This window comes from Taudactylus pleione, unplaced genomic scaffold (assembly GCF_031769625.1).
Source record: "Taudactylus pleione unplaced genomic scaffold, aTauple2 ptg000946l, whole genome shotgun sequence".
Lineage (NCBI taxonomy): Eukaryota > Metazoa > Chordata > Amphibia > Anura > Myobatrachidae > Taudactylus > Taudactylus pleione.
In genome coordinates, this window is record NW_028285347.1 from 144,344 (window position 1) to 216,432 (window position 72,089).

A 72,089-nucleotide genomic window follows, 5' to 3' on the forward strand; every position below is an offset into this window, starting at 1 on the left:
CTAACATCCATTATAACATTCTAACATCCATTATAACATTCTAACATACATTATAACATTCTAATATACATTCTAACATCCATTAAAACATTCTAACATCCATTATAACATTGTAACATACATTATAACATTCTAATATACATTCTAACATCCATTATAACATTCTAACATACATTATAACAATCTAATATACATTCTAACATCCATTATAACATTCTAACATACATTATAACATCCTAACATCCATTATAACATTCTAATATACATTTTAACATCCATTATAACATTCTAACATACATTATAACAATCTAATATACATTCTAACATCAATTATAACATTCTAACATACATTATAACATTCTAATATACATTCTAACATCAATTATAACATTCTAACATCCATAATAACATTCTAACATACATTCTAACATTCTAATATACATTCTAACATCCATTATAACATTCTAACATACATTCTAACATTCTAATATACATTCTAACATCCATTATAACATTCTAACATACTTTTTAACATTCTGATATACATTCTAAAATCAATTATAACATTCTAACATCCATTCTAACATTCTAATATACATTCTAACATCCATTATAACATTCTAACATACACTATAATTTTCTAATATACATTCTAACATGCATTCTAACATACATTATAACATTATAATATACATTATAACATCCATTATAACATTCTAACATCCATTCTAACATTCTAATATTCATTATAACATCCATTTTAACATTCTAACATCCATTCTAACATTCTAACATACTTATTAACATTCTAATATACATTATAACATACATTATAACATTCTAACATCCATTCTAACATTCTAATATTCATTCTAACATCCATTATAACATTCTACCATCCATTATAACATTCTAACATACATTACAACATTCTAATATACATTCTAACATCCATTATAACATTCTAACATCCATTATAACATTCTAACATACATTATAACATTCTAATATACATTCTAACATCCATTATAACATTGTAACATACATTATAACATTCTAATAACATTCTAACATCCATTATAACATTCTAACATACATTCTAACAATCTAATATACATTCTAACATCCATTATAACATTCTAACATACATTATAACATTCTAATATATATTATAACATCCATTATAATGTACTAACATCCATTATAACATTCTAACATCCATTATAATATTCTAAAATACTTTCTAACATCCATTATAACATTCTAAAATACACTAAAACATTCTAATATACATTCTATCATGCATTCTAACATACATTATAATATTCTAATATTCATTATAACATCCATTATAACATTCTAACATCCATTATAACATTCTAATATACATTAAAACATTCTAATATACATTCTAACATCCATTATAACATTCTAACATCCATTATAACATTCTAACATACATTATAACATTCTAATATACATTCTAACATCCATTAAAACATTCTAACATCCATTATAACATTGTAACATACATTATAACATTCTAATATACATTCTAACTTCCATTATAACATTCTAACATACATTATAACAATCTAATATACATTCTAACATCCATTATAACATTCTAACATACATTATAACATCCTAACATACATTATAACATTCTAATATACATTTTAACATCCATTATAACATTCTAACATACATTATAACAATCTAATATACATTCTAACATAAAGTATAACATTCTAACATACATTATAACATTCTAATATACATTCTAACATCAAATATAACATTCTAACATCCATAATAACATTCTAACATACATTCTAACATTCTAATATACATTCTAACATCCATTATAACATTCTAACATACATTCTAACATTCTAATATACATTCTAACATCCATTATAAACTTCTAACATACTTTTTAACATTCTGATATACATTCTAAATTCAATTATAACATTCTAACATCCATTATAACATTCTAATATACATTCTAACATCCATTATAACATTCTAACATACACTATAATTTTCTAATATACATTCTAACATGCATTCTAACATACATTTTAACATTCTAATATACATTCTAACATCCATTATAACATTCTAACATCCATTATAACATTCTAATATTCATTATAACATCCATTATAACATTCTAACATCCATTATAACATTCTAACATACATTACAACATTCTAATATACATTCTAACATCCATTATAACATTTTAACATCCATTATAACATTCTAACATACATTATAACATTCTAATATACATTCTAACGTCCATTATAACATTCTAACATCCATTATAACATTGTAACATACATTATAACATTCTAATATACATTCTAACATCCATTATAACATTCTAACATACATTATAACAATCTAATATACATTCTAACATCCATTATAACATTCTACCATACATTATAACATTCTAACATACATTATAACATTCTAATATACATTCTAACATCCATTAAAACATTCTAACATCCATTATAACATTGTAACATACATTATAACATTCTAATATACATTCTAACATCCATTATAACATTCTAACATACATTATAACAATCTAATATACATTCTAACATCCATTATAACATTCTAACATACATTATAACATCCTAACATCCATTATAACATTCTAATATACATTTTAACATCCATTATAACATTCTAACATACATTATAACAATCTAATATACATTCTAACATCAATTATAACATTCTAACATACATTATAACATTCTAATATACATTCTAACATCAATTATAACATTCTAACATCCATAATAACATTCTAACATACATTCTAACATTCTAATATACATTCTAACATCCATTATAACATTCTAACATACATTCTAACATTCTAATATACATTCTAACATCCATTATAACATTCTAACATACTTTTTAACATTCTGATATACATTCTAAAATCAATTATAACATTCTAACATCCATTCTAACATTCTAATATACATTCTAACATCCATTATAACATTCTAACATACACTATAATTTTCTAATATACATTCTAACATGCATTCTAACATACATTATAACATTATAATATACATTATAACATCCATTATAACATTCTAACATCCATTCTAACATTCTAATATTCATTATAACATCCATTTTAACATTCTAACATCCATTATAACATTCTAACATACTTATTAACATTCTAATATACATTATAACATACATTATAACATTCTAACATCCATTCTAACATTCTAATATTCATTCTAACATCCATTATAACATTCTACCATCCATTATAACATTCTAACATACATTACAACATTCTAATATACATTCTAACATCCATTATAACATTCTAACATCCATTATAACATTCTAACATACATTATAACATTCTAATATACATTCTAACATCCATTATAACATTGTAACATACATTATAACATTCTAATAACATTCTAACATCCATTATAACATTCTAACATACATTATAACAATCTAATATACATTCTAACATCCATTATAACATTCTAACATCCATTATAATATTCTAAAATACTTTCTAACATCCATTATAACATTCTAAAATACACTAAAACATTCTAATATACATTCTATCATGCATTCTAACATACATTATAATATTCTAATATTCATTATAACATCCATTATAACATTCTAACATCCATTATAACATTCTAATATACATTAAAACATTCTAATATACATTCTAACATCCATTATAACATTCTAACATCCATTATAACATTCTAACATACATTATAACATTCTAATATACATTCTAACATCCATTAAAACATTCTAACATCCATTATAACATTGTAACATACATTATAACATTCTAATATACATTCTAACTTCCATTATAACATTCTAACATACATTATAACAATCTAATATACATTCTAACATCCATTATAACATTCTAACATACATTATAACATCCTAACATACATTATAACATTCTAATATACATTTTAACATCCATTATAACATTCTAACATACATTATAACAATCTAATATACATTCTAACATCAAGTATAACATTCTAACATACATTATAACATTCTAATATACATTCTAACATCAAATATAACATTCTAACATCCATAATAACATTCTAACATACATTCTAACATTCTAATATACATTCTAACATCCATTATAACATTCTAACATACATTCTAACATTCTAATATACATTCTAACATCCATTATAACCTTCTAACATACTTTTTAACATTCTGATATACATTCTAAAATCAATTATAACATTCTAACATCCATTATAACATTCTAATATACATTCTAACATCCATTATAACATTCTAACATACACTATAATTTTCTAATATACATTCTAACATGCATTCTAACATACATTTTAACATTCTAATATACATTCTAACATCCATTATAACATTCTAACATCCATTATAACATTCTAATATTCATTATAACATCCATTATAACATTCTAACATCCATTATAACATTCTAACATACATTACAACATTCTAATATACATTCTAACATCCATTATAACATTTTAACATCCATTATAACATTCTAACATACATTATAACATTCTAATATACATTCTAACGTCCATTATAACATTCTAACATCCATTATAACATTGTAACATACATTATAACATTCTAATATACATTCTAACATCCATTATAACATTCTAACATACATTATAACAATCTAATATACATTCTAACATCCATTATAACATTCTAACATACATTATAACATCCTAACATCCATTATAACATTCTAATATACATTCTAACATCCATTATAACATTCTAACATACATTCTAACATTCTAATATTCATTATAACATCCATTATAACATTCTATCATCCATTGTAACATTCTAACATACATTATAACATTCTAATATACATTCTAACATCCATTATTACATTCTAACATACATTATAACATTGTAACATACATTATAACATTCTAATATACTTTCTAACATCCATTTTAACATTCGAACATACATTATTACAATCTAAAATACATTATAACATTCTAGTATACATTATAACATCCATTATAACATTCTAACATACATTATAACATTGTAACATACATTATAACATTCTAATATACATTCTAACATCTATTATAACATTCTAACATACATTATAACAATCTAAAATACATTTTAACATCCAAAATAACATTCTAACATACATTATAACTTTCTAATATACATTCTAACATCCATTATAACATTCTAACATCCATAATAACATTCTAACATACATTCTAACATTATAATATACATTCTAACATCCATTATAACATTCTAACATCCTTTATAACATTCTAACATACATTATAACATTCTAATATACATTCTAACATCCAATATAACATTCTAACATACATTATAACAATCTAATATACATTCTAACATCCAATAAAACATTCTAATATACATTATAACATTCTAATATACATTCTAACATCAATTATAACATTCTAACATCCATAATAACATTCTAACATACATTCTAACATTCTAATATACATTCTAACATCCATTATAACATTCTAACATACATTCTAACATTCTAATATACATTCTAACATCCATTATAACATTCTAACATACTTTTTAACATTCTAATATACATTATAACATCAATTATAATATTCTAACATCCATTATAACATTCTAATATACATTCTAACATCCATTCTAACATTCTAACATACACTATAATATTCTAATATACATTCTAACATGCATTCTAACATACATTATAACATTATAATATACATTCTAACATCCATTATAACATTCTAACATCCATTCTAACATTCTAATATTCATTATAACATCCATTATAACATTCTAACATCCATTATAACATTCTAACATACATTACAACATTCTAATATACATTCTAACATCCATTATAACATTTTAACATCCATTATAACATTCTAACATACATTATAACATTCTAATATACATTCTAACGTCCATTATAACATTCTAACATCCATTATAACATTGTAACATACATTATAACATTCTAATATACATTCTAACATCCATTATAACATTCTAACATACATTATAACAATCTAATATACATTCTAACATCCATTATAACATTCTAACATACATTATAACATCCTAACATCCATTATAACATTCTAATATACATTCTAACATCCATTATAACATTCTAACATACATTCTAACATTCTAATATACATTCTAACATCCATTATAACATTCTAACATACTTTTTAACATTCTGATATACATTCTAAAATCAATTATAACATTCTAACATCCATTTTAACATTCTAATATACATTCTAACATCCATTATAACATTCTAACATACATTATAACATTCTAATATACATTCTAACATCAATTATAACATTCTAACATCCATTATAACATTCTAACATACATTCTGACATTCTAATATACATTCTAACATCCATTGTAACATTCTAACATACTTTTTAACATTCTGATATACATTCTAAAATCAATTATAACATTCTAACATCCGTTTTAACATTCTAATATACATTATAACATCCATTATAATAATCTAACATCCATTATAATATTCTAACATCCATTATAACATTCTAATATACATTCTAACATCCATTATAACATTCTAACATACATTATAATATTATAATATACATTCTAACATGCATTCTAACATACATTATAACATTCTAATATATATTATAACATCCATTATAACATTCTAACATCCATTCTAACATTCTAATATTCATTATAACATCCATTATAACATTCTATCATCAATTGTAACATTCTAACATACATTATAACATTCTAATATAAATTCTAACATCCATTATAACATTCTAACATACATTATAACATTGTAACATACATTATAACATTCTAATATACATTCTAACATCCATTATAACATTCGAACTTACATTATTACAATCTAAAATACATTATAACATTCTAGTATACATTATAACATCCATTATAACATTCTAACATACATTATAACATTGTAACATACATTATAACATTCTAATATACATTCTAACATCTATTATAACATTCTAACATACATTATAACAATCTAAAATACATTTTAACATCCAAAATAACATTCTAACATACATTATAACTTTCTAATATACATTCTAACATCCATTATAACATTCTAACATCCATAATAACATTCTAACATACATTCTAACATTATAATATACATTCTAACATCCATTATAACATTCTAACATCCTTTATAACATTCTAACATACATTATAACATTCTAATATACATTCTAACATCCAATATAACATTCTAACATACCTTATAACAATCTAATATACATTCTAACATCCAATATAACATTCTAATATCCATTCTAACATTCTAACATACATTATAACATTCTAATATACATTCTAACATCCATTATAACATTCTAACATACATTATAACAATCTAATATACATTCTAACATCCAATTATAACATTCTAACATACATTATAACATCCTAACATACATTATAACATTCTAATATACATTTTAACATCCATTATAACATTCTAACATACATTATAACAATCTAATATACATTCTAACATCCATTATAACATTCTAACATACATTATAACATTCTAATATACATTCTAACATCCATTATAACATTCTAACATACATTATAACAATCTAATATACATTCTAACATCCATTATAACATTCTACCATACATTATAACATTCTAATATACATTATAACATACATTATAACATTCTAGTATACATTTTAACATCCATTATAACATTCTAACATACATTATAGCATTGTAACATACATTATAATATTCTAATATACATTCTAACATCAATTATAACATTCTAACATCCATTATAACATTCTAACATACATTCTGACATTCTAATATACATTCTAACATCCATTGTAACATTCTAACATACATTCTGACATTCTAATATACATTCTAACATCCATTGTAACATTCTAACATACTTTTTAACATTCTGATATACATTCTAAAATCAATTATAACATTCTAACATCCGTTTTAACATTCTAATATACATTATAACATCCATTATAATAATCTAACATCCATTATAATATTCTAACATCCATTATAACATTCTAATATACATTCTAACATCCATTATAACATTCTAACATACATTATAACATTCTAATATACATTCTAACATCAATTATAACATTCTAACATCCATTATAACATTCTAACATACATTCTGACATTCTAATATACATTCTAACATCCATTGTAACATTCTAACATACTTTTTAACATTCTGATATACATTCTAAAATCAATTATAACATTCTAACATCCGTTTTAACATTCTAATATACATTATAACATCCATTATAATAATCTAACATCCATTATAATATTCTAACATCCATTATAACATTCTAATATACATTCTAACATCCATTATAACATTCTAACATACATTATAATATTATAATATACATTCTAACATGCATTCTAACATACATTATAACATTCTAATATATATTATAACATCCATTATAACATTCTAACATCCATTCTAACATTCTAATATTCATTATAACATCCATTATAACATTCTATCATCAATTGTAACATTCTAACATACATTATAACATTCTAATATAAATTCTAACATCCATTATAACATTCTAACATACATTATAACATTGTAACATACATTATAACATTCTAATATACATTCTAACATCCATTATAACATTCGAACTTACATTATTACAATCTAAAATACATTATAACATTCTAGTATACATTATAACATCCATTATAACATTCTAACATACATTATAACATTGTAACATACATTATAACATTCTAATATACATTCTAACATCTATTATAACATTCTAACATACATTATAACAATCTAAAATACATTTTAACATCCAAAATAACATTCTAACATACATTATAACTTTCTAATATACATTCTAACATCCATTATAACATTCTAACATCCATAATAACATTCTAACATACATTCTAACATTATAATATACATTCTAACATCCATTATAACATTCTAACATCCTTTATAACATTCTAACATACATTATAACATTCTAATATACATTCTAACATCCAATATAACATTCTAACATACCTTATAACAATCTAATATACATTCTAACATCCAATATAACATTCTAATATCCATTCTAACATTCTAACATACATTATAACATTCTAATATACATTCTAACATCCATTATAACATTCTAACATACATTATAACAATCTAATATACATTCTAACATCCAATTATAACATTCTAACATACATTATAACATCCTAACATACATTATAACATTCTAATATACATTTTAACATCCATTATAACATTCTAACATACATTATAACAATCTAATATACATTCTAACATCCATTATAACATTCTAACATACATTATAACATTCTAATATACATTCTAACATCCATTATAACATTCTAACATACATTATAACAATCTAATATACATTCTAACATCCATTATAACATTCTACCATACATTATAACATTCTAATATACATTATAACATACATTATAACATTCTAGTATACATTTTAACATCCATTATAACATTCTAACATACATTATAGCATTGTAACATACATTATAATATTCTAATATACATTCTAATATCCATTATAACATTCTATCATACATTATAACAATCTAAAATACATTCAAACATCCATTATAACATTCTAACATACATTATAACTTTGTAATATACATTCTAACATCCATTATAACATTCTAACATACATTCTAACATTCTAATATACATTCTAACATCAATTATAACATTCAATCATCCATTTTAACATTCTAATATACATTATAATTTCCATTATAATATTTTAACATCCATTATAACATTCTAACTTCCATTATAACATTCTAACATCCATAATAACATTCTAACATACATTATAACATTCTAATATACATTCTAACATCAATTATAACATTCTAACATCCATAATAACATTCTAACATACATTCTAACATTCTAATATACATTCTAACATCCATTATAACATTCTAACATACATTCTAACATTCTAATATACATTCTAACATCCATTATAACATTCTAACATACTTTTTAACATTCTAATATACATTATAACATCCATTATAACATTCTAACATCATTCTAACATTCTAATATTCATTCTAACATCCATTAAAACATTCTACCATCCATTATAACATTCTAACATACATTACAACATTCTAATATACATTCTAACATCCATTATAACATTCTAACATCCATTATAACATTCTAACATACATTATAACATTCTAATATACATTCTAACATCCATTATAACATTGTAACATACATTATAACATTCTAATAACATTCTAACATCCATTATAACATTCTAACATACATTATAACAATCTAATATACATTCTAACATCCATTATAACATTCTAACATACATTATAACATTCTAATATATATTATAACATCCATTATAATGTACTATCATCCATTATAACATTCTAACATCCATTATAATATTCTAATATACATTCTAACATCCATTATAACATTCTAAAATACACTAAAACATTCTAATATACATTCTAACATGCATTCTAACATACATTATAACATTCTAATATTCATTATAACATCCATTTTAACATTCTAACATCCATTATAATATTCTAACATACATTACAACATTCTAATATACATTCTAACATCCATTATAACATTCTAACATCCATTATAACATTGTAACATACATTATAACATTCTAATATACATTCTAACATCCATTATAACATTCTAACATCCATTATAACATTGTAACATACATTATAACATTCTAATATACATTCTAACATCCATTATAACATTCTAACATACATTATAACAATCTGATATACATTCTAACATCCATTATAACATTCTAACATCCATTATAACATTCTAACATACATTATAACATTCTAATATACATTAAAACATTCTAATATACATTCTAACATCCATTATAACATTCTAACATCCATTATAACATTCTAACATACATTATAACATTCTAATATACATTCTAACATCCATTAAAACATTCTAACATCCATTATAACATTGTAACATACATTATAACATTCTAATATACATTCTAACATCCATTATAACATTCTAACATACATTATAACAATCTAATATACATTCTAACATCCATTATAACATTCTAACATACATTATAACATCCTAACATCCATTATAACATTCTAATATACATTTTAACATCCATTATAACATTCTAACATACATTATAACAATCTAATATACATTCTAACATCAATTATAACATTCTAACATACATTATAACATTCTAATATACATTCTAACATCAATTATAACATTCTAACATCCATAATAACATTCTAACATACATTCTAACATTCTAATATACATTCTAACATCCATTATAACATTCTAGCATACTTTTTAACATTCTGATATACATTCTAAAATCAATTATAACATTCTAACATCCATTCTAACATTCTAATATACATTCTAACATCCATTATAACATTCTAACATACACTATAATTTTCTAATATACATTCTAACATGCATTCTAACATACATTATAACATTATAATATACATTATAACATCCATTATAACATTCTAACATCCATTCTAACATTCTAATATTCATTATAACATCCATTTTAACATTCTAACATCCATTATAACATTCTAACATACTTTTTAACATTCTAATATACATTATAACATACATTATAACATTCTAACATCCATTCTAACATTCTAATATTCATTCTAACATCCATTATAACATTCTACCATCCATTATAACATTCTAACATACATTACAACATTCTAATATACATTCTAACATCCATTATAACATTCTAACATCCATTATAACATTCTAACATACATTATAACATTCTAATATACATTCTAACATCCATTATAACATTGTAACATACATTATAACATTCTAATAACATTCTAACATCCATTATAATATTCTAAAATACTTTCTAACATCCATTATAACATTCTAAAATACACTAAAACATTCTAATATACATTCTATCATGCATTCTAACATACATTATAATATTCTAATATTCATTATAACATCCATTATAACATTCTAACATCCATTATAACATTCTAATATACATTAAAACATTCTAATATACATTCTAACATCCATTATAACATTCTAACATCCATTATAACATTCTAACATACATTATAACATTCTAATATACATTCTAACATCCATTAAAACATTCTAACATCCATTATAACATTGTAACATACATTATAACATTCTAATATACATTCTAACTTCCATTATAACATTCTAACATACATTATAACAATCTAATATACATTCTAACATCCATTATAACATTCTAACATACATTATAACATCCTAACATACATTATAACATTCTAATATACATTTTAACATCCATTATAACATTCTAACATACATTCTAACATTCTAATATACATTCTAACATCCATTATAACATTCTAACATACATTCTAACATTCTAATATACATTCTAACATCCATTATAACATTCTAACATACTTTTTAACATTCTAATATACATTATAACATCAATTATAATATTCTAACATCCATTATAACATTCTAATATACATTCTAACATCCATTATAACATTCTAACATACACTATAATATTCTAATATACATTCTAACATGCATTCTAACATACATTATAACATTATAATATACATTCTAACATCCATTATAACATTCTAACATCCATTCTAACATTCTAATATTCATTATAACATCCATTATAACATTCTAACATCCATTATAACATTCTAACATACATTACAACATTCTAATATACATTCTAACATCCATTATAACATTTTAACATCCATTATAACATTCTAACATACATTATAACATTCTAATATACATTCTAACGTCCATTATAACATTCTAACATCCATTATAACATTGTAACATACATTATAACATTCTAATATACATTCTAACATCCATTATAACATTCTAACATACATTATAACAATCTAATATACATTCTAACATCCATTATAACATTCTAACATACATTATAACATCCTAACATCCATTATAACATTCTAATATACATTCTAACATCCATTATAACATTCTAACATACATTCTAACATTCTAATATACATTCTAACATCCATTATAACATTCTAACATACTTTTTAACATTCTGATATACATTCTAAAATCAATTATAACATTCTAACATCCATTTTAACATTCTAATATACATTCTAACATCCATTATAACATTCTAACATACATTATAACATTCTAATATACATTCTAACATCAATTATAACATTCTAACATCCATTATAACATTCTAACATACATTCTGACATTCTAATATACATTCTAACATCCATTGTAACATTCTAACATACTTTTTAACATTCTGATATACATTCTAAAATCAATTATAACATTCTAACATCCGTTTTAACATTCTAATATACATTATAACATCCATTATAATAATCTAACATCCATTATAATATTCTAACATCCATTATAACATTCTAATATACATTCTAACATCCATTATAACATTCTAACATACATTATAATATTATAATATACATTCTAACATGCATTCTAACATACATTATAACATTCTAATATATATTATAACATCCATTATAACATTCTAACATCCATTCTAACATTCTAATATTCATTATAACATCCATTATAACATTCTATCATCAATTGTAACATTCTAACATACATTATAACATTCTAATATAAATTCTAACATCCATTATAACATTCTAACATACATTATAACATTGTAACATACATTATAACATTCTAATATACATTCTAACATCCATTATAACATTCGAACTTACATTATTACAATCTAAAATACATTATAACATTCTAGTATACATTATAACATCCATTATAACATTCTAACATACATTATAACATTGTAACATACATTATAACATTCTAATATACATTCTAACATCTATTATAACATTCTAACATACATTATAACAATCTAAAATACATTTTAACATCCAAAATAACATTCTAACATACATTATAACTTTCTAATATACATTCTAACATCCATTATAACATTCTAACATCCATAATAACATTCTAACATACATTCTAACATTATAATATACATTCTAACATCCATTATAACATTCTAACATCCTTTATAACATTCTAACATACATTATAACATTCTAATATACATTCTAACATCCAATATAACATTCTAACATACCTTATAACAATCTAATATACATTCTAACATCCAATATAACATTCTAATATCCATTCTAACATTCTAACATACATTATAACATTCTAATATACATTCTAACATCCATTATAACATTCTAACATACATTATAACAATCTAATATACATTCTAACATCCAATTATAACATTCTAACATACATTATAACATCCTAACATACATTATAACATTCTAATATACATTTTAACATCCATTATAACATTCTAACATACATTATAACAATCTAATATACATTCTAACATCCATTATAACATTCTAACATACATTATAACATTCTAATATACATTCTAACATCCATTATAACATTCTAACATACATTATAACAATCTAATATACATTCTAACATCCATTATAACATTCTACCATACATTATAACATTCTAATATACATTATAACATACATTATAACATTCTAGTATACATTTTAACATCCATTATAACATTCTAACATACATTATAGCATTGTAACATACATTATAATATTCTAATATACATTCTAATATCCATTATAACATTCTATCATACATTATAACAATCTAAAATACATTCAAACATCCATTATAACATTCTAACATACATTATAACTTTGTAATATACATTCTAACATCCATTATAACATTCTAACATACATTCTAACATTCTAATATACATTCTAACATCAATTATAACATTCAATCATCCATTTTAACATTCTAATATACATTATAATTTCCATTATAATATTTTAACATCCATTATAACATTCTAACTTCCATTATAACATTCTAACATCCATAATAACATTCTAACATACATTATAACATTCTAATATACATTCTAACATCAATTATAACATTCTAACATCCATAATAACATTCTAACATACATTCTAACATTCTAATATACATTCTAACATCCATTATAACATTCTAACATACATTCTAACATTCTAATATACATTCTAACATCCATTATAACATTCTAACATACTTTTTAACATTCTAATATACATTATAACATCCATTATAACATTCTAACATCATTCTAACATTCTAATATTCATTCTAACATCCATTAAAACATTCTACCATCCATTATAACATTCTAACATACATTACAACATTCTAATATACATTCTAACATCCATTATAACATTCTAACATCCATTATAACATTCTAACATACATTATAACATTCTAATATACATTCTAACATCCATTATAACATTGTAACATACATTATAACATTCTAATAACATTCTAACATCCATTATAACATTCTAACATACATTATAACAATCTAATATACATTCTAACATCCATTATAACATTCTAACATACATTATAACATTCTAATATATATTATAACATCCATTATAATGTACTATCATCCATTATAACATTCTAACATCCATTATAATATTCTAATATACATTCTAACATCCATTATAACATTCTAAAATACACTAAAACATTCTAATATACATTCTAACATGCATTCTAACATACATTATAACATTCTAATATTCATTATAACATCCATTTTAACATTCTAACATCCATTATAATATTCTAACATACATTACAACATTCTAATATACATTCTAACATCCATTATAACATTCTAACATCCATTATAACATTGTAACATACATTATAACATTCTAATATACATTCTAACATCCATTATAACATTCTAACATCCATTATAACATTGTAACATACATTATAACATTCTAATATACATTCTAACATCCATTATAACATTCTAACATACATTATAACAATCTGATATACATTCTAACATCCATTATAACATTCTAACATCCATTATAACATTCTAACATACATTATAACATTCTAATATACATTAAAACATTCTAATATACATTCTAACATCCATTATAACATTCTAACATCCATTATAACATTCTAACATACATTATAACATTCTAATATACATTCTAACATCCATTAAAACATTCTAACATCCATTATAACATTGTAACATACATTATAACATTCTAATATACATTCTAACATCCATTATAACATTCTAACATACATTATAACAATCTAATATACATTCTAACATCCATTATAACATTCTAACATACATTATAACATCCTAACATCCATTATAACATTCTAATATACATTTTAACATCCATTATAACATTCTAACATACATTATAACAATCTAATATACATTCTAACATCAATTATAACATTCTAACATACATTATAACATTCTAATATACATTCTAACATCAATTATAACATTCTAACATCCATAATAACATTCTAACATACATTCTAACATTCTAATATACATTCTAACATCCATTATAACATTCTAGCATACTTTTTAACATTCTGATATACATTCTAAAATCAATTATAACATTCTAACATCCATTCTAACATTCTAATATACATTCTAACATCCATTATAACATTCTAACATACACTATAATTTTCTAATATACATTCTAACATGCATTCTAACATACATTATAACATTATAATATACATTATAACATCCATTATAACATTCTAACATCCATTCTAACATTCTAATATTCATTATAACATCCATTTTAACATTCTAACATCCATTATAACATTCTAACATACTTTTTAACATTCTAATATACATTATAACATACATTATAACATTCTAACATCCATTCTAACATTCTAATATTCATTCTAACATCCATTATAACATTCTACCATCCATTATAACATTCTAACATACATTACAACATTCTAATATACATTCTAACATCCATTATAACATTCTAACATCCATTATAACATTCTAACATACATTATAACATTCTAATATACATTCTAACATCCATTATAACATTGTAACATACATTATAACATTCTAATAACATTCTAACATCCATTATAATATTCTAAAATACTTTCTAACATCCATTATAACATTCTAAAATACACTAAAACATTCTAATATACATTCTATCATGCATTCTAACATACATTATAATATTCTAATATTCATTATAACATCCATTATAACATTCTAACATCCATTATAACATTCTAATATACATTAAAACATTCTAATATACATTCTAACATCCATTATAACATTCTAACATCCATTATAACATTCTAACATACATTATAACATTCTAATATACATTCTAACATCCATTAAAACATTCTAACATCCATTATAACATTGTAACATACATTATAACATTCTAATATACATTCTAACTTCCATTATAACATTCTAACATACATTATAACAATCTAATATACATTCTAACATCCATTATAACATTCTAACATACATTATAACATCCTAACATACATTATAACATTCTAATATACATTTTAACATCCATTATAACATTCTAACATACATTCTAACATTCTAATATACATTCTAACATCCATTATAACATTCTAACATACATTCTAACATTCTAATATACATTCTAACATCCATTATAACATTCTAACATACTTTTTAACATTCTAATATACATTATAACATCAATTATAATATTCTAACATCCATTATAACATTCTAATATACATTCTAACATCCATTATAACATTCTAACATACACTATAATATTCTAATATACATTCTAACATGCATTCTAACATACATTATAACATTATAATATACATTCTAACATCCATTATAACATTCTAACATCCATTCTAACATTCTAATATTCATTATAACATCCATTATAACATTCTAACATCCATTATAACATTCTAACATACATTACAACATTCTAATATACATTCTAACATCCATTATAACATTTTAACATCCATTATAACATTCTAACATACATTATAACATTCTAATATACATTCTAACGTCCATTATAACATTCTAACATCCATTATAACATTGTAACATACATTATAACATTCTAATATACATTCTAACATCCATTATAACATTCTAACATACATTATAACAATCTAATATACATTCTAACATCCATTATAACATTCTAACATACATTATAACATCCTAACATCCATTATAACATTCTAATATACATTCTAACATCCATTATAACATTCTAACATACATTCTAACATTCTAATATACATTCTAACATCCATTATAACATTCTAACATACTTTTTAACATTCTGATATACATTCTAAAATCAATTATAACATTCTAACATCCATTTTAACATTCTAATATACATTCTAACATCCATTATAACATTCTAACATACATTATAACATTCTAATATACATTCTAACATCAATTATAACATTCTAACATCCATTATAACATTCTAACATACATTCTGACATTCTAATATACATTCTAACATCCATTGTAACATTCTAACATACTTTTTAACATTCTGATATACATTCTAAAATCAATTATAACATTCTAACATCCGTTTTAACATTCTAATATACATTATAACATCCATTATAATAATCTAACATCCATTATAATATTCTAACATCCATTATAACATTCTAATATACATTCTAACATCCATTATAACATTCTAACATACATTATAATATTATAATATACATTCTAACATGCATTCTAACATACATTATAACATTCTAATATATATTATAACATCCATTATAACATTCTAACATCCATTCTAACATTCTAATATTCATTATAACATCCATTATAACATTCTATCATCAATTGTAACATTCTAACATACATTATAACATTCTAATATAAATTCTAACATCCATTATAACATTCTAACATACATTATAACATTGTAACATACATTATAACATTCTAATATACATTCTAACATCCATTATAACATTCGAACTTACATTATTACAATCTAAAATACATTATAACATTCTAGTATACATTATAACATCCATTATAACATTCTAACATACATTATAACATTGTAACATACATTATAACATTCTAATATACATTCTAACATCTATTATAACATTCTAACATACATTATAACAATCTAAAATACATTTTAACATCCAAAATAACATTCTAACATACATTATAACTTTCTAATATACATTCTAACATCCATTATAACATTCTAACATCCATAATAACATTCTAACATACATTCTAACATTATAATATACATTCTAACATCCATTATAACATTCTAACATCCTTTATAACATTCTAACATACATTATAACATTCTAATATACATTCTAACATCCAATATAACATTCTAACATACCTTATAACAATCTAATATACATTCTAACATCCAATATAACATTCTAATATCCATTCTAACATTCTAACATACATTATAACATTCTAATATACATTCTAACATCCATTATAACATTCTAACATACATTATAACAATCTAATATACATTCTAACATCCAATATAACATTCTAATATACATTATAACATTCTAATATACATTCTAACATCAATTATAACATTCTAACATCCATAATAACATTCTAACATACATTCTAACATTCTAATATACATTCTAACATCCATTATAACATTCTAACATACATTCTAACATTCTAATATACATTCTAACATCCATTATAACATTCTAACATACTTTTTAACATTCTAATATACATTATAACATCAATTATAATATTCTAACATCCATTATAACATTCTAATATACATTCTAACATCCATTATAACATTCTAACATACACTATAATATTCTAATATACATTCTAACATGCATTCTAACATACATTATAACATTATAATATACATTCTAACATCCATTATAACATTCTAACATCCATTCTAACATTCTAATATTCATTATAACATCCATTATAACATTCTAACATCCATTATAACATTCTAACATACATTACAACATTCTAATATACATTCTAACATCCATTATAACATTTTAACATCCATTATAACATTCTAACATACATTATAACATTCTAATATACATTCTAACGTCCATTATAACATTCTAACATCCGTTATAACATTGTAACATACATTATAACATTCTAATATACATTCTAACATCCATTATAACATTCTAACATACATTATAACAATTTAATATACATTCTAACATCCATTATAACATTCTAACATACATTATAACATCCTAACATCCATTATAACATTCTAATATACATTCTAACATCCATTATAACATTCTAACATACATTCTAACATTCTAATATACATTCTAACATCCATTATAACATTCTAACATACTTTTTAACATTCTGATATACATTCTAAAATCAATTATAACATTCTAACATCCATTTTAACATTCTAATATACATTCTAACATCCATTATAACATTCTAACATACATTATAACATTCTAATATACATTCTAACATCAATTATAACATTCTAACATCCATTATAACATTCTAACATACATTCTGACATTCTAATATACATTCTAACATCCATTGTAACATTCTAACATACTTTTTAACATTCTGATATACATTCTAAAATCAATTATAACATTCTAACATCCGTTTTAACATTCTAATATACATTATAACATCCATTATAATAATCTAACATCCATTATAATATTCTAACATCCATTATAACATTCTAATATACATTCTAACATCCATTATAACATTCTAACATACATTATAATATTATAATATACATTCTAACATGCATTCTAACATACATTATAACATTCTAATATATATTATAACATCCATTATAACATTCTAACATCCATTCTAACATTCTAATATTCATTATAACATCCATTATAACATTCTATCATCAATTGTAACATTCTAACATACATTATAACATTCTAATATAAATTCTAACATCCATTATAACATTCTAACATACATTATAACATTGTAACATACATTATAACATTCTAATATACATTCTAACATCCATTATAACATTCGAACTTACATTATTACAATCTAAAATACATTATAACATTCTAGTATACATTATAACATCCATTATAACATTCTAACATACATTATAACATTGTAACATACATTATAACATTCTAATATACATTCTAACATCTATTATAACATTCTAACATACATTATAACAATCTAAAATACATTTTAACATCCAAAATAACATTCTAACATACATTATAACTTTCTAATATACATTCTAACATCCATTATAACATTCTAACATCCATAATAACATTCTAACATACATTCTAACATTATAATTTACATTCTAACATCCATTATAACATTCTAACATCCTTTATAACATTCTAACATACATTATAACATTCTAATATACATTCTAACATCCAATATAACATTCTAACATACCTTATAACAATCTAATATACATTCTAACATCCAATATAACATTCTAATATCCATTCTAACATTCTAACATACATTATAACATTCTAATATACATTCTAACATCCATTATAACATTCTAACATACATTATAACAATCTAATATACATTCTAACATCCAATTATAACATTCTAACATACATTATAACATCCTAACATACATTATAACATTCTAATATACATTTTAACATCCATTATAACATTCTAACATACATTATAACAATCTAATATACATTCTAACATCCATTATAACATTCTAACATACATTATAACATTCTAATATACATTCTAACATCCATTATAACATTCTAACATACATTATAACAATCTAATATACATTCTAACATCCATTATAACATTCTACCATACATTATAACATTCTAATATACATTATAACATACATTATAACATTCTAGTATACATTTTAACATCCATTATAACATTCTAACATACATTATAGCATTGTAACATACATTATAATATTCTAATATACATTCTAACATCAATTATAACATTCTAACATCCATTATAACATTCTAACATACATTCTGACATTCTAATATACATTCTAACATCCATTGTAACATTCTAACATACATTCTGACATTCTAATATACATTCTAACATCCATTGTAACATTCTAACATACTTTTTAACATTCTGATATACATTCTAAAATCAATTATAACATTCTAACATCCGTTTTAACATTCTAATATACATTATAACATCCATTATAATAATCTAACATCCATTATAATATTCTAACATCCATTATAACATTCTAATATACATTCTAACATCCATTATAACATTCTAACATACATTATAACATTCTAATATACATTCTAACATCAATTATAACATTCTAACATCCATTATAACATTCTAACATACATTCTGACATTCTAATATACATTCTAACATCCATTGTAACATTCTAACATACTTTTTAACATTCTGATATACATTCTAAAATCAATTATAACATTCTAACATCCGTTTTAACATTCTAATATACATTATAACATCCATTATAATAATCTAACATCCATTATAATATTCTAACATCCATTATAACATTCTAATATACATTCTAACATCCATTATAACATTCTAACATACACTATAATATTCTAATATACATTCTAACATGCATTCTAACATACATTATAACATTATAATATACATTCTAACATCCATTATAACATTCTAACATCCATTCTAACATTCTAATATTCATTATAACATCCATTATAACATTCTAACATACATTATAACATTCTAATATACATTCTAATATCCATTAAAACATTCTATCATACATTATAACATTCTAATATACATTCTAACATCCATTATAACATTCTAACATACATTATAACAATGTAATATACATTCTAACATCCATTATAACATTCTACCATACATTATAACATTCTAATATACATTCTAACATACATTATAACATTCTAGTATACATTTTAACATCCATTATAACATTCTAACATACATTATAGCATTGTAACATACATTATAATATTCTAATATACATTCTAATATCCATTATAACATTCTATCATACATTATAACAATCTAAAATACATTCAAACATCCATTATAACATTCTAACATACATTATAACTTTGTAATATACATTCTAACATCCATTATAACATTCTAACATACATTCTAACATTCTAATATACATTCTAACATCAATTATAACATTCAATCATCCATTTTAACATTCTAATATACATTATAATTTCCATTATAATATTTTAACATCCATTATAAAATTCTAACTTCCATTATAACATTCTAACATCCATAATAACATTCTAACATACATTATAACATTCTAATATACATTCTAACATCAATTATAACATTCTAACATCCATAATAACATTCTAACATACATTCTAACATTCTAATATACATTCTAACATCCATTATAACATTCTAACATACATTCTAACATTCTAATATACATTCTAACATCCATTATAACATTCTAACATACTTTTTAACATTCTAATATACATTATAACATACATTATAACATTCTAACATCCATTCTAACATTCTAATATTCATTCTAACATCCATTATAACATTCTACCATCCATTATAACATTCTAACATACATTACAACATTCTAATATACATTCTAACATCCATTATAACATTCTAACATCCATTATAACATTCTAACATACATTATAACAATCTAATATACATTCTAACATCAAGTATAACATTCTAACATACATTATAACATTCTAATATACATTCTAACATCAAATATAACATTCTAACATCCATAATAACATTCTAACATACATTCTAACATTCTAATATACATTCTAACATCCATTATAACATTCTAACATACATTCTAACATTCTAATATACATTCTAACATCCATTATAACATTCTAACATACATTCTAACATTCTAATATACATTCTAACATCCATTATAACATTCTAACATACTTTTTAACATTCTGATATACATTCTAAAATCAATTATAACATTCTAACATCCATTATAACATTCTAATATACATTCTAACATCCATTATAACATTCTAACATACACTATAATTTTCTAATATACATTCTAACATGCATTCTAACATACATTATAACATTCTAATATACATTCTAACATCCATTATAACATTCTAACATCCATTATAACATTCTAATATTCATTATAACATCCATTATAACATTCTAACATCCATTATAACATTCTAACATACATTACAACATTCTAATATACATTCTAACATCCATTATAACATTCTAACATCCATTATAACATTCTAACATACATTATAACATTCTAATATACATTCTAACATCCATTAAAACATTCTAACATCCATTATAACATTCTAACATACATTATAACATTCTAATATATATTATAACATCCATTATAATGTACTATCATCCATTATAACATTATAACATCCATTATAATTTTCTAATATACATTCTAACATCCATTATAACATTCTAAAATACACTAAAACACTCTAATATACATTCTAACATGCATTCTAACATACATTATAACATTCTAATATTCATTATAACATCCATTATAACATTCTAACATCCATTATAACATTCTAACATACATTACAACATTCTAATATACATTCTAACATCCATTATAACATTCTAACATCCATTATAACATTGTAACATACATTATAACATTCTAATATACATTCTAACATCCATTATAACATTCTAACATCCATTATAACATTGTAACATACATTATAACATTCTAATATACATTCTAACATCCATTATAACATTCTAACATCCATTCTAACATTCTAACATACATTCTAACATTCTAATATACATTAAAACATTCTAATATACATTCTAACATTCATTATAACATTCTAACATCCATTATAACATTCTAACATACATTATAACATTCTAATATACATTCTAACATCCATTAAAACATTCTAACATCCATTATAACATTGTAACATACATTATAACATTCTAATATACATTCTAACATCCATTATAACATTCTAATATACATTTTAACATCCATTATAACATTCTAACATACATTATAACAATCTAATATACTTTCTAACATCAATTATAACATTCTAACATACATTATAACATTCTAATATACATTCTAACATCAATTATAACATTCTAACATCCATAATAACATTCTAACATACATTCTAACATTCTAATATACATTCTAACATCCATTATAACATTCTAACATACATTCTAACATTCTAATATACATTCTAACATCCATTATAACATTCTAACCTACTTTTTAACATTCTGATATACATTCTAAAATCAATTATAACATTCTAACATCCATTATAACATTCTAATATACATTCTAACATCCATTATAACATTCTAACATACACTATAATATTCTAATATACATTCTAACATGCATTCTAACATACATTATAACATTCTAATATACATTATAACATCCATTATAACATTCTAACATCCATTATAACATTCTAATATTCATTATAACATCCATTATAACATTCTAACATCCATTATAACATTCTAACATACATTACAACATTCTAATATACATTCAAACATCCATTATAACATTCTAACATCCATTATAACATTCTAACATACATTATAACATTCTAATATACATTCTAACATCCATTAAAACATTCTAACATCCATTATAACATTGTAACATACATTATAACATTCTAATATACATTCTAACATCCATTATAACATTCTAACATACATTATAATATTCTAATATACATTCTAACATGCATTCTAACATACATTATAACATTCTAATATACATTATAACATCCATTATAACATTCTAACATCCATTCTAACATTCTAATATTCATTATAACATCCATTATAACATTCTATCATCCATTGTAACATTCTAACATACATTCTAACATTCTAATATACATTCTAACATCCATTATAACATTCTAACATACATTATAACATTGTAACATACATTATAACATTCTAATATACATTCTAACATCCATTATAACATTCGAACATACATTATTACAATCTAAAATACATTATAACATTCTAGTATACATTATAACATCCATTCTAACATTCTAACATACATTATAACATTGTTACATACATTATAACATTCTAATATACATTCTAACATCTATTATAACATTCTAACATACATTATAACAATCTAAAATACATTTTAACATCCAAAATAACATTCTAACATACATTATAACTTTCTAATATACATTCTAACATCCATTATAACATTCTAACATCCATAATAACATTCTAACATACATTCTAACATTATAATATACATTCTAACATCCATTATAACATTCTAACATCCTTTATAACATTCTAACATACATTATAACATTCTAATATACATTCTAACATCGAATATAACATTCTAACATACATTATAACAATCTAATATACATTCTAACATCCAATATAACATTCTAATATACATTATAACATTCTAATATACATTCTAACATCAATTATAACATTCTAACATCCATAATAACATTCTAACATACATTCTAAAATTCTAATATACATTCTAACATCCATTATAACATTCTAACATACATTCTAACATTCTAATATACATTCTAACATCCATTATAACATTCTAACATACTTTTTAACATTCTAATATACATTATAACATCCATTATAATATTCTAACATCCATTATAACATTCTAATATACATTCTAACATCCATTATAACATTCTAACATACACTATAATATTCTAATATACATACTAACATGCATTCTAACATACATTATAACATTCTAATATACATTATAACATCCATTCTAACATTCTAACATCCATTCTAACATTCTAATATTCATTATAACATCCATTATAACATTCTAACATACATTATAACATTCTAATATACATTCTAATATCCATTAAAACATTCTATCATACATTATAACATTCTAATATACATTCTAACATCCATTATAACATTCTAACATACATTATAACAATCTAATATACATTCTAACATCAATTATACCATTCAATCATCCATTTTAACATTCTAATATACATTATAACATCTATTATAATATTCTAACATCCATTATAACATTCTAACTTCCATTATAACATTCTAACATCCATAATAACATTCTAATATACATTCTAACATCCATTATAACATTCTAACATACATTCTAACATTCTAACATACATTATAACATTCTAATATACATTCTAACATCAATTATAACATTCTAACTTCCATAATAACATTCTAACATACATTCTAACATCCATTATAACATTCTAACATCCATTATAACATTCTAACATACATTATAACATTCTAATATACATTCTAACATCAATTATAACATTCTAACTTCCATAATAACATTCTAACATACATTCTAACATTCTAATATACATTCTAACATCCATTATAACATTCTAACATACATTCTAACATTCTAATATACATTAAAACATTCTAATATACATTCTAACATCCATTATAACATTCTAACATCCATTATAACATTCTAACATACATTATAACATTCTAATATACATTCTAACATCCATTAAAACATTCTAACATCCATTATAACATTGTAACATACATTATAACATTCTAATATACATTCTAACATCCATTATAACATTCTAATATACATTTTATCATCCATTATAACATTCTAACATACATTATAACAATCTAATATACATTCTAACATCAATTATAACATTCTAACATACATTATAACATTCTAATATACATTCTAACATCAATTATAACATTCTAACATCCATTATAACATTCTAACATACATTCTAACATTCTAATATACATTCTAACATCCATTATAACATTCTAACATACTTTTTAACATTCTGATATACATTCTAAAATCAATTATAACATTGTAACTTCCATTATAACATTCTAATATACATTCTAACATCCATTATAACATTCTAACATACACTATAATATTCTAATATACATTCTAACATGCATTCTAACATACATTATAACAGTCTAATATACATTATGACATCCATTATAACATTCTAACATCCATTCTAACATTCTAATATTCATTATAACATCCATTATAACATTCTAACATCCATTATAACATTCTAACATACATTATAACATTCTAATATACATTCTAACATCCATTAAAACATTCTAACATCCATTATAACATTGTAACATACATTATAACATTCTAAAATACATTCTAACATCCATTATAACATTCTAACATACATTATAACAATCTAATATACATTCTAACATCCATTCTAACATTCTAACATACATTATAACATTCTAATATATATTATAACATCCATTATAATGTACTATCATCCATTATAACATTCTAACATCCATTATAATATTCTAATATACATTCTAACATCCATTATAACATTCTAAAATACACTAAAACATTCTAATATACATTCTAACATGCATTCTAACATACATTATAACATTCTAATATTCATTATAACATCCATTATAACATTTTAACATCCATTATAACATTCTAATATTCATTATAACATCCATTATAACATTCTAACATCCATTATAACATTCTAATATACATTCTAACGTCCATTAAAACATTCTAACATCCATTATAACATTGTAACATACATTATAACATTCTAATATACATTCTAACATCCTTTATAACATTCTAACATACATTATAACAATCTAATATACATTCTAACATCCATTATAACATTCTAACATACATTATAACATTCTAATATATATTATAACATCCATTATAATGTACTATCATCCATTATAACATTCTAACATCCATTATAATATTCTAATATACATTCTAACATCCACTATAACATTCTAAAATACACTAAAACATTCTAATATACATTCTAACATGCATTCTAACATACAGTATAACATTCTAATATTCATTATAACATCCATTATAACATTCTAACATCCATTATAACATTCTAACATACATTACAACATTCTAATATACATTCTAACATCCATTATAACATTCTAACATCCATTATAACATTGTAACATACATTATAACATTCTAATATACATTCTAACATCCATTATAACATTCTAACATCCATTATAACATTGTAACATACATTATAACATTCTAATATACATTCTAACATCCATTATAACATTCTAATATACATTTTAACATCCATTATAACATTCTAACATACATTATAACAATATAATATACTTTCTAACATCAATTATATCATTCTAACATACATTATAACATTCTAATATACATTCTAACATCAATTATAACATTCTAACATCCATAATAACATTCTAACATACATTCTAACATTCTAATATACATTCTAACATCCATTATAACATTCTAACATACATTCTAACATTCTAATATACATTCTAACATCCATTATAACATTCTAACATACTTTTTAACATTCTGATATACATTCTAAAATCAATTATAACATTCTAACATCCATTATAACATTCTAATATACATTCTAACATCCATTATAACATTCTAACATACACTATAATTTTCTAATATACATTCTAACATGCATTCTAACATACATTATAACATTCTAATATACATTCTAACATCCATTATAACATTCTAACATCCATTATAACATTCTAATATTCATTATAACATCCATTATAACATTCTAACATCCATTATAACATTCTAACATACATTACAACATTCTAATATACATTCTAACATCCATTATAACATTCTAACATCCATTATAACATTCTAACATCCATAATAACATTCTAACATACATTCTAACATTCTAATATACATTCTAACATCCATTATAACATTCTAACATACATTCTAACATTCTAATATACATTCTAACATCCATTATAACATTCTAACATACTTTTTAACATTCTAATATACATTATAACATACATTATAACATTCTAACATCCATTCTAACATTCTAATATTCATTCTAACATCCATTATAACATTCTACCATCCATTATAACATTCTAACATACATTACAACATTCTAATATACATTCTAACATCCATTATAACCTTCTAACATCCATTATAACATTCTAACATACATTATAACAATCTAATATACATTCTAACATCAAGTATAACATTCTAACATACATTATAACATTCTAATATACATTCTAACATCAAATATAACATTCTAACATCCATAATAACATTCTAACATACATTCTAACATTCTAATATACATTCTAACATCCATTATAACATTCTAACATACATTCTAACATTCTAATATACATTCTAACATCCATTATAACATTCTAACATACTTTTTAACATTCTGATATACATTCTAAAATCAATTATAACATTCTAACATCCATTATAACATTCTAATATACATTCTAACATCCATTATAACATTCTAACATACACTATAATTTTCTAATATACATTCTAACATGCATTCTAACATACATTATAACATTCTAATATACATTCTAACATCCATTATAACATTCTAACATCCATTATAACATTCTAATATTCATTATAACATCCATTATAACATTCTAACATCCATTATAACATTCTAACATACATTACAACATTCTAATATACATTCTAACATCCATTATAACATTCTAACATCCATTATAACATTCTAACATACATTATAACATTCTAATATACATTCTAACATCCATTAAAACATTCTAACATCCATTATAACATTCTAACATACATTATAACATTCTAATATATATTATAACATCCATTATAATGTACTATCATCCATTATAACATTATAACATCCATTATAATTTTCTAATATACATTCTAACATCCATTATAACATTCTAAAATACACTAAAACACTCTAATATACATTCTAACATGCATTCCAACATACATTATAACATTCTAATATTCATTATAACATCCATTATAACATTCTAACATCCATTATAACATTCTAACATACATTACAACATTCTAATATACATTCTAACATCCATTATAACATTCTAACATCCATTATAACATTGTAACATACATTATAACATTCTAATATACATTCTAACATCCATTATAACATTCTAACATCCATTATAACATTGTAACATACATTATAACATTCTAATATACATTCTAACATCCATTATAACATTCTAACATCCATTCTAACATTCTAACATACATTCTAACATTCTAATATACATTAAAACATTCTAATATACATTCTAACATTCATTATAACATTCTAACATCCATTATAACATTCTAACATACATTATAACATTCTAATATACATTCTAACATCCATTAAAACATTCTAACATCCATTATAACATTGTAACATACATTATAACTTTCTAATATACATTCTAACATCCATTATAACATTCTAATATACATTTTAACATCCATTATAACATTCTAACATACATTATAACAATCTAATATACTTTCTAACATCAATTATAACATTCTAACATACATTATAACATTCTAATATACATTCTAACATCAATTATAACATTCTAACATCCATAATAACATTCTAACATACATTCTAACATTCTAATATACATTCTAACATCCATTATAACATTCTAACATACATTCTAACATTCTAATATACATTCTAACATCCATTATAACATTCTAACCTACTTTTTAACATTCTGATATACATTCTAAAATCAATTATAACATTCTAACATCCATTATAACATTCTAATATACATTCTAACATCCATTATAACATTCTAACATACACTATAATATTCTAATATACATTCTAACATGCATTCTAACATACATTATAACATTCTAATATACATTATAACATCCATTATAACATTCTAACATCCATTATAACATTCTAATATTCATTATAACATCCATTATAACATTCTAACATCCATTATAACATTCTAACATACATTACAACATTCTAATATACATTCAAACATCCATTATAACATTCTAACATCCATTATAACATTCTAACATACATTATAACATTCTAATATACATTCTAACGTCCATTAAAACATTCTAACATCCATTATAACATTGTAACATACATTATAACATTCTAATATACATTCTAACATCCATTATAACATTCTAACATACATTATAATATTCTAATATACATTCTAACATGCATTCTAACATACATTATAACATTCTAATATACATTATAACATCCATTATAACATTCTAACATCCATTCTAACATTCTAATATTCATTATAACATCCATTATAACATTCTATCATCCATTGTAACATTCTAACATACATTCTAACATTCTAATATACATTCTAACATCCATTATAACATTCTAACATACATTATAACATTGTAACATACATTATAACATTCTAATATACATTCTAACATCCATTATAACATTCGAACATACATTATTACAATCTAAAATACATTATAACATTCTAGTATACATTATAACATCCATTCTAACATTCTAACATACATTATAACATTGTAACATACATTATAACATTCTAATATACATTCTAACATCTATTATAACATTCTAACATACATTATAACAATCTAAAATACATTTTAACATCCAAAATAACATTCTAACATACATTATAACTTTCTAATATACATTCTAACATCCATTATAACATTCTAACATCCATAATAACATTCTAACATACATTCTAACATTATAATATACATTCTAACATCCATTATAACATTCTAACATCCTTTATAACATTCTAACATACATTATAACATTCTAATATACATTCTAACATCGAATATAACATTCTAACATACATTATAACAATCTAATATACATTCTAACATCCAATATAACATTCTAATATACATTATAACATTCTAATATACATTCTAACATCAATTATAACATTCTAACATCCATAATAACATTCTAACATACATTCTAAAATTCTAATATACATTCTAACATCCATTATAACATTCTAACATACATTCTAACATTCTAATATACATTCTAACATCCATTATAACATTCTAACATACTTTTTAACATTCTAATATACATTATAACATCCATTATAATATTCTAACATCCATTATAACATTCTAATATACATTCTAACATCCATTATAACATTCTAACATACACTAAAATATTCTAATATACATACTAACATGCATTCTAACATACATTATAACATTCTAATATACATTATAACATCCATTCTAACATTCTAACATCCATTCTAACATTCTAATATTCATTATAACATCCATTATAACATTCTAACATACATTATAACATTCTAATATACATTCTAATATCCATTAAAACATTCTATCATACATTATAACATTCTAATATACATTCTAACATCCATTATAACATTCTAACATACATTATAACAATCTAATATACATTCTAACATCAATTATACCATTTAATCATCCATTTTAACATTCTAATATACATTATAACATCTATTATAATATTCTAACATCCATTATAACATTCTAACTTCCATTATAACATTCTAACATCCATAATAACATTCTAATATACATTCTAACATCCATTATAACATTCTAACATACATTCTAACATTCTAACATACATTATAACATTCTAATATACATTCTAACATCAATTATAACATTCTAACTTCCATAATAACATTCTAACATACATTCTAACATCCATTATAACATTCTAACATCCATTATAACATTCTAACATACATTATAACATTCTAATATACATTCTAACATCAATTATAACATTCTAACTTCCATAATAACATTCTAACATACATTCTAACATTCTAATATACATTCTAACATCCATTATAACATTCTAACATCCATTCTAACATTCTAATATACATTAAAACATTCTAATATACTTTCTAACATCCATTATAACATTCTAACATCCATTATAACATTCTAACATACATTATAACATTCTAATATACATTCTAACATCCATTAAAACATTCTAACATCCATTATAACATTGTAACATACATTATAACATTCTAATATACATTCTAACATCCATTATAACATTCTAATATACATTTTATCATCCATTATAACATTCTAACATACATTATAACAATCTAATATACATTCTAACATCAATTATAACATTCTAACATACATTATAACATTCTAATATACATTCTAACATCAATTATAACATTCTAACATCCATTATAACATTCTAACATACATTCTAACATTCTAATATACATTCTAACATCCATTATAACATTCTAACATACTTTTTAACATTCTGATATACATTCTAAAATCAATTATAACATTGTAACTTCCATTATAACATTCTAATATACATTCTAACATCCATTATAACATTCTAACATACACTATAATATTCTAATATACATTCTAACATGCATTCTAACATACATTATAACAGTCTAATATACATTATGACATCCATTATAACATTCTAACATCCATTCTAACATTCTAATATTCATTATAACATCCATTATAACATTCTAACATCCATTATAACATTCTAACATACATTATAACATTCTAATATACATTCTAACGTCCATTAAAACATTCTAACATCCATTATAACATTGTAACATACATTATAACATTCTAAAATACATTCTAACATCCATTATAACATTCTAACATACATTATAACAATCTAATATACATTCTAACATCCATTATAACATTCTAACATACATTATAACATTCTAATATATATTATAACATCCATTATAATGTACTATCATCCATTATAACATTCTAACATCCATTATAATATTCTAATATACATTCTAACATCCATTATAACATTCTAAAATACACTAAAACATTCTAATATACATTCTAACATGCATTCTAACATACATTATAACATTCTAATATTCATTATAACATCCATTATAACATTTTAACATCCATTATAACATTCTAATATTCATTATAACATCCATTATAACATTCTAACATCCATTATAACATTCTAATATACATTCTCACGTCCATTAAAACATTCTAACATCCATTATAACATTGTAACATACATTATAACATTCTAATATACATTCTAACATCCTTTATAACATTCTAACATACATTATAACAATCTAATATACATTCTAACATCCATTATAACATTCTAACATACATTATAACATTCTAATATATATTATAACATCCATTATAATGTACTATCATCCATTATAACATTCTAACATCCATTATAATATTCTAATATACATTCTAACATCCACTATAACATTCTAAAATACACTAAAACATTCTAATATACTTTCTAACATGCATTCTAACATACAGTATAACATTCTAATATTCATTATAACATCCATTATAACATTCTAACATCCATTATAACATTCTAACATACATTACAACATTCTAATATACATTCTAACATCCATTATAACATTCTAACATCCATTATAACATTGTAACATACATTATAACATTCTAATATACATTCTAACATCCATTATAACATTCTAACATCCATTATAACATTGTAACATACATTATAACATTCTAATATACATTCTAACATCCATTATAACATTCTAACATCCATTATAACATTCTAACATACATTCTAACATTCTAATATACATTAAAACATTCTAATATACATTCTAACATCCATTATAACATTCTAACATCCATTATAACATTCTAACATACATTATAACATTCTAATATACATTCTAACATCCATTAAAACATTCTAACATCCATTATAACATTGTAACATACATTATAACATTCTAATATACATTCTAACATCCATTATAACATTCTAATATACATTTTAACATCCATTATAACATTCTAACATACATTATAACAATCTAATATACTTTCTAACATCAATTATATCATTCTAACATACATTATAACATTCTAATATACATTCTAACATCAATTATAACATTCTAACATCCATAATAACATTCTAACATACATTCTAACATTCTAATATACATTCTAACATCCATTATAACATTCTAACATACATTCTAACATTCTAATATACATTCTAACATCCATTATAACATTCTAACATACTTTTTAACATTCTGATATACATTCTAAAATCAATTATAACATTGTAACTTCCATTATAACAATCTAATATTCATTATAACATCCATTATAACATTCTAACATCCATTATAACATTCTAATATTCATTATAACATCCATTATAACATTCTAACATCCATTATAACATTCTAATATACATTCTAACGTCCATTAAAACATTCTAACATCCATTATAACATTGTAACATACATTATAACATTCTAATATACATTCTAACATCCTTTATAACATTCTAACATACATTATAACAATCTAATATACATTCTAACATCCATTATAACATTCTAACATACATTATAACATTCTAATATATATTATAACATCCATTATAATGTACTATCATCCATTATAACATTCTAACATCCATTATAATATTCTAATATACATTCTAACATCCATTATAACATTCTAAAATACACTAAAACATTATAATATACATTCTAACATGCATTCTAACATACATTATAACATTCTAATATACATTCTAACATCCATTATAACATTCTAACATACATTATAATATTCTAATATACATTCTAACATGCATTCTAACATACATTATAACATTCTAATATACATTATAACATCCATTATAACATTCTAACATCCATTCTAACATTCTAATATTCATTATAACATCCATTATAACATTCTATCATCCATTGTAACATTCTAACATACATTCTAACATTCTAATATACATTCTAACATCCATTATAACATTCTAACATACATTATAACATTGTAACATACATTATAACATTCTAATATACATTCTAACATCCATTATAACATTCGAACATACATTATTACAATCTAAAATACATTATAACATTCTAGTATACATTATAACATCCATTCTAACATTCTAACATACATTATAACATTGTAACATACATTATAACATTCTAATATACATTCTAACATCTATTATAACATTCTAACATACATTATAACAATCTAAAATACATTTTAACATCCAAAATAACATTCTAACATACATTATAACTTTCTAATATACATTCTAACATCCATTATAACATTCTAACATCCATAATAACATTCTAACATACATTCTAACATTATAATATACATTCTAACATCCATTATAACATTCTAACATCCTTTATAACATTCTAACATACATTATAACATTCTAATATACATTCTAACATCGAATATAACATTCTAACATACATTATAACAATCTAATATACATTCTAACATCCAATATAACATTCTAATATACATTATAACATTCTAATATACATTCTAACATCAATTATAACATTCTAACATCCATAATAACATTCTAACATACATTCTAAAATTCTAATATACATTCTAACATCCATTATAACATTCTAACATACATTCTAACATTCTAATATACATTCTAACATCCATTATAACATTCTAACATACTTTTTAACATTCTGATATACATTCTAAAATCAATTATAACATTCTAACATCCATTCTAACATTCTAATATACATTCTAACATCCATTATAACATTCTAACATACACTATAATTTTCTAATATACATTCTAACATGCATTCTAACATACATTATAACATTATAATATACATTATAACATCCATTATAACATTCTAACATCCATTCTAACATTCTAATATTCATTATAACATCCATTTTAACATTCTAACATCCATTATAACATTCTAACATACTTTTTAACATTCTAATATACATTATAACATACATTATAACATTCTAACATCCATTCTAACATTCTAATATTCATTCTAACATCCATTATAACATTCTACCATCCATTATAACATTCTAACATACATTACAACATTCTAATATACATTCTAACATCCATTATAACATTCTAACATCCATTATAACATTCTAACATACATTATAACATTCTAATATACATTCTAACATCCATTATAACATTGTAACATACATTATAACATTCTAATAACATTCTAACATCCATTATAACATTCTAACATACATTATAACAATCTAATATACATTCTAACATCCATTATAACATTCTAACATACATTATAACATTCTAATATATATTATAACATCCATTATAATGTACTAACATCCATTATAACATTCTAACATCCATTATAATATTCTAAAATACTTTCTAACATCCATTATAACATTCTAAAATACACTAAAACATTCTAATATACATTCTATCATGCATTCTAACATACATTATAATATTCTAATATTCATTATAACATCCATTATAACATTCTAACATCCATTATAACATTCTAATATACATTAAAACATTCTAATATACATTCTAACATCCATTATAACATTCTAACATCCATTATAACATTCTAACATACATTATAACATTCTAATATACATTCTAACATCCATTAAAACATTCTAACATCCATTATAACATTGTAACATACATTATAACATTCTAATATACATTCTAACTTCCATTATAACATTCTAACATACATTATAACAATCTAATATACATTCTAACATCCATTATAACATTCTAACATACATTATAACATCCTAACATACATTATAACATTCTAATATACATTTTAACATCCATTATAACATTCTAACATACATTATAACAATCTAATATACATTCTAACATCAAGTATAACATTCTAACATACATTATAACATTCTAATATACATTCTAACATCAAATATAACATTCTAACATCCATAATAACATTCTAACATACATTCTAACATTCTAATATACATTCTAACATCCATTATAACATTCTAACATATATTCTAACATTCTAATATACATTCTAACATCCATTATAACCTTCTAACATACTTTTTAACATTCTGATATACATTCTAAAATCAATTATAACATTCTAACATCCATTATAACATTCTAATATACATTCTAACATCCATTATAACATTCTAACATACACTATAATTTTCTAATATACATTCTAACATGCATTCTAACATACATTTTAACATTCTAATATACATTCTAACATCCATTATAACATTCTAACATCCATTATAACATTCTAATATTCATTATAACATCCATTATAACATTCTAACATCCATTATAACATTCTAACATACATTACAACATTCTAATATACATTCTAACATCCATTATAACATTTTAACATCCATTATAACATTCTAACATACATTATAACATTCTAATATACATTCTAACGTCCATTATAACATTCTAACATCCATTATAACATTGTAACATACATTATAACATTCTAATATACATTCTAACATCCATTATAACATTCTAACATACATTATAACAATCTAATATACATTCTAACATCCATTATAATATTCTAACATACATTATAACATCCTAACATCCATTATAACATTCTAATATGCATTCTAACATCCATTATAACATTCTAACATACATTCTAACATTCTAATATTCATTATAACATCCATTATAACATTCTATCATCCATTGTAACATTCTAACATACATTATAACATTCTAATATACATTCTAACATCCATTATTACATTCTAACATACATTATAACATTGTAACATACATTATAACATTCTAATATACTTTCTAACATCCATTTTAACATTCGAACATACATTATTACAATCTAAAATACATTATAACATTCTAGTATACATTATAACATCCATTATAACATTCTAACATACATTATAACATTGTAACATACATTATAACATTCTAATATACATTCTAACATCTATTATAACATTCTAACATACATTATAACAATCTAAAATACATTTTAACATCCAAAATAACATTCTAACATACATTATAACTTTCTAATATACATTCTAACATCCATTATAACATTCTAACATCCATAATAACATTCTAACATACATTCTAACATTATAATATACATTCTAACATCCATTATAACATTCTAACATCCTTTATAACATTCTAACATACATTATAACATTCTAATATACATTCTAACATCCAATATAACATTCTAACATACATTATAACAATCTAATATACATTCTAACATCCAATATAACATTCTAATATACATTATAACATTCTAATATACATTCTAACATCAATTATAACATTCTAACATCCATAATAACATTCTAACATACATTCTAACATTCTAATATACATTCTAACATCCATTATAACATTCTAACATACATTCTAACATTCTAATATACATTCTAACATCCATTATAACATTCTAACATACTTTTTAACATTCTGATATACATTCTAAAATCAATTATAACATTCTAACATCCATTCTAACATTCTAATATACATTCTAACATCCATTATAACATTCTAACATACACTATAATTTTCTAATATACATTCTAACATGCATTCTAACATACATTATAACATTATAATATACATTATAACATCCATTATAACATTCTAACATCCATTCTAACATTCTAATATTCATTATAACATCCATTTTAACATTCTAACATCCATTATAACATTCTAACATACTTTTTAACATTCTAATATACATTATAACATACATTAGAACATTCTAACATCCATTCTAACATTCTAATATTCATTCTAACATCCATTATAACATTCTACCATCCATTATAATATTCTAACATACATTACAACATTCTAATATACATTCTAACATCCATTATAACATTCTAACATCCATTATAACATTCTAACATACATTATAACATTCTAATATACATTCTAACATCCATTATAACATTGTAACATACATTATAACATTCTAATAACATTCTAACATCCATTATAACATTCTAACATACATTATAACAATCTAATATACATTCTAACATCCATTATAACATTCTAACATACATTATAACATTCTAATATATATTATAACATCCATTATAATGTACTAACATCCATTATAACATTCTAACATCCATTATAATATTCTAAAATACTTTCTAACATCCATTATAACATTCTAAAATACACTAAAACATTCTAATATACATTCTATCATGCATTCTAACATACATTATAATATTCTAATATTCATTATAACATCCATTATAACATTCTAACATCCATTATAACATTCTAATATACATTAAAACATTCTAATATACATTCTAACATCCATTATAACATTCTAACATCCATTATAACATTCTAACATACATTATAACATTCTAAAATACATTCTAACATCCATTAAAACATTCTAACATCCATTATAACATTGTAACATACATTATAACATTCTAATATACATTCTAACTTCCATTATAACATTCTAACATACATTATAACAATCTAATATACATTCTAACATCCATTATAACATTCTAACATACATTATAACATCCTAACATACATTATAACATTCTAATATACATTTTAACATCCATTATAACATTCTAACATACATTATAACAATCTAATATACATTCTAACATCAAGTATAACATTCTAACATACATTATAACATTCTAATATACATTCTAACATCAAATATAACATTCTAACATCCATAATAACATTCTAACATACATTCTAACATTCTAATATACATTCTAACATCCATTATAACATTCTAACATATATTCTAACATTCTAATATACATTCTAACATCCATTATAACCTTCTAACATACTTTTTAACATTCTGATATACATTCTAAAATCAATTATAACATTCTAACATCCATTATAACATTCTAATATACATTCTAACATCCATTATAACATTCTAACATACACTATAATTTTCTAATATACATTCTAACATGCATTCTAACATACATTTTAACATTCTAATATACATTCTAACATCCATTATAACATTCTAACATCCATTATAACATTCTAATATTCATTATAACATCCATTATAACATTCTAACATCCATTATAACATTCTAACATACATTACAACATTCTAATATACATTCTAACATCCATTATAACATTTTAACATCCATTATAACATTCTAACATACATTATAACATTCTAATATACATTCTAACGTCCATTATAACATTCTAACATCCATTATAACATTGTAACATACATTATAACATTCTAATATACATTCTAACATCCATTATAACATTCTAACATACATTATAACAATCTAATATACATTCTAACATCCATTATAATATTCTAACATACATTATAACATCCTAACATCCATTATAACATTCTAATATGCATTCTAACATCCATTATAACATTCTAACATACATTCTAACATTCTAATATTCATTATAACATCCATTATAACATTCTATCATCCATTGTAACATTCTAACATACATTATAACATTCTAATATACATTCTAACATCCATTATTACATTCTAACATACATTATAACATTGTAACATACATTATAACATTCTAATATACTTTCTAACATCCATTTTAACATTCGAACATACATTATTACAATCTAAAATACATTATAACATTCTAGTATACATTATAACATCCATTATAACATTCTAACATACATTATAACATTGTAACATACATTATAACATTCTAATATACATTCTAACATCTATTATAACATTCTAACATACATTATAACAATCTAAAATACATTTTAACATCCAAAATAACATTCTAACATACATTATAACTTTCTAATATACATTCTAACATCCATTATAACATTCTAACATCCATAATAACATTCTAACATACATTCTAACATTATAATATACATTCTAACATCCATTATAACATTCTAACATCCTTTATAACATTCTAACATACATTATAACATTCTAATATACATTCTAACATCCAATATAACATTCTAACATACATTATAACAATCTAATATACATTCTAACATCCAATATAACATTCTAATATACATTATAACATTCTAATATACATTCTAACATCAATTATAACATTCTAACATCCATAATAACATTCTAACATACATTCTAACATTCTAATATACATTCTAACATCCATTATAACATTCTAACATACATTCTAACATTCTAATATACATTCTAACATCCATTATAACATTCTAACATACTTTTTAACATTCTAATATACATTATAACATCAATTATAATATTCTAACATCCATTATAACATTCTAATATACATTCTAACATCCATTATAACATTCTAACATACACTATAATATTCTAATATACATTCTAACATGCATTCTAACATACATTATAACATTATAATATACATTCTAACATCCATTATAACATTCTAACATCCATTCTAACATTCTAATATTCATTATAACATCCATTATAACATTCTAACATCCATTATAACATTCTAACATACATTACAACATTCTAATATACATTCTAACATCCATTATAACATTTTAACATCCATTATAACATTCTAACATACATTATAACATTCTAATATACATTCTAACGTCCATTATAACATTCTAACATCCATTATAACATTGTAACATACATTATAACATTCTAATATACATTCTAACATCCATTATAACATTCTAACATACATTATAACAATCTAATATACATTCTAACATCCATTATAACATTCTAACATACATTATAACATCCTAACATCCATTATAACATTCTAATATACATTCTAACATCCATTATAACATTCTAACATACATTCTAACATTCTAATATACATTCTAACATCCATTATAACATTCTAACATACTTTTTAACATTCTGATATACATTCTAAAATCAATTATAACATTCTAACATCCATTTTAACATTCTAATATACATTCTAACATCCATTATAACATTCTAATATACATTCTAACATCAATTATAACATTCTAACATCCATTATAACATTCTAACATACATTCTGACATTCTAATATACATTCTAACATCCATTATAACATTCTAACATACTTTTTAACATTCTGATATACATTCTAAAATCAATTATAACATTCTAACATCCGTTTTAACATTCTAATATACATTATAACATCCATTATAATAATCTAACATCCATTATAATATTCTAACATCCATTATAACATTCTAATATACATTCTAACATCCATTATAACATTCTAACATACATTATAATATTATAATATACATTCTAACATGCATTCTAACATACATTATAACATTCTAATATATATTATAACATCCATTATAATGTACTATCATCCATTATAACATTCTAACATCCATTATAATATTCTAATATACATTCTAACATCCATTATAACATTCTAAAATACACTAAAACATTCTAATATACATTCTAACATGCATTCTAACATACATTATAACATTCTAATATTCATTATAACATCCATTATAACATTTTAACATCCATTATAACATTCTAATATTCATTATAACATCCATTATAACATTCTAACATCCATTATAACATTCTAATATACATTCTCACGTCCATTAAAACATTCTAACATCCATTATAACATTGTAACATACATTATAACATTCTAATATACATTCTAACATCCTTTATAACATTCTAACATACATTATAACAATCTAATATACATTCTAACATCCATTATAACATTCTAACATACATTATAACATTCTAATATATATTATAACATCCATTATAATGTACTATCATCCATTATAACATTCTAACATCCATTATAATATTCTAATATACATTCTAACATCCACTATAACATTCTAAAATACACTAAAACATTCTAATATACTTTCTAACATGCATTCTAACATACAGTATAACATTCTAATATTCATTATAACATCCATTATAACATTCTAACATCCATTATAACATTCTAACATACATTACAACATTCTAATATACATTCTAACATCCATTATAACATTCTAACATCCATTATAACATTGTAACATACATTATAACATTCTAATATACATTCTAACATCCATTATAACATTCTAACATCCATTATAACATTGTAACATACATTATAACATTCTAGTATACATTATAACATCCATTATAACATTCTAACATACATTATAACATTGTAACATCCATTATAACATTCTAATATGCATTCTAACATCCATTATAACATTCTAACATACATTCTAACATTCTAATATTCATTATAACATCCATTATAACATTCTATCATCCATTGTAACATTCTAACATACATTATAACATTCTAATATACATTCTAACATCCATTATTACATTCTAACATACATTATAACATTGTAACATACATTATAACATTCTAATATACTTTCTAACATCCATTTTAACATTCGAACATACATTATTACAATCTAAAATACATTATAACATTCTAGTATACATTATAACATCCATTATAACATTCTAACATACATTATAACATTGTAACATACATTATAACATTCTAATATACATTCTAACATCTATTATAACATTCTAACATACATTATAACAATCTAAAATACATTTTAACATCCAAAATAACATTCTAACATACATTATAACTTTCTAATATACATTCTAACATCCATTATAACATTCTAACATCCATAATAACATTCTAACATACATTCTAACATTATAATATACATTCTAACATCCATTATAACATTCTAACATCCTTTATAACATTCTAACATACATTATAACATTCTAATATACATTCTAACATCCAATATAACATTCTAACATACATTATAACAATCTAATATACATTCTAACATCCAATATAACATTCTAATATACATTATAACATTCTAATATACATTCTAACATCAATTATAACATTCTAACATCCATAATAACATTCTAACATACATTCTAACATTCTAATATACATTCTAACATCCATTATAACATTCTAACATACATTCTAACATTCTAATATACATTCTAACATCCATTATAACATTCTAACATACTTTTTAACATTCTAATATACATTATAACATCAATTATAATATTCTAACATCCATTATAACATTCTAATATACATTCTAACATCCATTATAACATTCTAACATACACTATAATATTCTAATATACATTCTAACATGCATTCTAACATACATTATAACATTATAATATACATTCTAACATCCATTATAACATTCTAACATCCATTCTAACATTCTAATATTCATTATAACATCCATTATAACATTCTAACATCCATTATAACATTCTAACATACATTACAACATTCTAATATACATTCTAACATCCATTATAACATTTTAACATCCATTATAACATTCTAACATACATTATAACATTCTAATATACATTCTAACGTCCATTATAACATTCTAACATCCATTATAACATTGTAACATACATTATAACATTCTAATATACATTCTAACATCCATTATAACATTCTAACATACATTATAACAATCTAATATACATTCTAACATCCATTATAACATTCTAACATACATTATAACATCCTAACATCCATTATAACATTCTAATATACATTCTAACATCCATTATAACATTCTAACATACATTCTAACATTCTAATATACATTCTAACATCCATTATAACATTCTAACATACTTTTTAACATTCTGATATACATTCTAAAATCAATTATAACATTCTAACATCCATTTTAACATTCTAATATACATTCTAACATCCATTATAACATTCTAATATACATTCTAACATCAATTATAACATTCTAACATCCATTATAACATTCTAACATACATTCTGACATTCTAATATACATTCTAACATCCATTATAACATTCTAACATACTTTTTAACATTCTGATATACATTCTAAAATCAATTATAACATTCTAACATCCGTTTTAACATTCTAATATACATTATAACATCCATTATAATAATCTAACATCCATTATAATATTCTAACATCCATTATAACATTCTAATATACATTCTAACATCCATTATAACATTCTAACATACATTATAATATTATAATATACATTCTAACATGCATTCTAACATACATTATAACATTCTAATATATATTATAACATCCATTATAATGTACTATCATCCATTATAACATTCTAACATCCATTATAATATTCTAATATACATTCTAACATCCATTATAACATTCTAAAATACACTAAAACATTCTAATATACATTCTAACATGCATTCTAACATACATTATAACATTCTAATATTCATTATAACATCCATTATAACATTTTAACATCCATTATAACATTCTAATATTCATTATAACATCCATTATAACATTCTAACATCCATTATAACATTCTAATATACATTCTCACGTCCATTAAAACATTCTAACATCCATTATAACATTGTAACATACATTATAACATTCTAATATACATTCTAACATCCTTTATAACATTCTAACATACATTATAACAATCTAATATACATTCTAACATCCATTATAACATTCTAACATACATTATAACATTCTAATATATATTATAACATCCATTATAATGTACTATCATCCATTATAACATTCTAACATCCATTATAATATTCTAATATACATTCTAACATCCACTATAACATTCTAAAATACACTAAAACATTCTAATATACTTTCTAACATGCATTCTAACATACAGTATAACATTCTAATATTCATTATAACATCCATTATAACATTCTAACATCCATTATAACATTCTAACATACATTACAACATTCTAATATACATTCTAACATCCATTATAACATTCTAACATCCATTATAACATTGTAACATACATTATAACATTCTAATATACATTCTAACATCCATTATAACATTCTAACATCCATTATAACATTGTAACATACATTATAACATTCTAATATACATTCTAACATCCATTATAACATTCTAACATCCATTATAACATTCTAACATACATTCTAACATTCTAATATACATTAAAACATTCTAATATACATTCTAACATCCATTATAACATTCTAACATCCATTATAACATTCTAACATACATTATAACATTCTAATATACATTCTAACATCCATTAAAACATTCTAACATCCATTATAACATTGTAACATACATTATAACATTCTAATATACATTCTAACATCCATTATAACATTCTAATATACATTTTAACATCCATTATAACATTCTAACATACATTATAACAATCTAATATACTTTCTAACATCAATTATATCATTCTAACATACATTATAACATTCTAATATACATTCTAACATCAATTATAACATTCTAACATCCATAATAACATTCTAACATACATTCTAACATTCTAATATACATTCTAACATCCATTATAACATTCTAACATACATTCTAACATTCTAATATACATTCTAACATCCATTATAACATTCTAACATACTTTTTAACATTCTGATATACATTCTAAAATCAATTATAACATTGTAACTTCCATTATAACAATCTAATATTCATTATAACATCCATTATAACATTCTAACATCCATTATAACATTCTAATATTCATTATAACATCCATTATAACATTCTAACATCCATTATAACATTCTAATATACATTCTAACGTCCATTAAAACATTCTAACATCCATTATAACATTGTAACATACATTATAACATTCTAATATACATTCTAACATCCTTTATAACATTCTAACATACATTATAACAATCTAATATACATTCTAACATCCATTATAACATTCTAACATACATTATAACATTCTAATATATATTATAACATCCATTATAATGTACTATCATCCATTATAACATTCTAACATCCATTATAATATTCTAATATACATTCTAACATCCATTATAACATTCTAAAATACACTAAAACATTATAATATACATTCTAACATGCATTCTAACATACATTATAACATTCTAATATACATTCTAACATCCATTATAACATTCTAACATACATTATAATATTCTAATATACATTCTAACATGCATTCTAACATACATTATAACATTCTAATATACATTATAACATCCATTATAACATTCTAACATCCATTCTAACATTCTAATATTCATTATAACATCCATTATAACATTCTATCATCCATTGTAACATTCTAACATACATTCTAACATTCTAATATACATTCTAACATCCATTATAACATTCTAACATACATTATAACATTGTAACATACATTATAACATTCTAATATACATTCTAACATCCATTATAACATTCGAACATACATTATTACAATCTAAAATACATTATAACATTCTAGTATACATTATAACATCCATTCTAACATTCTAACATACATTATAACATTGTAACATACATTATAACATTCTAATATACATTCTAACATCTATTATAACATTCTAACATACATTATAACAATCTAAAATACATTTTAACATCCAAAATAACATTCTAACATACATTATAACTTTCTAATATACATTCTAACATCCATTATAACATTCTAACATCCATAATAACATTCTAACATACATTCTAACATTATAATATACATTCTAACATCCATTATAACATTCTAACATCCTTTATAACATTCTAACATACATTATAACATTCTAATATACATTCTAACATCGAATATAACATTCTAACATACATTATAACAATCTAATATACATTCTAACATCCAATATAACATTCTAATATACATTATAACATTCTAATATACATTCTAACATCAATTATAACATTCTAACATCCATAATAACATTCTAACATACATTCTAAAATTCTAATATACATTCTAACATCCATTATAACATTCTAACATACATTCTAACATTCTAATATACATTCTAACATCCATTATAACATTCTAACATACTTTTTAACATTCTGATATACATTCTAAAATCAATTATAACATTCTAACATCCATTCTAACATTCTAATATACATTCTAACATCCATTATAACATTCTAACATACACTATAATTTTCTAATATACATTCTAACATGCATTCTAACATACATTATAACATTATAATATACATTATAACATCCATTATAACATTCTAACATCCATTCTAACATTCTAATATTCATTATAACATCCATTTTAACATTCTAACATCCATTATAACATTCTAACATACTTTTTAACATTCTAATATACATTATAACATACATTATAACATTCTAACATCCATTCTAACATTCTAATATTCATTCTAACATCCATTATAACATTCTACCATCCATTATAACATTCTAACATACATTACAACATTCTAATATACATTCTAACATCCATTATAACATTCTAACATCCATTATAACATTCTAACATACATTATAACATTCTAATATACATTCTAACATCCATTATAACATTGTAACATACATTATAACATTCTAATAACATTCTAACATCCATTATAACATTCTAACATACATTATAACAATCTAATATACATTCTAACATCCATTATAACATTCTAACATACATTATAACATTCTAATATATATTATAACATCCATTATAATGTACTAACATCCATTATAACATTCTAACATCCATTATAATATTCTAAAATACTTTCTAACATCCATTATAACATTCTAAAATACACTAAAACATTCTAATATACATTCTATCATGCATTCTAACATACATTATAATATTCTAATATTCATTATAACATCCATTATAACATTCTAACATCCATTATAACATTCTAATATACATTAAAACATTCTAATATACATTCTAACATCCATTATAACATTCTAACATCCATTATAACATTCTAACATACATTATAACATTCTAATATACATTCTAACATCCATTAAAACATTCTAACATCCATTATAACATTGTAACATACATTATAACATTCTAATATACATTCTAACTTCCATTATAACATTCTAACATACATTATAACAATCTAATATACATTCTAACATCCATTATAACATTCTAACATACATTATAACATCCTAACATACATTATAACATTCTAATATACATTTTAACATCCATTATAACATTCTAACATACATTATAACAATCTAATATACATTCTAACATCAAGTATAACATTCTAACATACATTATAACATTCTAATATACATTCTAACATCAAATATAACATTCTAACATCCATAATAACATTCTAACATACATTCTAACATTCTAATATACATTCTAACATCCATTATAACATTCTAACATATATTCTAACATTCTAATATACATTCTAACATCCATTATAACCTTCTAACATACTTTTTAACATTCTGATATACATTCTAAAATCAATTATAACATTCTAACATCCATTATAACATTCTAATATACATTCTAACATCCATTATAACATTCTAACATACACTATAATTTTCTAATATACATTATAACATGCATTCTAACATACATTTTAACATTCTAATATACATTCTAACATCCATTATAACATTCTAACATCCATTATAACATTCTAATATTCATTATAACATCCATTATAACATTCTAACATCCATTATAACATTCTAACATACATTACAACATTCTAATATACATTCTAACATCCATTATAACATTTTAACATCCATTATAACATTCTAACATACATTATAACATTCTAATATACATTCTAACGTCCATTATAACATTCTAACATCCATTATAACATTGTAACATACATTATAACATTCTAATATACATTCTAACATCCATTATAACATTCTAACATACATTATAACAATCTAATATACATTCTAACATCCATTATAATATTCTAACATACATTATAACATCCTAACATCCATTATAACATTCTAATATGCATTCTAACATCCATTATAACATTCTAACATACATTCTAACATTCTAATATTCATTATAACATCCATTATAACATTCTATCATCCATTGTAACATTCTAACATACATTATAACATTCTAATATACATTCTAACATCCATTATTACATTCTAACATACATTATAACATTGTAACATACATTATAACATTCTAATATACTTTCTAACATCCATTTTAACATTCGAACATACATTATTACAATCTAAAATACATTATAACATTCTAGTATACATTATAACATCCATTATAACATTCTAACATACATTATAACATTGTAACATACATTATAACATTCTAATATACATTCTAACATCTATTATAACATTCTAACATACATTATAACAATCTAAAATACATTTTAACATCCAAAATAACATTCTAACATACATTATAACTTTCTAATATACATTCTAACATCCATTATAACATTCTAACATCCATAATAACATTCTAACATACATTCTAACATTATAATATACATTCTAACATCCATTATAACATTCTAACATCCTTTATAACATTCTAACATACATTATAACATTCTAATATACATTCTAACATCCAATATAACATTCTAACATACATTATAACAATCTAATATACATTCTAACATCCAATATAACATTCTAATATACATTATAACATTCTAATATACATTCTAACATCAATTATAACATTCTAACATCCATAATAACATTCTAACATACATTCTAACATTCTAATATACATTCTAACATCCATTATAACATTCTAACATACATTCTAACATTCTAATATACATTCTAACATCCATTATAACATTCTAACATACTTTTTAACATTCTGATATACATTCTAAAATCAATTATAACATTCTAACATCCATTCTAACATTCTAATATACATTCTAACATCCATTATAACATTCTAACATACACTATAATTTTCTAATATACATTCTAACATGCATTCTAACATACATTATAACATTATAATATACATTATAACATCCATTATAACATTCTAACATCCATTCTAACATTCTAATATTCATTATAACATCCATTTTAACATTCTAACATCCATTATAACATTCTAACATACTTTTTAACATTCTAATATACATTATAACATACATTAGAACATTCTAACATCCATTCTAACATTCTAATATTCATTCTAACATCCATTATAACATTCTACCATCCATTATAACATTCTAACATACATTACAACATTCTAATATACATTCTAACATCCATTATAACATTCTAACATCCATTATAACATTCTAACATACATTATAACATTCTAATATACATTCTAACATCCATTATAACATTGTAACATACATTATAACATTCTAATAACATTCTAACATCCATTATAACATTCTAACATACATTATAACAATCTAATATACATTCTAACATCCATTATAACATTCTAACATACATTATAACATTCTAATATATATTATAACATCCATTATAATGTACTAACATCCATTATAACATTCTAACATCCATTATAATATTCTAAAATACTTTCTAACATCCATTATAACATTCTAAAATACACTAAAACATTCTAATATACATTCTATCATGCATTCTAACATACATTATAATATTCTAATATTCATTATAACATCCATTATAACATTCTAACATCCATTATAACATTCTAATATACATTAAAACATTCTAATATACATTCTAACATCCATTATAACATTCTAACATCCATTATAACATTCTAACATACATTATAACATTCTAAAATACATTCTAACATCCATTAAAACATTCTAACATCCATTATAACATTGTAACATACATTATAACATTCTAATATACATTCTAACTTCCATTATAACATTCTAACATACATTATAACAATCTAATATACATTCTAACATCCATTATAACATTCTAACATACATTATAACATCCTAACATACATTATAACATTCTAATATACATTTTAACATCCATTATAACATTCTAACATACATTATAACAATCTAATATACATTCTAACATCAAGTATAACATTCTAACATACATTATAACATTCTAATATACATTCTAACATCAAATATAACATTCTAACATCCATAATAACATTCTAACATACATTCTAACATTCTAATATACATTCTAACATCCATTATAACATTCTAACATATATTCTAACATTCTAATATACATTCTAACATCCATTATAACCTTCTAACATACTTTTTAACATTCTGATATACATTCTAAAATCAATTATAACATTCTAACATCCATTATAACATTCTAATATACATTCTAACATCCATTATAACATTCTAACATACACTATAATTTTCTAATATACATTCTAACATGCATTCTAACATACATTTTAACATTCTAATATACATTCTAACATCCATTATAACATTCTAACATCCATTATAACATTCTAATATTCATTATAACATCCATTATAACATTCTAACATCCATTATAACATTCTAACATACATTACAACATTCTAATATACATTCTAACATCCATTATAACATTTTAACATCCATTATAACATTCTAACATACATTATAACATTCTAATATACATTCTAACGTCCATTATAACATTCTAACATCCATTATAACATTGTAACATACATTATAACATTCTAATATACATTCTAACATCCATTATAACATTCTAACATACATTATAACAATCTAATATACATTCTAACATCCATTATAATATTCTAACATACATTATAACATCCTAACATCCATTATAACATTCTAATATGCATTCTAACATCCATTATAACATTCTAACATACATTCTAACATTCTAATATTCATTATAACATCCATTATAACATTCTATCATCCATTGTAACATTCTAACATACATTATAACATTCTAATATACATTCTAACATCCATTATTACATTCTAACATACATTATAACATTGTAACATACATTATAACATTCTAATATACTTTCTAACATCCATTTTAACATTCGAACATACATTATTACAATCTAAAATACATTATAACATTCTAGTATACATTATAACATCCATTATAACATTCTAACATACATTATAACATTGTAACATACATTATAACATTCTAATATACATTCTAACATCTATTATAACATTCTAACATACATTATAACAATCTAAAATACATTTTAACATCCAAAATAACATTCTAACATACATTATAACTTTCTAATATACATTCTAACATCCATTATAACATTCTAACATCCATAATAACATTCTAACATACATTCTAACATTATAATATACATTCTAACATCCATTATAACATTCTAACATCCTTTATAACATTCTAACATACATTATAACATTCTAATATACATTCTAACATCCAATATAACATTCTAACATACATTATAACAATCTAATATACATTCTAACATCCAATATAACATTCTAATATACATTATAACATTCTAATATACATTCTAACATCAATTATAACATTCTAACATCCATAATAACATTCTAACATACATTCTAACATTCTAATATACATTCTAACATCCATTATAACATTCTAACATACATTCTAACATTCTAATATACATTCTAACATCCATTATAACATTCTAACATACTTTTTAACATTCTAATATACATTATAACATCAATTATAATATTCTAACATCCATTATAACATTCTAATATACATTCTAACATCCATTATAACATTCTAACATACACTATAATATTCTAATATACATTCTAACATGCATTCTAACATACATTATAACATTATAATATACATTCTAACATCCATTATAACATTCTAACATCCATTCTAACATTCTAATATTCATTATAACATCCATTATAACATTCTAACATCCATTATAACATTCTAACATACATTACAACATTCTAATATACATTCTAACATCCATTATAACATTTTAACATCCATTATAACATTCTAACATACATTATAACATTCTAATATACATTCTAACGTCCATTATAACATTCTAACATCCATTATAACATTGTAACATACATTATAACATTCTAATATACATTCTAACATCCATTATAACATTCTAACATACATTATAACAATCTAATATACATTCTAACATCCATTATAACATTCTAACATACATTATAACATCCTAACATCCATTATAACATTCTAATATACATTCTAACATCCATTATAACATTCTAACATACATTCTAACATTCTAATATACATTCTAACATCCATTATAACATTCTAACATACTTTTTAACATTCTGATATACATTCTAAAATCAATTATAACATTCTAACATCCATTTTAACATTCTAATATACATTCTAACATCCATTATAACATTCTAATATACATTCTAACATCAATTATAACATTCTAACATCCATTATAACATTCTAACATACATTCTGACATTCTAATATACATTCTAACATCCATTATAACATTCTAACATACTTTTTAACATTCTGATATACATTCTAAAATCAATTATAACATTCTAACATCCGTTTTAACATTCTAATATACATTATAACATCCATTATAATAATCTAACATCCATTATAATATTCTAACATCCATTATAACATTCTAATATACATTCTAACATCCATTATAACATTCTAACATACATTATAATATTATAATATACATTCTAACATGCATTCTAACATACATTATAACATTCTAATATATATTATAACATCCATTATAACATTCTAACATCCATTCTAACATTCTAATATTCATTATAACATCCATTATAACATTCTATCATCAATTGTAACATTCTAACATACATTATAACATTCTAATATAAATTCTAACATCCATTATAACATTCTAACATACATTATAACATTGTAACATACATTATAACATTCTAATATACATTCTAACATCCATTATAACATTCGAACTTACATTATTACAATCTAAAATACATTATAACATTCTAGTATACATTATAACATCCATTATAACATTCTAACATACATTATAACATTGTAACATACATTATAACATTCTAATATACATTCTAACATCTATTATAACATTCTAACATACATTATAACAATCTAAAATACATTTTAACATCCAAAATAACATTCTAACATACATTATAACTTTCTAATATACATTCTAACATCCATTATAACATTCTAACATCCATAATAACATTCTAACATACATTCTAACATTATAATATACATTCTAACATCCATTCTAACATTCTAACATCCTTTATAACATTCTAACATACATTATAACATTCTAATATACATTCTAACATCCAATATAACATTCTAACATACCTTATAACAATCTAATATACATTCTAACATCCAATATAACATTCTAATATCCATTCTAACATTCTAACATACATTATAACATTATAATATACATTCTAACATCCATTATAACATTCTAACATACATTATAACAATCTAATATACATTCTAACATCCAATTATAACATTCTAACATACATTATAACATCCTAACATACATTATAACATTCTAATATACATTTTAACATCCATTATAACATTCTAACATACATTATAACAATCTAATATACATTCTAACATCCATTATAACATTCTAACATACATTATAACATTCTAATATACATTCTAACATCCATTATAACATTCTAACATACATTATAACAATCTAATATACATTCTAACATCCATTATAACATTCTACCATACATTATAACATTCTAATATACATTCTAACATACATTATAACATTCTAGTATACATTTTAACATCCATTATAACATTCTAACATACATTATAGCATTGTAACATACATTATAATATTCTAATATACATTCTAATATCCATTATAACATTCTATCATACATTATAACAATCTAAAATACATTCAAACATCCATTATAACATTCTAACATACATTATAACTTTGTAATATACATTCTAACATCCATTATAACATTCTAACATACATTCTAACATTCTAATATACATTCTAACATCAATTATAACATTCAATCATCCATTTTAACATTCTAATATACATTATAATTTCCATTATAATATTTTAACATCCATTATAACATTCTAACTTCCATTATAACATTCTAAACATCCATAATAACATTCTAACATACATTATACACATTCTAATATACATTCTAACATCAATTATAACATTCTAACATCCATAATAACATTCTAACATACATTCTAACATTCTAATATACATTCTAACATCCATTATAACATTCTAACATACATTCTAACATTCTAATATACATTCTAACATCCATTATAACATTCTAACATACTTTTTAACATTCTAATATACATTATAACATCCATTATAACATTCTAACATCATTCTAACATTCTAATATTCATTCTAACATCCATTATAACATTCTACCATCCATTATAACATTCTAACATACATTACAACATTCTAATATACATTCTAACATCCATTATAACATTCTAACATCCATTATAACATTCTAACATACATTATAACATTCTAATATACATTCTAACATCCATTATAACATTGTAACATACATTATAACATTCTAATAACATTCTAACATCCATTATAACATTCTAACATACATTATAACAATCTAATATACATTCTAACATCCATTATAACATTCTAACATACATTATAACATTCTAATATATATTATAACATCCATTATAATGTACTATCATCCATTATAACATTCTAACATCCATTATAATATTCTAATATACATTCTAACATCCATTATAACATTCTAAAATACACTAAAACATTCTAATATACATTCTAACATGCATTCTAACATACATTATAACATTCTAATATTAATTATAACATCCATTTTAACATTCTAACATCCATTATAATATTCTAACATACATTACAACATTCTAATATACATTCTAACATCCATTATAACATTCTAACATCCATTATAACATTGTAACCATACATTATAACATTCTAATATACATTCTAACATCCATTATAACATTCTAACATCCATTATAACATTCTAACATACATTATAACATTCTAATATACATTCTAACATCCATTAAAACATTCTAACATCCATTATAACATTGTAACATACATTATAACATTCTAATATACATTCTAACATCCATTATAACATTCTAACATACATTATAACAATCTAATATACATTCTAACATCCATTATAACATTCTAACATACATTATAACATCCTAACATCCATTATAACATTCTATTATACATTTTAACATCCATTATAACATTCTAACATACATTATAACAATCTAATATACATTCTAACATCAATTATAACATTCTAACATACATTATAACATTCTAATATACATTCTAACATCAATTATAACATTCTAACATCCATAATAACATTCTAACATACATTCTAACATTCTAATATACATTCTAACATCCATTATAACATTCTAACATACTTTTTAACATTCTGATATACATTCTAAAATCAATTATAACATTCTAACATCCATTCTAACATTCTAATATACATTCTAACATCCATTATAACATTCTAACATACACTATAATTTTCTAATATACATTCTAACATGCATTCTAACATACATTATAACATTATAATATACATTATAACATCCATTATAACATTCTAACATCCATTCTAACATTCTAATATTCATTATAACATCCATTTTAACATTCTAACATCCATTATAACATTCTAACATACTTTTTAACATTCTAATATACATTATAACATACATTATAACATTCTAACATCCATTCTAACATTCTAATATTCATTCTAACATCCATTATAACATTCTACCATCCATTATAACATTCTAACATACATTACAACATTCTAATATACATTCTAACATCCATTATAACATTCTAACATCCATTATAACATTCTAACATACATTATAACATTCTAATATACATTCTAACATCCATTATAACATTGTAACATACATTATAACATTCTAATAACATTCTAACATCCATTATAACATTCTAACATACATTATAACAATCTAATATACATTCTAACATCCATTATAACATTCTAACATACATTATAACATTCTAATATATATTATAACATCCATTATAATGTACTAACATCCATTATAACATTCTAACATCCATTATAATATTCTAAAATACTTTCTAACATCATTATAACATTCTAAAATACACTAAAACATTCTAATATACATTCTATCATGCATTCTAACATACATTATAATATTCTAATATTCATTATAACATCCATTATAACATTCTAACATCCATTATAACATTCTAATATACATTAAACATTCTAATATACATTCTAACATCCATTATAACATTCTAACATCCATTATAACATTCTAACATACATTATAACATTCTAATATACATTCTAACATCCATTAAAACATTCTAACATCCATTATAACATTGTAACATACATTATAACATTCTAATATACATTCTAACTTCCATTATAACATTCTAACATACATTATAACAATCTAATATACATTCTAACATCCATTATAACATTCTAACATACATTATAACATCCTAACATACATTATAACATTCTAATATACATTTTAACATCCATTATAACATTCTAACATACATTATAACAATCTAATATACATTCTAACATCAAGTATAACATTCTAACATACATTATAACATTCTAATATACATTCTAACATCAAATATAACATTCTAACATCCATAATAACATTCTAACATACATTCTAACATTCTAATATACATTCTAACATCCATTATAACATTCTAACATACATTCTAACATTCTAATATACATTCTAACATCCATTATAACATTCTAACATACTTTTTAACATTCTGATATACATTCTAAAATCAATTATAACATTCTAACATCCATTATAACATTCTAATATACATTCTAACATCCATTATAACATTCTAACATACACTATAATTTTCTAATATACATTCTAACATGCATTCTAACATACATTTTAACATTCTAATATACATTCTAACATCCATTATAACATTCTAACATCCATTATAACATTCTAATATTCATTATAACATCCATTATAACATTCTAACATCCATTATAACATTCTAACATACATTACAACATTCTAATATACATTCTAACATCCATTATAACATTTTAACATCCATTATAACATTCTAACATACATTATAACATTCTAATATACATTCTAACGTCCATTATAACATTCTAACATCCATTATAACATTGTAACATACATTATAACATTCTAATATACATTCTAACATCCATTATAACATTCTAACATACATTATAACAATCTAATATACATTCTAACATCCATTATAACATTCTAACATACATTATAACATCCTAACATCCATTATAACATTCTAATATACATTCTAACATCCATTATAACATTCTAACATACATTCTAACATTCTAATATTCATTATAACATCCATTATAACATTCTATCATCCATTGTAACATTCTAACATACATTATAACATTCTAATATACATTCTAACATCCATTATTACATTCTAACATACATTATAACATTGTAACATACATTATAACATTCTAATATACTTTCTAACATCCATTTTAACATTCGAACATACATTATTACAATCTAAAATACATTATAACATTCTAGTATACATTATAACATCCATTATAACATTCTAACATACATTATAACATTGTAACATACATTATAACATTCTAATATACATTCTAACATCTATTATAACATTCTAACATACATTATAACAATCTAAAATACATTTTAACATCGAAAATAACATTCTAACATACATTATAACTTTCTAATATACATTCTAACATCCATTATAACATTCTAACATCCATAATAACATTCTAACATACATTCTAACATTATAATATACATTCTAACATCCATTATAACATTCTAACATCCTTTATAACATTCTAACATACATTATAACATTCTAATATACATTCTAACATCCAATATAACATTCTAACATACATTATAACAATCTAATATACATTCTAACATCCAATATAACATTCTAATATACATTATAACATTCTAATATACATTCTAACATCAATTATAACATTCTAACATCCATAATAACATTCTAACATACATTCTAACATTCTAATATACATTCTAACATCCATTATAACATTCTAACATACATTCTAACATTCTAATATACATTCTAACATCCATTATAACATTCTAACATACTTTTTAACATTCTAATATACATTATAACATCAATTATAATATTCTAACATCCATTATAACATTCTAATATACATTCTAACATCCATTATAACATTCTAACATACACTATAATATTCTAATATACATTCTAACATGCATTCTAACATACATTATAACATTATAATATACATTCTAACATCCATTATAACATTCTAACATCCATTCTAACATTCAAATATTCATTATAACATCCATTATAACATTCTAACATACATTATAACATTCTAATATACATTCTAATATCCATTAAAACATTCTATCATACATTATAACATTCTAATATACATTCTAACATCCATTATAACATTCTAACATACATTATAACAATCTAATATACATTCTAACATCCATTATAACATTCTACCATACATTATAACATTCTAATATACATTCTAACATACATTATAACATTCTAGTATACATTTTAACATCCATTATAACATTCTAACATACATTATAGCATTGTAACATACATTATAATATTCTAATATACATTCTAATATCCATTATAACATTCTATCATACATTATAACAATCTAAAATACATTCAAACATCCATTATAACATTCTAACATACATTATAACTTTGTAATATACATTCTAACATCCATTATAACATTCTAACATACATTCTAACATTCTAATATACATTCTAACATCAATTATAACATTCAATCATCCATTTTAACATTCTAATATACATTATAATTTCCATTATAATATTTTAACATCCATTATAACATTCTAACTTCCATTATAACATTCTAACATCCATAATAACATTCTAACATACATTATAACATTCTAATATACATTCTAACATCAATTATAACATTCTAACATCCATAATAACATTCTAACATACATTCTAACATTCTAATATACATTCTAACATCCATTATAACATTCTAATATACATTCTAACATTCTAATATACATTCTAACATCCATTATAACATTCTAACATACTTTTTAACATTCTAATATACATTATAACATACATTATAACATTCTAACATCCATTCTAACATTCTAATATTCATTCTAACATCCATTATAACATTCTACCATCCATTATAACATTCTAACATACATTACAACATTCTAATATACATTCTAACATCCATTATAACATTCTAACATCCATTATAACATTCTAACATACATTATAACAATCTAATATACATTCTAACATCAAGTATAACATTCTAACATACATTGTAACATTCTAATATACATTCTAACATCAAATATAACATTCTAACATCCATAATAACATTCTAACATCATTCTAACATTCTAATATTCATTCTAACATCCATTATAACATTCTACCATCCATTATAACATTCTAACATACATTACAACATTCTAATATACATTCTAACATCCATTATAACATTCTAACATCCATTATAACATTCTAACATACATTATAACATTCTAATATACATTCTAACATCCATTATAACATTGTAACATACATTATAACATTCTAATAACATTCTAACATCCATTATAACATTCTAACATACATTATAACAATCTAATATACATTCTAACATCCATTATAACATTCTAACATACATTATAACATTCTAATATATATTATAACATCCATTATAATGTACTATCATCCATTATAACATTCTAACATCCATTATAATATTCTAATATACATTCTAACATCCATTATAACATTCTAAAATACACTAAAACATTCTAATATACATTCTAACATGCATTCTAAAATACATTATAACATTCTAATATTCATTATAACATCCATTTTAACATTCTAACATCCATTATAATATTCTAACATACATTACAACATTCTAATATACATTCTAACATCCATTATAACATTCTAACATCCATTATAACATTGTAACATACATTATAACATTCTAATATACATTCTAACATCCATTATAACATTCTAACATCCATTATAACATTGTAACATACATTATAACATTCTAATATACAATCTAACATCCATTATAACATTCTAACATACATTATAACAATCTGATATACATTCTAACATCCATTATAACATTCTAACATCCATTATAACATTCTAACATACATTATAACATTCTAATATACATTAAAACATTCTAATATACATTCTAACATCCATTATAACATTCTAACATCCATTATAACATTCTAACATACATTATAACATTCTAATATACATTCTAACATCCATTAAAACATTCTAACATCCATTATAACATTGTAACATACATTATAACATTCTAATATACATTCTAACATCCATTATAACATTCTAACATACATTATAACAATCTAATATACATTCTAACATCCATTATAACATTCTAACATACATTATAACATCCTAACATCCATTATAACATTCTAATATACATTTTAACATCCATTATAACATTCTAACATACATTATAACAATCTAATATACATTCTAACATCAATTATAACATTCTAACATACATTATAACATTCTAATATACATTCTAACATCAATTATAACATTCTAACATCCATAATAACATTCTAACATACATTCTAACATTCTAATATACATTCTAACATCCATTATAACATTCTAACATACATTCTAACATTCTAATATACATTCTAACATCCATTATAACATTCTAACATACTTTTTAACATTCTGATATACATTCTAAAATCAATTATAACATTCTAACATCCATTCTAACATTCTAATATACATTCTAACATCCATTATAACATTCTAACATACACTATAATTTTCTAATATACATTCTAACATGCATTCTAACATACATTATAACATTATAATATACATTATAACATCCATTATAACATTCTAACATCCATTATAACATTCTAATATTCATTATAACATCCATTTTAACATTCTAACATCCATTATAACATTCTAACATACTTTTTAACATTCTAATATACATTATAACATACAATATAACATTCTAACATCCATTCTAACATTCTAATATTCATTCTAACATCCATTATAACATTCTACCATCCATTATAACATTCTAACATACATTACAACATTCTAATATACATTCTAACATCCATTATAACATTCTAACATCCATTATAACATTCTAACATACATTATAACATTCTAATATACATTCTAACATCCATTATAACATTGTAACATACATTATAACATTCTAATAACATTCTAACATCCATTATAACATTCTAACATACATTATAACAATCTAATATACATTCTAACATCCATTATAACATTCTAACATACATTATAACATTCTAATATATATTATAACATCCATTATAATGTACTAACATCCATTATAACATTCTAACATCCATTATAATATTCTAAAATACTTTCTAACATCCATTATAACATTCTAAAATACACTAAAACATTCTAATATACATTCTATCATGCATTCTAACATACATTATAATATTCTAATATTCATTATAACATCCATTATAACATTCTAACATCCATTATAACATTCTAATATACATTAAAACATTCTAATATACATTCTAACATCCATTATAACATTCTAACATCCATTATAACATTCTAACATACATTATAACATTCTAATATACATTCTAACATCCATTAAAACATTCTAACATCCATTATAACATTGTAACATACATTATAACATTCTAATATACATTCTAACTTCCATTATAACATTCTAACATACATTATAACAATCTAATATACATTCTAACATCCATTATAACATTCTAACATACATTATAACATCCTAACATACATTATAACATTCTAATATACATTTTAACATCCATTATAACATTCTAACATACATTATAACAATCTAATATACATTCTAACATCAAGTATAACATTCTAACATACATTCTAACATTCTAATATACATTCTAACATCAAATATAACATTCTAACATCCATAATAACATTCTAACATACATTCTAACATTCTAATATACATTCTAACATCCATTATAACATTCTAACATACATTCTAACATTCTAATATACATTCTAACATCCATTATAACATTCTAACATACTTTTTAACATTCTGATATACATTCTAAAATCAATTATAACATTCTAACATCCATTATAACATTCTAATATACATTCTAACATCCATTATAACATTCTAACATACACTATAATTTTCTAATATACATTCTAACATGCATTCTAACATACATTTTAACATTCTAATATACATTCTAACATCCATTATAACATTCTAACATCCATTATAACATTCTAATATTCATTATAACATCCATTATAACATTCTAACATCCATTATAACATTCTAACATACATTACAACATTCTAATATACATTCTAACATCCATTATAACATTTTAACATCCATTATAACATTCTAACATACATTATAACATTCTAATATACATTCTAACGTCCATTATAACATTCTAACATCCATTATAACATTGTAACATACATTATAACATTCTAATATACATTCTAACATCCATTATAACATTCTAACATACATTATAACAATCTAATATACATTCTAACATCCATTATAACATTCTAACATACATTATAACATCCTAACATCCATTATAACATTCTAATATACATTCTAACATCCATTATAACATTCTAACATACATTCTAACATTCTAATATTCATTATAACATCCATTATAACATTCTATCATCCATTGTAACATTCTAACATACATTATAACATTCTAATATACATTCTAACATCCATTATTACATTCTAACATACATTATAACATTGTAACATACATTATAACATTCTAATATACTTTCTAACATCCATTTTAACATTCGAACATACATTATTACAATCTAAAATACATTATAACTTTCTAGTATACATTATAACATCCATTATAACATTCTAACATACATTATAACATTGTAACATACATTATAACATTCTAATATACATTCTAACATCTATTATAACATTCTAACATACATTATAACAATCTAAAATACATTTTAACATCCAAAATAACATTCTAACATAAATTATAACTTTCTAATATACATTCTAACATCCATTATAACATTCTAACATCCATAATAACATTCTAACATACATTCTAACATTATAATATACATTCTAACATCCATTATAACATTCTAACATCCTTTATAACATTCTAACATACATTATAACATTCTAATATACATTCTAACATCCAATATAACATTCTAACATACATTATAACAATCTAATATACATTCTAACATCCAATATAACATTCTAATATACATTATAACATTCTAATATACATTCTAACATCAATTATAACATTCTAACATCCATAATAACATTCTAACATACATTCTAACATTCTAATATACATTCTAACATCCATTATAACATTCTAACATACATTCTAACATTCTAATATACATTCTAACATCCATTATAACATTCTAACATACTTTTTAACATTCTAATATACATTATAACATCAATTATAATATTCTAACATCCATTATAACATTCTAATATACATTCTAACATCCATTATAACATTCTAACATACACTATAATATTCTAATATACATTCTAACATGCATTCTAACATACATTATAACATTATAATATACATTCTAACATCCATTATAACATTCTAACATCCATTCTAACATTCAAATATTCATTATAACATCCATTATAACATTCTAACATACATTATAACATTCTAATATACATTCTAATATCCATTAAAACATTCTATCATACATTATAACATTCTAATATACATTCTAACATCCATTATAACATTCTAACATACATTATAACAATCTAATATACATTCTAACATCCATTATAACATTCTACCATACATTATAACATTCTAATATACATTCTAACATACATTATAACATTCTAGTATACATTTTAACATCCATTATAACATTCTAACATACATTATAGCATTGTAACATACATTATAATATTCTAATATACATTCTAATATCCATTATAACATTCTATCATACATTATAACAATCTAAAATACATTCAAACATCCATTATAACATTCTAACATACATTATAACTTTGTAATATACATTCTAACATCCATTATAACATTCTAACATACATTCTAACATTCTAATATACATTCTAACATCAATTATAACATTCAATCATCCATTTTAACATTCTAATATACATTATAATTTCCATTATAATATTTTAACATCCATTATAACATTCTAACTTCCATTATAACATTCTAACATCCATAATAACATTCTAACATACATTATAACATTCTAATATACATTCTAACATCAATTATAACATTCTAACATCCATAATAACATTCTAACATACATTCTAACATTCTAATATACATTCTAACATCCATTATAACATTCTAACATACATTCTAACATTCTAATATACATTCTAACATCCATTATAACATTCTAACATACTTTTTAACATTCTAATATACATTATAACATACATTATAACATTCTAACATCCATTCTAACATTCTAATATTCATTCTAACATCCATTATAACATTCTACCATCCATTATAACATTCTAACATACATTACAACATTCTAATATACATTCTAACATCCATTATAACATTCTAACATCCATTATAACATTCTAACATACATTATAACAATCTAATATACATTCTAACATCAAGTATAACATTCTAACATACATTGTAACATTCTAATATACATTCTAACATCAAATATAACATTCTAACATCCATAATAACATTCTAACATCATTCTAACATTCTAATATTCATTCTAACATCCATTATAACATTCTACCATCCATTATAACATTCTAACATACATTACAACATTCTAATATACATTCTAACATCCATTATAACATTCTAACATCCATTATAACATTCTAACATACATTATAACATTCTAATATACATTCTAACATCCATTATAACATTGTAACATACATTATAACATTCTAATAACATTCTAACATCCATTATAACATTCTAACATACATTATAACAATCTAATATACATTCTAACATCCATTATAACATTCTAACATACATTATAACATTCTAATATATATTATAACATCCATTATAATGTACTATCATCCATTATAACATTCTAACATCCATTATAATATTCTAATATACATTCTAACATCCATTATAACATTCTAAAATACACTAAAACATTCTAATATACATTCTAACATGCATTCTAACATACATTATAACATTCTAATATTCATTATAACATCCATTTTAACATTCTAACATCCATTATAATATTCTAACATACATTACAACATTCTAATATACATTCTAACATCCATTATAACATTCTAACATCCATTATAACATTGTAACATACATTATAACATTCTAATATACATTCTAACATCCATTATAACATTCTAACATCCATTATAACATTGTAACATACATTATAACATTCTAATATACATTCTAACATCCATTATAACATTCTAACATACATTATAACAATCTGATATACATTCTAACATCCATTATAACATTCTAACATACATTATAACATTCTAATATACATTAAAACATTCTAATATACATTCTAACATCCATTATAACATTCTAACATCCATTATAACATTCTAACATACATTATAACATTCTAATATACATTCTAACATCCATTAAAACATTCTAACATCCATTATAACATTGTAACATACATTATAACATTCTAATATACATTCTAACATCCATTATAACATTCTAACATACATTATAACAATCTAATATACATTCTAACATCCATTATAACATTCTAACATACATTATAACATCCTAACATCCATTATAACATTCTAATATACATTTTAACATCCATTATAACATTCTAACATACATTATAACAATCTAATATACATTCTAACATCAATTATAACATTCTAACATACATTATAACATTCTAATATACATTCTAACATCAATTATAACATTCTAACATCCATAATAACATTCTAACATACATTCTAACATTCTAATATACATTCTAACATCCATTATAACATTCTAACATACATTCTAACATTCTAATATACATTCTAACATCCATTATAACATTCTAACATACTTTTTAACATTCTGATATACATTCTAAAATCAATTATAACATTCTAACATCCATTCTAACATTCTAATATACATTCTAACATCCATTATAACATTCTAACATACACTATAATTTTCTAATATACATTCTAACATGCATTCTAACATACATTATAACATTATAATATACATTATAACATCCATTATAACATTCTAACATCCATTCTAACATTCTAATATTCATTATAACATCCATTTTAACATTCTAACATCCATTATAACATTCTAACATACTTTTTAACATTCTAATATACATTATAACATACATTATAACATTCTAACATCCATTCTAACATTCTAATATTCATTCTAACATCCATTATAACATTCTACCATCCATTATAACATTCTAACATACATTACAACATTCTAATATACATTCTAACATCCATTATAACATTCTAACATCCATTATAACATTCTAACATACATTATAACATTCTAATATACATTCTAACATCCATTATAACATTGTAACATACATTATAACATTCTAATAACATTCTAACATCCATTATAACATTCTAACATACATTATAACAATCTAATATACATTCTAACATCCATTATAACATTCTAACATACATTATAACATTCTAATATATATTATAACATCCATTATAATGTACTAACATCCATTATAACATTCTAACATCCATTATAATATTCTAAAATACTTTCTAACATCCATTATAACATTCTAAAATACACTAAAACATTCTAATATACATTCTATCATGCATTCTAACATACATTATAATATTCTAATATTCATTATAACATCCATTATAACATTCTAACATCCATTATAACATTCTAATATACATTAAAACATTCTAATATACATTCTAACATCCATTATAACATTCTAACATCCATTATAACATTCTAACATACATTATAACATTCTAATATACATTCTAACATCCATTAAAACATTCTAACATCCATTATAACATTGTAACATACATTATAACATTCTAATATA